General features: G+C 42.1%; 1 protein-coding gene across 12 annotated transcripts; it reads left to right on the top strand.

Moving 5' to 3' along the window:
• Nucleotides 1-18,298: 18,298 nt before the first annotated feature.
• Nucleotides 18,299-46,324, top strand: LOC124018095 (paired box protein Pax-6). Of its 12 annotated transcripts, XM_046333361.1 has the most exons (15): nucleotides 18,299-18,455; nucleotides 24,375-24,533; nucleotides 28,131-28,185; nucleotides 28,474-28,527; nucleotides 29,455-29,478; nucleotides 32,096-32,226; nucleotides 32,565-32,606; nucleotides 32,697-32,927; nucleotides 33,469-33,634; nucleotides 37,657-37,815; nucleotides 37,965-38,047; nucleotides 38,182-38,332; nucleotides 38,727-38,839; nucleotides 39,218-39,353; nucleotides 43,022-46,324. In XM_046333361.1, the coding sequence occupies exons 4-15, from the start codon at nucleotides 28,515-28,517 to the stop codon at nucleotides 43,105-43,107; spliced, it is 1,335 nt and encodes a 444-aa protein (XP_046189317.1). In that variant the 5' UTR covers nucleotides 18,299-18,455; nucleotides 24,375-24,533; nucleotides 28,131-28,185; nucleotides 28,474-28,514; the 3' UTR covers nucleotides 43,108-46,324. The 12 variants fall into 12 exon arrangements, with proteins under 12 accessions (XP_046189317.1, XP_046189313.1, XP_046189310.1 ...); XM_046333357.1 differs by lacking the exon at nucleotides 28,131-28,185 and having other exon boundaries at nucleotides 32,697-32,912; XM_046333354.1 differs by lacking the exon at nucleotides 28,131-28,185.
• Nucleotides 46,325-72,089: the final 25,765 nt, after the last annotated feature.

The following is a 72,089-nucleotide window of genomic DNA, read 5'->3' as shown; positions in this document are numbered from 1 at the left end:
GTTATATTACTGTACTCAAATCAAATCAAATGTTTTTATATAGCCCTTCGTACATCAGCTGATATCTCAAAGTGCTGTACAGAAACCCAGCCTAAAACCCCAAACAGCAAGCAATGCAGGTGTAGAAGCACGGTGGCTAGGAAAAACTCCTTAGGAAGAAACGTAGATAGGAACCAGGCTATGAGGGGTGGCCAGTCCTCTTCTGGCTGTGCCGAGTGGAGATTAGAACTGGGATCAGTGCCACTATAATTGATCAGATTGTGAGAGAGTTAACACTGCTTTCAGCCTACCTTATAGCTGCACTGGTGGGATGGCAAGATGTGGTTTAACTGTGCAGTTTACTCAACAGTAGTGAGAGTAGATACACATACAGCTATGTATCTTCCAACAGTGTTGACTGCAGAACACATTGGTAAACTAGCATATTTGAGCTGCATTAAGGAATCACACGTGGTGGCAATTGTCTGTTTGAGATTTACTGGCTCTGCACCTTTTCAGCCATTTTTATTTGTCTCCTTTACATATGTATAGAGGGAGGGAAAGGTCTCCTGGGGGAGGAGGACATGGAACTCTCAGCAGGAACAAACTAGGCCAAAAGTTAGTCTGAGGCCGGGGGGATTCATATCATTGTTGTTGGGTCACTGTGTGTGTGTGTGTGTGTGTGTGTGTGTGTGTGTGTGTGTGTGTGTGTGTGTGTGTGTGTGTGTGTGTGTGTGTGTGTGTGTGTGTGTGTGTGTGTGTGTGTGTGTGTGTGTGTGTGTGTGTGTGTGTGTGTGTGTGTGTGTCCAACTTCTATGGCTTTTGGGAAGCGCACTGCAACATCTCCAGCGTGGCGTGACTCTCCATAGTCTGCAGCCGAGTAACAAATTACAGCCTCTGATTCCATGGAGCCCGGCCTCGCCCCCGGAGTGGTGGTCTCAGTGGATGCCCCGGAGCAGCCGTCAAGGGGTAGGGAAAGGCGAGGGATAGCCTGCGTGTAAATCACCGCCTCAAAGCCCGGAATGGACTTTTCCCTGCCAAGGGAGGAGATCTCCCATTTTGTAAATCTTGATTCATTGTGAAGGGGAAGAGTGAGGAGGTGATTTGTTATAAACGCAACAACGGGGCGTCGGGGTTGGATAAGCTGAAATGCCACTGAAAGCAGTACTTTACTAGGAGTCGGAGTGGGCAGACAGGAGGACAATGTGTGGAGGATTGCGGGGGATTGGTCCATCTGTTCCTCTGACCAGAACAATCTGAGATGGGGCCAGCCTACGATGTAAACATTTTCAACACCATTCTCCGGTATTATTAGGGGGATTGGTAAATCCCCAGCCCAAACAAAATCCCATGTGATTCGCATAAATTAAATGTCTATGATGTTGATAATGGTGATGATGAACACGGTGATAATGGTGATAATGGTGAGGATGATGATAATGGTGCTGATGAAAATGTTGATAAGGGTGATGAAGAAGGTGATGATGTTGATAATGGTGATGATGAACACGGCGATAATGGTGATAATGGTGAGGATGATGATAATGGTGATGATGAAAATGTTGATAATGGTGAGATGAAGATGATGATGAAGATGATGATGCAGATGGTGATGATGATAATGGTGATGATGAAGACGGTGATGAAGATGATGATGATGATGATGATAATAATAATAATGGTGATGAAGATGATGATGATGATGATGATGATGATGATGATGATGATGATGATGATGATGATGATGATGATGATTATGATTATGATTATGAATAAGAATGTTGGTCATCATCAGCAGCACTGTGCTATATAGTTGTAACATGGTGAAGTAGACCTGGTTCAGAAATATTTCGTTTTTGTTTAAATGAAAATTCAGGTTTTTAGTTATCACCGTTGGAGCAGAAACGAGACCCAGTACCCTTAATCAACCCAATTCCTTCTTTAATTTAAATGATTTGGAATATTTGTTTCCCTCCACGATACTAAACTGATGCCAAGGCTGAACTCAGGGCATCCGAGCACGTGGCCAATTACACACACAGAGAACGCCCCATGGTTTGAGCCCATAAAATCTGTGTTTCGGCATATTACTCACTGTGTGTGTGTGTGTGTGTGTGTGTGTGTGTGTGTGTGTGTGTGTGTGTGTGTGTGTGTGTGTGTGTGTGTGTGTGTGTGTGTGTGTGTGTGTGTGTGTGTGTGTGTGTGTGTGTGTGTGTGTGTGTGTGTGTGTGTGTGTGTGTGTGTGTGTGTGTGTGTGTGTGTGTGTGTGTGTGTGTGTGTGTGTGTGTGTGTGTGTGAGAGGATTTAAATGACCCAATATATTTGTATTCAAATAATTTTCTCCAAGTGATGTTATAGACATACTCTTAGAAGATATAGGCCTGCAACTGGTCGGTTGATTGAATTGGCTGGCAAATTACAACATTATAAAGGTTATACACGTATGTACTGTGAGTCATGCAATTGTATTACAGACTACTTGCATTAAGAGAGATGTTCATGTATTAACGAATACCTGAGTTTTTAAATGTACATTCATATTTTATGATAGACCTATCTCATTCGGTCAAAAAGAGTTCCTGTTAATAAATGCTAACGCTTTTAGTAAGTTATAAAGTAACACGACCTCGTGTTTCCAACAGATTTACATTGATTAAGATGAGTCATTCATTACGCCTAATAAAACGTGTGGGTTTTCCGTAATGATCATGTTGTAAGTGCCGCTTGTCAGGCGTTCCCTGAGCCTGTTTGGCTCCTCAGATGTTGGGCTTGTGCTCACGCATCACGCTAATGCATTGTGACCGGGACTCTCTCCTGCGACAAAGCCGTACAGCTGTCCTCAAATCAATAGATGTCAAAGAAATATGAAAACATGCAAGACAGGGAACTGAATTCCCGACCGCCGCGACTCCCCGCACCGAATGGGAAATGTGCTCCTATTCTCAAGACGGGATTAACCTCTATAGCCCAGCCTACACACAAACTTCTGTACATGATTTCCATGGGATTTTCTCTCAGAAGAAGGACCGTTGCATCTGTTCTGGGGTCCGGTGTCGGCTAGTATTAATTACGGCTCTTCATGTTCTCTGTGGCCTTGAACCACCTTTAATTAAAACCCAGATTAAGGAGACCGATCTAAGACAAGCCTATTACCAGATGGGTTTCAAACAACAATAATCATTTTGGAGGACTTTATCTGCCGCTTCCTTGGCTTTGCTATGCTGCTCGTGTACCCCACGGGTTGATGGCAAAGCAGCGCACTGAAAGCTGCTTGTAATTACGCGTCTGATTAGCACTCATTTCTGATTCTTATAGCTTCTTATAGATTTGAAAGGAGTATAAAGGATTGTATGTACAGGTCGTCAAATAAACGTTGTTGCTTTGCTGGGGGCAAACATAGGCCTATGCATAAAGCTGTACTAATACAACAATACGGGAGTTGCATAACATCGATAATGAACAGCTGACCTGAAATAGGTCCAGTGTTTTTTCCATTAAGTAGAGGAAAGAGGAAGTCATTTACACAAACATACAACTCACCGCATTGGGGGAAGCACCTGTCAAATGTATTGAAATGCTGTAGCTTTCTTCCCTCATTTCTCAACGAGTTCTTTAATAATTCGATTATTATTTGTTTTACATCGAAGTTATTTAAAATATTGAAATTCATATGAAATACTGAAAGGTTATGAGATTGATTTATAGGCCCATTTATTCTATAGAATAATATATATATGGTGTTTTCATGCAATGAACTCCGACAGGCCCAGCTCTCCAGTATCCATCCTATAAGTCTCACCGCACATTTGTGATTTGTGAAAAAGCCACATCAATAATGCATGATGTTACAGTCTATTCTAGAAAATAGCATATTAGCAAGTTAAAATCCCACACATTATGCATAGTATCTTGCCAATGGTCAAAGTCATTATAGGATGGCGCACGGGCAGAACTATTTCTGCTCTCCTCGTCGCACTTTCATATTCAGAAATGAGGAATTTACAAATCAAAATCAGTTCAATTATCCTCAGAATATTTATTCCAGGATAAAATGTGTCATGCAGACTGAGAGAGGGAGGAAGAAATGCATTCTTGCCTCTCTGAGTCCATTTTCCAGATGGTTTGTCGTCGTTATTGCCTGATTTAGTGTGCTTTGTTTTACATCGCCCAGTTATCTGTCTGGATTCACAAGCAGCGCCACTGTTGTTTGTTGCCATTTAGAAATATCACCGAGACCCGGGTTGAGTTTGTCACTTTCGGTGTTTTATGTTCCGTCTCCGGCTCGCCCGGAACTACAGGAGACTACGTAGCGCAAAGCTTAATGACCAAAGCCATACACGCCTTTCATTTTTAAAATGCGCACATTTCTGTGACGGATCTGTTTTGCCACGTTCCAGGAATTGTTGATCTCTCTCTCTCTCTCTCTCTCTCTCTCTCTCTCTCTCTCTCTCTCTCTCTCTCTCTCTCTCTCTCTCTCTCTCTCTCTCTCTCTCTCCAAGAGAGGCCCTGGCGCCATACAGATGTAGGAACTTAATTTGAGCCTGTTTTTTACCTAGTTGGCTCTGGATTCAAACCAGCGATCTTACGGTTACTGGCCCAACGCTCTTAACCACTATGCTACCTGCTGCACACGCACACAAACACGCACGAACGCACGCACACACACCATTGTGGGTGAACTTGGCCTTATTAGTCCCTGAGGTACCAACACACTACAAGTGTAATTACCTGCCTCTGACTGCGTCCTGCAACGCGTCCAGTCGGATCCATCTCCAGGCTAATTCTCCTGTGCGCCAGGTGCTGTGGTTTGCTGCTTGCCCTGCAGTGACACAGGCAGACAGGGAGGTGCTGGCTGTGAGAGGAACCAAAGGGCAGGTGATTTCATTACTGAAACCATGTCTATTTTTACCCCCTCGATTCGCCCGCTCCTCCAGAGCAGAACTGAGCCACAGTAAATCACGATACTGCGCTAGATTAGAGTTCATCTAAATCTGCCGTAATTGCCATCCTCCCACTCCGACACACACCAGTTTACAAGTAGGTCTGACTGTGTGTTTGCTGTCTAATTGTCGGGGTATCATTTGAGGATACATGTGCCCATGCGTGTGTTTCTGTGTCTACGTCAGTGTATACAACGGGAATGTCTGTTACACAATGCAACCTCCAAAGGGAGATGGCAAGGCAAAGGGGAAGTCTGAGAAATACCGCGATATTCAACGTTTTCTACAAAATTATCAAAATCTTCAAATTTGAAGAATATGTGTTCATATACCTTTCATGTTCCATTCAGTCTTGTGCTCAAACTATGAACATGGGGGAAACTAGGGCGTTTAGGTGAGAGGTTGGGGACCGTTCACACTGCAGGGAGATACAGAGGGGTAGATGCCACGTCCTCAGATGATATGATAGCCAATACATCTCCACCAGACATGTGACAGGAAGGAGCTCTAAGCATTCCGTGAGAGAATAAGCAGTATGGATGGGCCATTTAACGCATAAAGAGAGGTGGAGCCCCATCAGTCTCGCTCCTTCCTCTCTATTAGTCTAGAATAGTCTATATGTCTATATACAACATCAATGTCTGCATCCTCAGCTGCTCTGTGAGAAACCCTGATGTTGGTCCTTGGATCACCCACTGCAGGTGGTTGTTTTATGACAAGGCCTTGGATGAATATCTATTGAAATAACTGAACGTCTCTTAAATAACACCAGGTGAACATTGGGTCTGGAACGTATAGGTAAAGGATTTAAATATATACGACCCTGCCTCACACAGGAAGCGGCGCAGGTCCTAATCCAGGCACTTGTCATATCCCGTCTGGATTACTGCAACTCGCTGTTGGCTGGGCTCCCTGCCTGTGCCATTAAACCCCTACAACTCATCCAGAACGCCGCAGCCCGTCTGGTGTTCAACCTTCCCAAGTTCTCTCACGTCACCCCGCTCCTCCGCTCTCTCCACTGGCTTCCAGTTGAAGCTCGCATCCGCTACAAGACCATGGTGCTTGCCTACGGACGGAGCTGTGAGGGGAACGGCACCTCAGTACCTCCAGGCTCTGATCAGGCCCTACACCCAAACAAGGGCACTGTGTTCATCCACCTCTGGCCTGCTCGCCTCCCTACCACTGAGGAAGTACAGTTCCCGCTCAGCCCAGTCAAAACTGTTCGCTGCTCTGGCCCCCCAATGGTGGAACAAACTCCCTCACAACGCCAGGACAGCGGAGTCAATCACCACCTTCCGGAGACACCTGAAACCCCACCTCTTTAAGGAATACCTAGGATAGGATAAAGTAATCCTTCTCACCCCCCTAAAAGATTTAGATGCACTATTGTAAAGTGGCTGTTCCACTGGATGTCATAAGGTGAATGCACGTAAGTCGCTCTGGATAAGAGCGTCTGCTAAATGACTTAAATGTAAATGTATGTTGGATAAGGCCCTCTTTGTGGCGCTGAATCCAGGCCAACATCAGTTTATTAACAGACGTGTAATATACATCCAGTATTTTGCGGGGCGTAATTAACTGCTGCGTTGTGGGGTTCAGGCGCCCCAACACGTTTGTATTTTGAACGGTGCAATACGGTTCCATTAAACGTTATTAAAGCGCAGGGTGTGACGAGCTCTCATTTGTCTTGTCAGGACATCTGACAACCTCGTTAGCTCCCATTTTCCCCTGTCAGCTCACAGTGCGACACGGACACTGACTTCAGCCACTCCTGGCTAGTGAGTGAGAAGTGCGCCTGCTCAGCCCCTCACGAGACAGAGCATTATTGTTGCCAGCATCAGGCATCAGAATCAATCACGGGAGAGTCTGCTTGGCAGGTGTCAATCTCGAGTTTAAAAAAAAATTCAAGCCACTGTCAATCTTTAATCTAATTTCAAGGGTCAGAGATTTAGAGCAAATCCCCTCGTTAGTACTTTCCCTCTCCACTCTGTGAAGGCCAGACTGACTGACTGATAGCGCCACCACAATTACAGCGTCCACTGTACAGACGTGAGCCTTTCATTTGTATATAGCAGAGATGTGAGGTGTGAGCATTTGTGTGCAAATGGTGGCTCTTGTTATATAGGGAAGAGCAGCGCTTAATGGCGGAGGATTTTTCAGCTAGCTGCGCTTTCAGATGCAATTGTAGATCGAAGTCAGCCTTGTCACGTTGAGCCAAAGTGAATTCCTAACATCCAGGACGTGGCTGTCTACTCCGGACAAAATGCATCCAATCACCCCGGGGGAATTCGGATAATGGCTCGATCCAGGGCCAGGGAGCTGGGAGAAAACAAATCAAACCCTCCCTCCACACAGAGACGGAGGCTTATTAAAACATTTCACACATGATAGAGAGAGAGGGAGGGGAGAAACAGAGAGAGAGGGATAGGGAGAGAGAGTAGAGAGAAATAGGGAGAGAGAGAGAAAGGGGGAGAGAGAGAAATAGACATGAAGGAGTGAGTGAGAAAGAAGCAGAAAAGGAGGGACAGAGAGGAGCAGTGGAGAGCGAGAGAGGGGGAATAGAGAGGAGCAGTGGAGAGGGTGAGAGGGGGAATAGAGAGGAGCAGTGGAGAGAGAGAGGGGGAATAGAGAGGGCAGTGGAGAGGGTGAGAGGGGGGGGGAATAGAGAGGAGCAGTGGAGAGGGAGAGAGGGGGAATAGAGAGGAGCAGTGGAGAGGGTGAGAGGGGGAAGGAGCAGTGGAGAGGGAGAGAGGGGGAATAGAGAGGAGCAGGGGGTAGAGAGGAGCAGTGGAGAGGGTGAGAGGGGGAATAGAGAGGAGCAGTGGAGAGTGGAGAGAGGGGGAATAGAGAGGAGCAGTGGAGAGGGAGAGAGGGGGAATAGAGAGGAGCAGTGGAGGAGGGGGAATAGAGAGGAGCAGTGGAGAGTGGAGAGAGAGGGGGAATAGAGAGGAGCAGTGGAGAGGGAGAGAGGGGGAATAGAGAGGAGCAGTGGAGAGGGTGAGAGGGGGAGAGAGCAGTGGAGAGGGGAGAGGGGGAATAGAGAGGAGCAGTGGAGATGGAGAGAGGGGGAATAGAGAGGAGCAGTGGAGAGGGAGAGAGGGGGAATAGAGAGGAGCAGTGGAGAGGGTGAGAGGGGGAATAGAGAGGAGCAGTGGAGAGGGAGAGAGGGGGGAGAGGGAGCAGTGGAGAGGGGGAGGGGGAATAGAGAGGAGCATTGGAGAGGGTGAGAGGGGGAATAGAGAGGAGCAGTGGAGAGGGTGAGAGGGGGAATAGAGAGGAGCAGTGGAGAGGGGAGAGGGGGAATAGAGAGGAGCAGTGGAGAGGGGAGAGAGGGGGAATAGGGGGAATAGAGGAGCAGTGGAGAGGGAGAGAGGGGGAATAGAGAGGAGCAGTGGAGAGGGGAATAGAGAGGGGGAATGAGAGAGAGGAGCAGTGGAGAGGGAGAGAGGGGGAATAGAGAGGAGCAGTGGAGAGGGGAGAGGGGGAATAGAGAGGAGCAGTGGAGAGGGGAGAGAGGGGAATAGAGAGGAGCAGTGGAGAGGGAGAGAGGGGGAATAGAGAGGAGCAGTGGAGAGGGAGAGAGGGGGAATAGAGAGGAGCAGTGGAGAGGGAGAGAGGGGGAATAGAGAGGAGCAGTGGAGAGTGGGAGAGAGGGGGAATAGAGAGAGAGGAGCAGTGGAGAGGAGCAGTGGAGAGGGGGAATAGAGAGGAGCAGTGGAGAGGGAGAGAGGGGGAATAGAGAGGAGCAGTGGAGAGGGAGAGGGGGAATAGAGAGGAGCAGTGGAGAGGGAGAGAGGGGGAATAGAGAGGAGCAGTGGAGAGTGGAGAGAGGGGGGAGAGGAGCATTGGAGAGGGTGAGAGGGGGAATAGAGAGGAGCAGGGGGTAGAGAGGAGCAGTGGAGATGGAGAGAGGGGGAATAGAGAGGAGCATTGGAGAGGGAGAGAGGGGGAATAGAGAGGAGCAGTGGAGAGAGGAGAGAGAGGGGGAATAGAGAGGAGCAGTGGAGAGGGAGAGAGGGGGAATAGAGAGGAGCAGTGGAGAGGGAGAGAGGGGGAATAGAGAGGAGCAGTGGAGAGGGAGAGAGGGGGAATAGAGAGGAGCAGTGGAGAGGGAGGGGGAATAGAGAGGAGCAGTGGAGAGGGAGAGAGGGGGAATAGAGAGGAGCAGTGGAGAGGAGCAGGGGGAATAGAGAGGTGGAGAGGGAGAGAGGGGGAATAGAGAGGAGCAGTGGAGAGGGAGAGAGGGGGAATAGAGAGGAGCAGTGGAGAGGGAGAGAGGGGGAATAGAGAGGAGCAGTGGAGAGGGAGAGAGGGGGAATAGAGAGGAGCAGTGGAGGGAGAGAGGGGGAATAGAGAGGAGCAGTGGAGAGGGAGAGAGGGGGAATAGAGAGGAGCAGTGGAGATGGAGAGGAGGGGGAATAGAGAGGAGCAGTGGAGAGTGAGAGGGGGAATAGAGAGGGAGTGGAGAGGGGGAATAGAGAGGAGCAGTGGAGAGGGGAGAGGGGGAATAGAGAGGAGCAGTGGAGAGGGAGAGAGGGGGAATAGAGAGGAGCAGTGGAGAGGGAGAGAGGGGGAATAGAGAGGAGCAGTGGAGAGGGAGAGAGGGGGAATAGAGAGGAGCAGTGGAGAGGGAGAGAGGGGGAATAGAGAGGAGCAGTGGAGAGGGAGAGAGGGGGAATAGAGAGGAGCAGTGGAGAGGGAGAGAGGGGGAATAGAGAGGAGCAGTGGAGAGGGAGAGAGGGGGAATAGGGGAATGGAGAGGGAGAGAGGGGGAATAGAGAGGAGCAGTGGAGAGGGAGAGAGGGGGAATAGAGAGGAGCAGTGGAGAGGGAGAGAGGGGGAATAGAGAGGAGCAGTGGAGAGGGAGAGAGGGGGAATAGAGAGGAGCAGTGGAGAGGGAGAGAGGGGGAATAGAGAGGAGCAGTGGAGAGGGAGAGAGGGGGAATAGAGAGGAGCAGTGGAGAGGAGAGAGGGGGAATAGAGAGGAGCAGTGGAGAGGGAGAGAGGGGGAATAGAGAGGAGGGAATGGAGAGGGAGAGAGGGGGAATAGAGAGGAGCAGTGGAGAGGGAGAGAGGGGGAATAGAGAGGAGCAGTGGAGAGGGAGAGAGGGGGAATAGAGAGGAGCAGTGGAGAGGGGAGAGAGGGGAATAGAGAGGAGCATGGAGAGGGGGAATAGAGAGGAGCAGTGGAGAGGGAGAGAGGGGGAATAGAGAGGAGCAGTGGAGAGGGAGAGAGGGGGAATAGAGAGGAGCAGTGGAGATGGAGAGAGAGAGGAGCAGTGGAGGAGAGAGGGGGAATAGAGAGGAGCAGTGGAGAGGGTGAGAGTGGAGGGGAATAGAGAGGAGCAGTGGAGAGGGGAGAGGGGGAATAGAGAGGAGCAGTGGAGAGGGAGAGAGGGGGAATAGAGAGGAGCAGTGGAGAGGGAGAGAGGGGAATAGAGAGGAGCAGTGGAGAGGGAGAGAGGGGGAATAGAGAGGAGCAGTGGAGATGGGAGAGGGGGAATAGAGAGGAGCAGTGGAGAGGGAGAGAGGGGGAATAGAGAGGAGCAGTGGAGAGGGAGAGAGGGGGAATAGAGAGGAGCAGTGGAGATGGAGAGAGGGGGAATAGAGAGGAGCAGTGGAGAGGGGAGAGGGGGAATAGAGAGGAGCAGTGGAGAGGGGAGAGGGGGAAGGGGGAATAGAGAGGAGGAGCAGTGGAGAGGGAGAGAGGGGGAATAGAGAGGAGCAGTGGAGAGGGAGGAGGAATAGAGAGGAGCAGTGGAGAGGGAGAGAGGGGGAATAGAGAGGAGCAGTGGAGAGGGAGAGAGGGGGAATAGAGAGGAGCAGTGAGAGGGGGAATAGAGAGGAGCAGTGGAGAGGGAGAGAGGGGGAATAGAGAGGAGCAGTGGAGAGGGAGAGAGGGGGAATAGAGAGGAGCAGTGGAGAGGGGAGAGAGGGGGAGCAGAGAGGAGGAGAGGGAGAGAGGGGGAATAGAGAGGAGCAGTGGAGAGGGTGGAGAGGGGGAATAGAGAGGAGCAGTGGAGAGGAGAGAGGGGGAATAGAGAGGAGCAGTGGAGAGGGAGAGAGGGGGAATAGAGAGGAGCAGTGGAGATGGAGAGAGGGGGAATAGAGAGGAGCAGTGGAGAGGGAGAGAGGGGGAATAGAGAGGAGCAGTGGAGAGGGAGAGAGGGGGAATAGAGAGGAGCAGTGGAGAGGGAGAGAGGGGGAATAGAGAGGAGCAGTGGAGAGGGAGAGAGGGGGAATAGAGAGGAGCAGTGAGAGGGGGAATAGAGAGGAGCAGTGGAGAGGGAGAGAGGGGGAATAGAGAGGAGCAGTGGAGAGAGGGGGAATAGAGAGGAGCAGTGGAGAGGGAGAGGGGGGGAGGAGCAGTGGAGAGGGAGAGAGGGGGAATAGAGAGGAGCAGTGGAGAGGGGGAATAGAGAGGAGGGGAAGGGAGAGAGGGGGAATAGAGAGGAGCAGTGGAGAGGGAGAGAGGGGGAATAGAGAGGAGCAGTGGAGAGGGGAGAGAGGGGGGGGAATAGAGAGGGGGAAGGAGCAGTGGAGAGGGAGAGAGGGGGAATAGAGAGGAGCAGTGGAGATGGAGAGAGGGGGAATAGAGAGGAGCAGTGGAGAGGGAGAGAGGGGGAATAGAGAGGAGCATGGAGAGAGGGGGAATAGAGAGGAGCAGTGGAGAGAGGGGGACAGAGAGGAGCAGAATAGAGAGGAGCAGTGGAGAGGAGAGAGGGGGAATAGGGGAGCATAGAATAGAGGAGCAGTGGAGAGAGGAGCAGTGGAGAGGGAGAGAGGGGGGGAATAGAGAGGAGCAGTGGAGAGTGGGAGAGAGAGGGGGAATAGAGAGGGCAGTGGAGGGGGAATAGAGAGGAGCAGTGAGAGAGGGGGAATAGAGAGGAGCAGTGGAGAGGGAGAGAGGGGGAATAGAGAGGAGCAGTGGAGAGGGAGAGAGGGGGAATAGAGAGGAGCAGGGAGAGAGAGGGGGAATAGAGAGGAGCATGGAGAGAGGAGGAGGGGGTAGAGAGGAGCAGTGGAGAGGGAGAGGGGGAATAGAGAGGAGCAGTGGAGAGTGGAGAGGGGGAATAGAGAGGAGCAGTGGAGAGGGGAGGGGGAATAGAGAGGAGCAGTGGAGAGGGAGAGAGGGGGAATAGAGAGGAGCAGTGGAGAGGGAGAGAGGGGGAATAGAGAGGAGCAGTGGAGAGGGAGAGAGGGGGAATAGAGAGGAGCAGTGGAGAGGGAGAGAGGGGGAATAGAGAGGAGCAGTGGAGAGGGAGAGGGGGAATAGAGAGGAGCAGTGGAGATGGAGAGAGGGGGAATAGAGAGGAGCAGTGGAGAGGGAGAGAGGGGGAATAGAGAGGAGCAGTGGAGATGGAGAGAGGGGGAATAGAGAGGAGCAGTGGAAGGGAGGAGCAGGGGGAATAGAGAGGAGCAGTGGAGAGGGAGAGAGGGGGAATGGAGCAGTGGAGAGGGAGAGGGGGAATAGAGAGGAGCAGTGGAGAGGGAGAGAGGGGGAATAGAGAGGAGCAGTGGAGATGGAGAGAGGGGGAATAGAGAGGAGCAGTGGAGAGGGAGAGAGGGGGAATAGAGAGGAGCAGTGGAGAGGGAGAGAGGAGGAATAGAGAGGAGCAGTGGAGAGAGGGGGAATAGAGAGGAGCAGTGGAGATGGGAGAGAGGGGAATAGAGATGAGCAGTGGTGAGGGAGAGAGGAGGAGGAGCAATGGAGATGGAGAGAGGGGGAATAGAGAGGTGGAGAGGGGGAATAGGCCTATGTAGAGGACATGCACAATTCGAATACATTCATAGAGAGGGGGGAGAGACAGGGGAGGGGAGGGGAATAGAGAGGAGAGTGGAGAGGAGAGAGGGGAATAGAAGAGCAGTGGAGAGAGGAGAGTGGAGTAATAGTGTGGAGAGAGAATAGGGGGAATAGAGAGGGCAGTGGAGAGGGAGAGAGGGGGAATAGAGAGGAGCAGTGGAGAGGGGGAATAGAGAGGAGCAGGGAATAGGAGCAGTGGAGAGGGAGAGGGGGAGAGGAGCAGTGGAGAGGGGGAATAGAGAGGAGCAGGGAAGGGAGAGAGGGGGAATAGAGAGGAGCAGTGGAGAGTGAGAGGGGGAATAGAGAGGAGCAGTGGAGAGGGGAGAGGGGGAATAGAGAGGAGCAGTGGAGATGGAGAGAGGGGGAATAGAGAGGAGCAGTGGAGAGGGAGAGAGGGGAATAGAGAGGAGCAGTGGAGGAGAGGGGGAATAGAGAGGAGCAGTGGAGAGGGGAGAGGGGGAATAGAGAGGAGGGGAAGGGAGAGAGGGGGAATAGGAGCAGTGGAGAGGGAGAGAGGGGGAATAGAGAGGAGCAGTGGAGAGTGAGAGGGGGAATAGAGAGGAGCAGTGGAGAGGGAGAGAGGGGGAATAGAGAGGAGCAGTGGAGAGGGTGAGAGGGGGAATAGAGAGGAATGGAGAGGGAGAGAGGGGGAATAGAGAGGAGCAGTGGAGAGGGAGAGGGGGAATAGAGAGGAGCAGTGGAGAGGGTGAGAGGGGGAATAGAGAGGAGCAGTGGAGAGGGTGAGAGGGGGAATAGAGAGGAGCAGGGGGTGGAGCAGTGGAGATGGAGAGAGGGGGAATAGAGAGGAGCATTGGAGAGGGAGAGAGGGGGAATAGAGAGGAGCATGGAGAGGGGGAATAGAGAGGAGCAGTGGAGAGGGGAGGGGGAATAGAGAGGGGCAGTGGAGAGGAGAGAGGGGGAATAGAGGAGCAGTGGAGAGGGTGAGAGGGGAATAGAGAGGAGCAGTGGAGAGGGAGAGAGGGGGAATAGAGAGGAGCAGTGGAGATGGAGAGAGGGGGAATAGAGAGGAGCAGTGGAGAGGGAGAGAGGGGGAATAGAGAGGAGCAGTGGAGAGGGAGAGAGGGGGAATAGAGAGGAGAGGGGGAATAGAGAGAGTGGAGAGGGAGAGAGGGGGAATAGAGAGGAGCAGTGGAGAGGGGGAATAGAGAGGAGCAGGGAGAACAGAGAGGAGCAGTGGAGGAGCAGTGGAGAGGGGGAATAGAGAGGGGTGGAGAGGGAGAGAGGGGGAATAGAGAGGAGCAGTGGAGAGAGAGAGGGGGAATAGAGAGGAGCATTGGAGAGGGTGAGAGGGGGAATAGAGAGGAGCAGTGGAGAGGGAGAGAGGGGGAATAGAGAGGAGCAGTGGAGATGGAGAGAGGAATAGAGAGGAATAGAGAGGAGCAGTGGGAGAGAGAGAGGGGGAGAGAGGAGGGGAGATAGGGGGAATAGAGAGGAGCAGTGGAGATGGAGAGAGGGGGAATAGAGAGGAGCATTGGAGGAGCAGTGGAGAGGGAGAGAGGGGGAATAGAGAGGAGCAGTGGAGAGGGAGAGAGGGGGAATAGAGAGGAGCAGTGGAGAGGGAGAGAGGGGGAATAGAGAGGAGCAGTGGAGAGTGGAGAGAGGAGGGGGAATAGAGAGGAGCAGTGGAGAGGGAGAGAGGGGGAATAGAGAGGAGCAGTGGAGAGGGAGAGAGGGGAAGAGAGGAGCAGTGGAGAGGGAGAGAGGGGAATAGAGAGGAGCAGTGGAGATGGAGAGAGGGGGAATAGAGAGGAGCAGTGGAGAGGGGGAGAGAGCAGGGGAATAGAGAGGAGCAGAGAGGAGCAGTGGAGAGGGAGAGAGGGGGAATAGAGAGGAGCAGTGGAGAGGGTGGAGAGAGGGAGAGATAGAGGGGAATAGGGAACAGAGAGGAGCAGGAGCAGTGGAGAGGGGAACAGAGAGGAGCAGTGGAGGAGGGGGAATAGAGAGGAGCAGTGGAGAGGGAGAGAGGGGGAATAGAGAGGAGCAGTGGGAGAGATAGAGAGGAGCAGTGGGAGAGAGGGGGAATAGAGAGGAGCAGTGGAGATGGAGAGAGGGGGAATAGAGAGGAGCAGAGGGAGAGAGGGGGAATAGAGAGGAGCATGGAGAGAGAGAGGGGGAATAGAGAGGAGCAGTGGAGAGGGAGAGAGGGGGAATAGAGAGGAGCAGTGGAGAGCAGTGGAGAGGGAGAGAGGGGGAATAGAGAGGAGCAGTGGAGAGGGAGAGAGGGGGAATAGAGAGGAGCAGGGGAGATGGAGGAGGGGGAATAGAGAGGAGCAGTGGAGGAAGAGAGGAGAGAGGAGCAGTGGAGATGGGGGAGGGGGAATAGAGAGGAGCAGTGGAGAGGGAGAGAGGGGGAATAGAGAGGAGCAGTGGAGAGGGAGAGAGGGGGAATAGAGAGGAGCAGTGGAGATGGAGAGAGGGGGAATAGAGAGGAGCAGGGGGAATGGAGATGGAGAGAGAGGGGGAATAGAGAGGAGCAGTGGAGAGGGGGAATAGAGAGGAGAGTGGAGAGGGAGAGGGGGAATAGAGAGGAGCAGTGGAGAGGAGAGAGAGGGGGAATAGAGAGGAGCAGTGGAGAGGGAGTGGAGAGGGGGAATAGAGAGGAGCAGTGGAGAGGGAGAGAGGGGGAATAGAGAGGAGCAGTGGAGATGGAGAGAGGGGGAATAGAGAGGAGCAGTGGAGAGGGAGAGAGGGGGAATAGAGAGGAGCAGTGGAGAGGGAGAGAGGGGGAATAGAGAGGAGCAGTGGAGATAGAGAGGAGCAGTGGAGAGGGAGAGAGGGGGAATAGAGAGGAGCAGTGGAGATGGAGAGAGAGGGGGAATAGAGATGAGCAGTGGAGAGGGAGAGAGAGACGGAAGAGAGAGGAGCAATGGAGATGGAGAGAGGGGGAATAGAGAGGAGAGGGGAATAGGGGATTGATTACACATATGGGGCACATTAATTAACTAATTCGTGTGAACAGTTCTCTTAATAGGCCTATGTAGACTTATACATGCACAATTCGAATACATTCATACGGATTGCATTTTGGGCATATTAAGTCGTAATGGTGTGGCCTAATGGTGTCGCCTAACTGAGGTGGAAGACGTGATGTGACAGGCTATAGATGACCTAATTGATCTCTTATTCATTCCGAGTTCTGAAAACGTCGTTGAAATTAAAGCATGTATTGGATGTCACAATGAATAACATGTAGCTTTCCGTTCCCTTCAGCAGCATGAGTTGAGCTCTCTCATGACGCGCGGTTTATCTCATTTTACTGTCTTGTTTGTTGATGTTCGTTTAGCTATCTATTCAATGAAAATAATAAACCATACAAATAACGTCACAATAGAGAACACGCACAACAAATGTGACCGCTCCACACCATCTCGTTGGTGTTCAGACGTACCTTGCTGCCATTGCAATCAATCCAAACCAAGACGTGAAAATCCTCCTCCATTCAGAAGTCTTCAACTTTCTCCCTGTATCTCTCCGCTTTTCGTTAGGACCTTTATCTCTGTGTGCAACGGCGGCAGTAAACAGGCGGCTCGTGACGCGTATTTAGCAGCATAATGTTCTGCATGGCTGGAGAGGGGAGGATGAACATTACGGGATTTGTTTTACATTTTATCAGTCTGAGCGAACATGAGATTGTCATTCCCTGGATAGCTCGTGTTTCAATTGGACCCAAACTCTCCATCGAATTCCTTCAATTTCTGTCTCTTCGCTATTCACAATCAAAAGTACAAATATTAGGCCTATATATAAAATAACGTAAATAGGCCTATACTACATTGAAATAATTAGGTTATTATTGTTCTACTGTTATGATGAATTGTTTGTGTCGCTTTTATTGCCACATTAATAATGTACTATAACTTTACAGTATTTACACTGTACCAACACACATACGTTCAAGTATTTGCTGCCTGAAATATTTTTTTGCAGAAAATTCTTACATCAAATTAGGCTTATTATTAATAAAATATCCACAATATGGAGAGATATGGAGAGACAGAGAGAGAGAGAGAGAGAGAGAGAGAGAGAGAGAGAGAGAGAGAGAGAGAGAGAGAGAGAGAGAGAGAGAGCGGCTGGTGTGGCTGTCTGTGTGTGCTGTTGTACTGTATGCATTAGGAAGCGGGGTGACGGTGGTAGAGGGAAGACCGGCTGGACAGATTTGCGTTCACGCCTGATCGGCTTCTGGAGAGCGGGGCCGTGTGGGCAGGGGACGGGAGCACCTGGTCTAGCCACAGCATCCCGTCTCGTTTTATTGACAGCCTGATAAGCGGGGCCAAGCCGTGCGGTTTCCAGCACGGATGTCAAGAACCCTGATGCGTTGCACGGTTTCACGACCTCTTAATGGTGGATACTCCAAATAAAGGCCCAAACACAGGTAGTTCTGACCGCCCCGTACCTGCGCCGCCCGGACTCTTCCTGAGAGACGCGTGGCGCTGCTGTTGTCCATTTACTCTCCGACCTCCTGTTCAAATTGACACAAACGACAGAGGTTGTGACATGTGTCTGCAGGCTTTTAGCCTGCCTTTCTGAAGGGGGAAACTGGGGGCATATTACGGGTTATGGACCAATAATACATCAACTCCGCGTCACTGCCAGTGAAGATTGTAAACGTATCAACTTGTGCACATAAAGAAGAAGAAAACAGGTTTTAGGATCACTTTATAAAACGACTAATGTAAAGGGGAAAGTGATCATTTTCAGGTTGCTATATATACATTGCTCTTCACAAACAATTCTAAAATGTTATTTTATAGCCTCTTCTCCGAACGTCAAGACATGACAGAGGTGATACCTTCACTCAGCCCTGAACTTGTAGAACAATAAGTAGGTTACTGTGTTGATAAAATAAAATATGAATTTTACACATTAACCATGTTAGTGAAATATCAATACTTTCAATATCTATTTAAAAAGTGTAAATATTTCCACATCGACGGGACATGATTTTCCAACACATAATCATGTTGTTTAATGCATATATGACCCTCCGATGCTTCCTCCGCCCTCAATTCAACATGCTTCAACCCCTAGATCACCAACAATACTTCAGCTCTATGCGGACTTGTTTTTATTTACTTGTAGGTCTGCAAGTCAGCTTTTATCAAGTACTGCTCCATGAAAGCTGCGACCCCTTAGGCTATTCAGGCCTACGGGATTCCATTTGCCATTAATGACTTCATGTGTCCATTAGTAAATGGTGCACTAGTAAATATAAAAGTCCTACTTCTATTTTGCACATATGTTCCCATTTTAACCTATCAAATAATTTTCTGAAACTTTATACATAGCCCAATGTTCAAATTCCATCCAATATAACATCTAATCAAGTTGCAAATAGATTTAAAATGTTTAAAAATCTAGCCTTTCTTTCAGTCAAAGTGAAAGACAATAAAGATGGTGGGTTGATCGAATTGTGGCGGGTGCATGTGCTCCGTATAGAACTACCCCCATCCCATGCCTCCGAAGGTGACGTCGGACCGTCGCTCTAGCCAATCACTGCCAAGTTGAGGCTGATGCTAAGGGAAAGTTGGTGGTAAGCGAGGCAGTCTTTTTTCACTCTCATTGACATTTCAACTCCGCGGCGGATCCGAATGTAATCTGGACACATAACTTTATCTTGATTTGTTCCAGTGACAATTTGGAGGGTGAAGGAGCGAGTGCTGGTATCAGCAGGATATCGGTCAGAGGTCTGCGCCCTCTACAACCTACATCAGGTGAGTCTCAACGCATCAGGTGATTTATACATCTCACATTTCAATCGGATTCCTTATCACCCTACTGCATGTTTTGAGTGCTTTGCACATCGGAGTTCTTTCTTCGCTTCGGATTGTCAAAATATATAGAAGGATTTCGTTGTCCATGCTGTGTATTCTATCTATACTGTGCGCACCCGGGATGGTAACATCAGTGGTCTGTATTTTGTTGTTGCCAAAGCTTACAAACTTTAGAATGCATCTGTTTATGAAGGAGTTTGATGGATCCGTGTGGCTATACAGAAGGCTGAGGTTAAATCTAGATAGTTTAACGTGGCTAATCTCAGTGTTACTGAAGGTAGTGTAAACACTGTTGTGCATGGTCTTTTGATGGGTCATGCGACTGTGCTTTTGCTAGTATCGTAGCGCAGGAGTTGATGACTCGGGTAGCGTGTAATTAGCGATCTTCACTGAGGTAGAAAGTAAGACGCGCTTACACAAGTCTTGTTATAAGCTTTAACGCGCACGGAGCTGGACATCGATATTGACATTTTATATTACTTACATTGCGATTGACGCTTTGTAATTCCAACAGTTTAGTATGAGAGATATAAACCATCCAAATGGTAATTGTGCATATTTCTTAAATGAACAAATATCCTAACAAACCTACACACATTTTAGCCTGATTATCACGAGACTACGTTATATAATTATCATGAGTCTACGTTATCACGAGTCTACGTTATAGTCTACGTTATATGCTTACTTTTAGCTCAAGTAAGTTATTTGAAAGTTACACAATTTAAATATAAACTTTTAAAGAATAATTAAGGCAAATAAAATGATAATGTAGCTTTAAAATTGTTCACCGTTGTTTGAAAATTAGGTAGCCGAAGCTTTAGATCGTTAACTGAAATAGGGGTTTCAATATATCACACATGTTCTCGTCTTCAGCCGAAGTTATAGGCTTTGCTCCTGTGCATTTTATAACATGCAATTACAGTGTGTTCCACAGTCCATTTCGTTCGAGCTGGTCGTTAATAAGTGGAGTAGTACCGAGCCCTGGGCACCAAGGTCAACCTGTCGTGTTAGTTGTTATTGGTGACCGCGTTTCTCCAGCTGCCAGACCGGGGAGGAGCGCTGTGACACCATCACCTCCGAGCAGACCGTCTTCTGCCAGGAGAGGGCTTCACCGTCCATCCACACACCAGCCTTCTAGCGTCCTCGCGCCACGTTCCCTGCCAGACGTCAACCAAGGAGCTAATTTAGACAACTGAGATTACGAATTCACCTTGTAGGACTTTTCACTTTCAATGCCTCACTCGGTGAAAGATTGTTATCAAAGTTGAAGTGATGAGTTCAAGTCTATAGCTAACTTTACGCAGAGAAAGCCATTGTAATGTTGAGTACACTTTCAGCATCTTAGGCCTACGGCTGGTATTTTCACTAACACAATAATTCCCAAGTCGCTAAAAGAAATTAGCATATTATATTAATAGAGCAAAATCAATTTTGAATCAAAGTATATTGGTCCAATACGCAGACGTTATCGCGGGTCCAGCGAAATGCTTATAAAATGCTTTTTACGCACACATATATAGGCATACTGTATGTCGTGTTGACATAATTTCCCTCCGCTCGTAAGATAATTGTTTTGGGATGAGAGCAAACCATTATTCAACAACAAACTTTAGGTTGATCCTAAAATGTATTGTACGTATTTGTTTGCAGAATTCAGCTGGTTAGTGTGACGTGCGAAGAGGTAGAGTTATGCCCTGACAGTAAAAGACAGCTGCATTCCCGACGGCACGAGCTCCACCGCAGAATATGTCACAAAAAAAGTACATTTCTGAATATCTTTGAGCCATTCAGAAACCCGAATTAGCCTGGAGTTAATAAAATGGTTGTTGGTTTAAAACAGAATGGTGTGTAGGCCAAATACATTTGTTTACTTGCAAAATATCTTTTATAAGGAATTATACGTTTTAAAATATTATTTGGTGGAGTGTCTTCGAAGACATTTCGTTTTGTCGTATTTTCTATAAAATAACACAAATAATAATAATTATTATTGTAACAACACCACATTATTATAGATAGGCTAAATATGTTATAACAATATATAGCTTAGTCTAAATAATGTTATCTCCAATAATATCGGAGTAATTCAGTGCAAATGTTAATGCCAATGTATGCTATATTTGAATGTCATTAGGCAGTAACTATAAAATAATTAATATATTCATTAATATCCCTATTATTATATTTTTATAATCAAATGTATTTTAAACACCAAGGATAGTTATTAACTTTCGATTAAATATTAAACAATTGGCAAATGCATTCATTTTCCATTTATTTTACGCTCATGCAATTTTGTCTGCTTGGCCCAGACTTTGTACTGTAATAGGCCTACAGAAGGAAGGGTCAGTGTCCTGAAGTCTCATGGAAGACTCGTCCGCCTGCCTGCTCTACAATTAGAGAATTATTGAGATGATAAAGCTCTCTGTCGGTCCCAATGGCTCAACGGTCCCCATGTCCCTCAAATCTGGAATCTGGATAAATCAATGGAGGCCAGCGCGCCCCTCTCCGCTTTGTTGATGTTTTCTAATAGACCTCCTTCTCTCGCTCGCTCTCTCTCGCATGACGTCAGCCGTGTTCACCCCTCCTCCCTCCTATGATTTTTTTTCTCCAAAGTTTTTAGAGGGGCCTCAAAGACCACTTTGCCTCAGGGGAAAATAGCGACAAGATTAGGATTTCTTTTCAGGTCCTTTGGCATTGCTGCTAATCCGAATTGGGCTAATTGCTAGTCTGTATACAGTTACTCGTTTTACTACATTTTCACACTTACCCTGAAGAAGCTTCCCCTTAAACAGATAAATATATATATTTGCACTTCAACGAGCATGATCGTTCAAAAGGAATTATTATTTATTGCTATATTTGATCCGGAACTTTAAGTGAGTCAAGAAAAACTAAACGTTTCGTGAGTAGAAGAATGGAGACAACGCATATAGCACTCGGAGCGGATTTACTTTCCCAAATAAATCAATAATCTATTGGACGTATAGGCTATTGTCTGCAGAGAAAACAACTCGACACACTCATCAGGGATTCTGTCTTTCACTGAAGCGGGTTAGTAGTGAATTTTCGTCAGCTGCAGACTGCTTACAAGGGGATGGCTATTAAATTAGAATTACAATGTGGTGTGGTTACATATAAATGTCACTACTAGCAGTGTCCTTCGTAGAGGCCTATATTTTGCCTGTAAATTAGCATCAATTTGATGTTATTCACTTTTTAAACTTAGATTAGCCTAAGCATATTTAAATGCATATACCAACATAATTCATAGTCGGTTAAAACATTATTTTATTTATGATTCGTTGAAAAACAAACATTAGGCTACACTTTCAACAACACGAATCACGATTGTGTGTGCAGGATTTTGCAAAGGTGCATTCATTAAATCAAAATGAATATTGTAATTAAATAGGCTTAACAATGTTGTCATGCATTTGGGTTATAAGTGTTTGCCCTGGCACAAAGTGTGCGCCTGCTGTAAGTACAACATTTCCATTCTATTCTGAAAGTATCAGGTGCAAAGTTTGGCGAATGTGGTGAATGTGGAGAATCTGACCAATATAGTTGATTTGTTTTGCATTGTGCACTGTTCCCACACCGTAAGTTCTTGCAACAACGATTTATGTAAACATGTGTGCTGGCATGTCATGCACGTGGCTGTAGTATAAAACTGTTCTGCTCACCTTACTGGCTGCACAAGCACTTTTAGGTTTATCATAAACTGCCAATTCCTCTATTATTAGAATAAAGTTTCCCTGAACAAGATACTCATTAGACCATCAGGACTAATCTCCATGTACAAACACACAAACACAAGGACCCCAAAACAAAGTCAAACACTAGAAACGAAAAAAATCATCTAGTCGAACAGGCCACCAGCTTCAGTGACTAAACACAGTGGAGGAGAAATGGGACAAAATGGTGGGTTAGTTTACAGCTTGTTTGGGGAGAAAGTTCTGGCCGAAGTGTTGTTCTTGTTCCTCACCGCAGGACTCTGGGTGACAGTTTGTGCTGGTCCTCGCGGCTCATTATCTCGCGCGCCCACTGAGGGCCCCATTCAGCCCCCCCCCCCTTCAGGCAGCGTCGTTTGTCTCCTCATTGAACCCGTAGTTAGGAATGTGATGGTTGTCAGGGAGCCCTCTTTCACCTCCGAGGTAGTTTATTGATGAGCTCTGACTTTTTCACGTCAAAGGAAGTCAAGTGTAGGCCTCCCTCCATTACTTCATTTCATGCTCTGCACTCTCCAAATAAGAGCCCCATCCCATCCCCCTCTCCTCCTCCGTCTCTCCATCTCCCCCTTTTTTGTACCCCAATTTTGCTTTGGGTTGGCTCCACACATCCAAACAGCTCGCATCCCCTCCTCCACCGGCCCTGGTCCTTTGGAATAAGCGACGGGGACTCCCAGCACTGAGACTGGTGTTTCGCAAGCTACGAGTGTAAGCTTCAATACGGGCTCGGAGGGGGTTGCTTTCGGATGCGCTGAGGTGTGTCGTAATGGCCGATAATTAAACCGGCGCAGTTAGGGAGCGTGTGGTCATTGCTGACCAGTCATTTGCTTCACTTTATTTACGCGTGTTATTTGCCGTCAGGTCATAGAAGTGACGTCGCCTTGTCTTGCAAATGCGTCCATAACAAGCAGCAGAGCTTGCCTAAAAGCAGGGGCCCTTTACGCATGGCGGGGAACCGTGTGTGTGTCTGTGTGTTTACAATGTCCATGACAGGCTGAGCAGTCAGTGAAGGTGATACAAAACAGTCAACAAAGGCCACGTGGTGGAAGTTTGCGTTTGTTTTCAGCGAGTAGGTGACATTAGTGGTAATTTACAAGTGTACTTAATACACAAAGTAAACAGTTTCCCCTTTAAAAGCCACAGCTGTCAATGGGGAGCCCTCCTCAGCTCATTTGTCATTAGTAGTGGCCCTGATCACCAAGGGCCAACTCACTATGCACTCCAGGGAGACACTTCACAACCATTGCAAACAGCCATACAGAGCTGTTGACAGAAACTCAGAAACTATTTGTTTTCATGCAGACTCAAAGTAAATATGAAGTTTGTTCCAAAATTGCATTGGAACAATTAATACGTAAAATAATAGAGGCTGCACGATAGCAATACGCCTAAAACAGAAGAAAACAAATTTCCCACAGAAATAGCATAGCCTACGCTCGACAACGCAAGAACGATTTGAAATCAGCTCGGTGGAAAGAAGGATCCATTCATGGAGCTGACTGCTTCAAAATGCGTCCACATCCTCCGTTTTCCCAGCGTCGTGCCCTCGGGTTTAGCTGTAAAACATGCCTGAGATTCCCACCACCACGGAACCAACTCGGCCTCTGCTGAGGCCCACCAGGCCTTTGCTTTCTATCCAATGGGGATCTCCGAGGCAATCCAGTTTCTTTGCATAGTAGGGCAGGCAATATTCAGATAGCGAGGGAAAGAAAGAGAGCGAGAGAAAGAGAGAGAAAGAGGGGTATTTGCATGTGTCTGCTGATTAGTGGGTTGGGGAGACGGGTCTCTCTTCTCTCTCGCTCGGCCTCATTTCCCGCTTTGGTGGTGGGAGAAGTGTTTCCGTAGGGACCGATGATGACAGAGGTCGAGGCAACGCACAGAGCACAGCAGACCAGAAACACATACAGTAATACACTTGTACCATCACCAATCAGCATAGGTGTGTTCTCTCTTAGCCTCCAACCCCCTCTTCTTCTCCCATTCTTTCCCTCCCTCCCCTTCTCCCTCTCTCCTTCTCTGCCCCACTCTCTCATTCGCTATCTCGCTCACTCACACGAGCGCACATTCTCGCTCACTCCGCGGTCCTGACATCTGAGTTCACTGTCAATCTCTGTCTCTTTCGCAGGGATATCCCTTCCGTCTCCGCTGAAGATCACTGGAAAACTATTGTTTCCTCTTACTGAAAAACCACCACAATAAGACTGCCCTGCATTTGTTCTCTTTCTGTGGCACGGAGAACTATTTGACAAGGACTTTTGACAGCGGCGCAGGATGCCTCAAAAAGGTGAGAGTGGATATCTTCCCAGTTAAAAATTGTCTGTGCATTTCAACCCAGTCTGCAACCCTGCAAACATATATAACTTAAAATATGATAGATTAAATGGAGAACAATCAATAATTAAAAACGAATATATTATTATATTGCGCAATATGCATCTCCCAGGCTGCAGACTAGTATCGCTACTAGGTTGGAGTTTGTGTAGCAAGTGTAAGCCCTACTGGGCTGTTTATATTCCACTCCTACTCTGGAGTTGTAGAGCGCGATTTGAAACGGCATTCGGGCTGGCTTTTCTGTTTATTTGATGTGCTCTTTAATGATCGGTTGTGTTGGTGTTTACGGATATAGCTTAATGCTTATTTATGACAGCAAAGAGTAAAAGTCACGTTAGGCCGAGACAGTGATCATCGTGGAGAATGGGAAGCAATGACCCGTTGAGGAATGGTGTCAGTTTGATTCATAGACAGCGGAGTCACCCAAGCGCCTTCTCTGAAATGCTCAGAGTACACGGTGGGCCTATTTATTTTTCCTCTTGTTTGCGTACCAAATAAAATATACCTCAAATTGAACTTTTCTTTTAAGCAAGTGAAGTATTGTGCAGAAATAGTTACAATTATCACTACAGGTATTTAAGCGTGCCTGCAAATTACTAAAATACTTCACAACGTTTTAGAATTAGAATACAATAAAACAAAACATTCATACTAAAAGGTTAAATACATAGCCTATTATAATATTGTCATATTTATGTATTTATCAACATAGAAAGTACATATGCACAACTCAAACATTTTTAAGATAAGCGTCACGTTCACTGATTCTAAATAAATACAACTGTCAAACGAAAGTAGCTGAAAGTTAGGCCTATATTTCATTAATAGCCTAATTATAAATGTTATGGTTTCATTTGTGTCGTTAAATTAACATAGGCCTACTTCCCCTTACAAAAACGGGCTAATAACCCAGTATTACATGAAAGATAACACTAAGATGCTTAGTGCATGTAAATGCGTGGTGCTCACAACTTCCCACCGAGCTATTGTTTGAGATCGTAATGTATTTCTGCATGTGAATGTTGTGAACTCGGGATCCAGCAGCCTGAATAAACATGTTTAATTAAGACGATTGTTGTTGATTGTTGTTACGGATTAGGTACTACTAAAGGAAAAGAAATTCAGATTAGACCCTTGTTAACCTCAGCAACAACCACAGAGTTTTCGACACTAAGTAAATGATTAACTAGGCCGATGGTGTCTATACAGACATGCGGGACACTGCTGAGACACTGCTGAATCGCAGTTTTCCAAATATTTAGCAGAAATATTGTTTTCAAGGCAGAGAGGAATTGAGGATTATTTTACCATTCGCCACTTCCGGGGCTGTTATGTGTATTGTTGAGAAATGTATTTTGCATTGGTGGGTTTGTACTTTTACGTAGTTAAAATATTGTAATGAATGTGGAGGAATCTAAATGAATGAGTTGAGCGCATTTGCATTTTTTAAAATAAAATGCATTGTTTTCAAGAGTTGTGTTTAACCACTTTTGGTGTTTTCAGACAGCCTACTTCAAAGATCAGGACTAACGTGAAAAAATATCGGATACATTTCCTCAACAAAATTATTTCTTCGTTTGCAACACAACAATTGTTACTGTCAACATTTTTCTGATAAATTGCAAAATTGCATTGGAAACACGTTTTTTTTGCAATAGGCTACTTTCTCCAGATAGTAGGTACATGTAAGTCTCACTTCTCAAGCCAATTCATGTTTCCAAATCCTAGGTTCGGGTGCAGTACACACATGCCCACAACATGGTTGTTTTTGCGAAAAGAGACTAAATTAACCTTCAGACTATTCCTTCACCGGCCCCCTTTTTAACCGTCCATTTGAATAGGTTCTTTATTGCGTTTGTCTTTTCTGATTGAGCTCCCCACTGAGCTGTTGTATCTTTTTACAACCGTCACTAGCTACACCATTACCTCCAGATATTTAGAACAAGAAATTACTTTTCCGTTTGCCAAAACGTAACAAACAAATCCCACATTGGGTTACGGGGACCCGAGGTCGCGGTCATCCGCTGTGCCAGTGAGAAGGTGTTGTGTGTATGGTCCCGGAGGGGGCGGATGCCTTCGGGTCTTTGTATTCTGGAGTTGTTGGTACGTTTAGTGGGAAGCTGTGTTGCTAGTTGTGGAGGCCGAGTTGTGCGGCCCCGGGTTTGGGTATGGTGGTAGAAAGGGGTGCATTGTTGGGACTCCGGCAGGCTTTGTATGCCGACCTCTACCCCCTCCTGGTTGGTACTTTTGCAGAGCATTGAGGCGAGGTAGACAGCGTGTGTCACTGTACACATTGAGCGATAGGGTTTTTATATATTTTTATATAACTAGAAACACCATCTGTGGCCGTTGCTTTATGTTTAGGCCTGTTTATAAGCCATCAAGTAGAACAAAACAAAAACATGTCAAGGAATCAGAAACAGGGGATCAATAAACCATGCAGGTGCCAACGAATAGCAACCATCGCAACTCGACGTAATTTATTTATTTTACCGTCTTCAATAAGGCCTATTAAAGTGCCCGTTTCTTCGAACTTCAGGCTGCCCAAAATAAATACATAGATATAATTACAGAAATACAAATGCTCTCATATGAATAACACGCCAAATCGACAGTAGCCTATTTATTAATTACAATTCTAATTCAATAATCATTTTTATGAGTCTTTACTTGTCAAATGTAACACAGTCTTCGCTGTACTATTAGTACTAGGGCTGTACTATTAGTACTAGGGCTGTACTATTAGTACTAGGGCTGTACTATTAGTACTAGGGCTGTACTATTAGTACGAGGGCTGTACTATTAGTACTAGGGCTGTACTATTAGTACTAGGGCTGTACTATTAGTACGAGGGCTGTACTATTAGTACGAGGGCTGTACTATTAGTACTAGGGCTGTACTATTAGTACTAGGGCTGTACTATTAGTACGAGGGCTGTACTATTAGTACTAGGGCTGTACTATTAGTACTAGGGCTGTACTATTAGTACTAGGGCTGTACTATTAGTACTAGGGCTGTACTATTAGTACTGTACTATTAGTACTAGGGCTGTACTATTAGTACGAGGGCTGTACTATTAGTACTAGGGCTGTACTATTAGTACTAGGGCTGTACTATTAGTACTGTACTATTAGTACTAGGGCTGTACTATTAGTACTAGGGCTGTACTATTAGTACTAGGGCTGTACTATTAATACTGTACTATTAGTACTAGGGCTGTACTATTAGTACTAGGGCTGTACTATTAGTACTAGGGCTGTACTATTAGTACTGTACTATTAGTACTAGGGCTGTACTATTAGTACTAGGGCTGTACTATTAGTACTAGGGCTGTACTATTAGTACTAGGGCTGTACTATTAGTACTGTACTATTAGTACTAGGGCTGTACTATTAGTACTAGGGCTGTACTATTAGTACTAGGGCTGTACTATTAGTACTAGGGCTGTACTATTAGTACTGTACTATTAGTACTAGGGCTGTACTATTAGTACTAGGGCTGTACTATTAGTACTAGGGCTGTACTAATATACTGTTTTGCTTTGTCCTAGGGAGACATTAAGATTGGCTAAATTGTTTTAAGCCGAGAGTCAACTATTTTTCCAGGCAAGTTTAATGCTAAAATATATATACAATGGGGATGTGCCAATTCACATGGATTATGGCTAAGTGGAATTTATAATTACAGAGCAACATTAAGATTGGTTTGCACCAAAGTATCCGCCCTAATTGCCTTGGAATTCAAAGTAACGAAAAGGGAAAAAATACGAATTATATATATTTTTTAAAAGAGAGAACATTTGTGAATTGTAATTCTTAACTTTGAATAGCCATTACATTGTAATTATGCTGATACTAACATTGTTATCATTGTTATTTCCTTATGACGCACAGAATACCACAGCCAAGCCACGTGGGAGTCTGGCGTAGCCTCGATGATGCAGAACAGTAAGTGGATTTGCATATTTTTGTTTTTACACTTTGATACTAACCGCACGTGGAGATATGAACGCATGCAGCCACAACTACCCTTCTGTCTTTATGGGCCCTTAACATAACTTACCCTTAACATACTCCTTAGCATATTAGCTTTATTTTATATTTTTTTCCCACAGCTTATGATTTGTTTTTAGTTTCAATATTTAATAATATAATAATAAAATGGTGTGTCGCTCTTGATGTTGTTCATTTCGCCGTGTCCTTGTGTTTATATGTAAATGCATGTTATATGGCCCCTTCCAGACCGCAGAGTTACTGAACATTGACAGTTAAGAGTCTAATTATATATCCTCCATTCATCTCCACAGATTGTTTTAGTTTTCTGCTATGTGTGAGAGAGGAAGAGAGAGAGAGGGAGAGGGGAGAGAGTAGAGGGGGTTGGGTTGAAGAGGGAGATTTTTCTTTCCGCCTGAGTTGGTATTAAATAATTGCACAGCCGTCTGCATTAGCTTTAGAGCTGACTGCCAGGCTGCGTACACTATTAGCTGGGGCGGAGAATGGGAAGGGAAAGAAGGACATTGTGTGAAAAAGGACGAATATTGATTGTCTAATGTAGACTAGTCTCCTCATGAACAGAGCCGGAGTTAGAATGGAGATTCCTTCATTACAATAACAACAGAGTAGAACTGTACATATTGGCCTAAACTCACGGCAAAACAACAACAACACGATAAAACATGATATTGTCTTGCATGGGCGCCATAAAGGAAAAGTGACTGTGTGTTGGCCTATATTGCTTTGTAGTCTGTAGTGTGTTATTACTTGTCTGGATTGTTTATCATAATGGTCCATATGAGTTGCTGACTGGCGAAATGAACTAAACCATAAAGGATGAAAAGTAACGTTATTTTCTCTCTTGTCTTGCTGCTGGACTAGAGGTCTATGACATCTGTGATGAAGGTGTGTGGAATGATTTCCTCTGCTATTCTCCTCACCTTGATGACGTGCCTGTGCTGTAACACCTGCCTACATAGTCACATTTTAACTGAATTCAATGTACCTATAGCTAGATCATATTGTTACCTTGTTGTAGGCCTAGGTTATATTTGCAATGCAAGTAGGGAATGTGATATTGTTCCCTATAAGGGAAAATGACAACATACAGAACAAAAGGCCTGAATGTAGGTCAGATTAAGTAGGACAATTGATACAGGAATGTTTCATCGAAGACTATTTATTTTGTATCATAGTTTTTTAAACGTCTAAATACATAGTCTATTGAATATCATTTTGAACAACATGGGAAGCCCATTATGCGTCATAGAGGCCATCTTGGCATTACCCAGTGCTCTATGCGCTGACAAATGGCTTAATCACAGATGATGTTTGCTTGCCAGTTCTCCTTTATTGAGATGATGTTTTAAACGAGGCGTCGTTAAAGCTATGTACAGCCCCCTCTGCTCCTGCTTTGCCCCAAATTGATGTTAATGGGATGCTCCCCTGGCTTGGCTTGTGATTTCTGGTGCGAATGGCCGAGGAGATATCATTGGGCCCGGCTCTATGTGTTGTTTAAAGGTCGCGGCGGCCTCGGTGGCTTTTGTGCTTAACAACTCCTGGGTGTATATGGAGGGGAGCGTCCAAATTGACACCATATGTTTTCCTATTAGTCGACTAGTAATAGAATACAAGGCGCATAATCAGCGCCAGCGGGCGAGATCGACGCTGCTCGCCGTGGGGAATTGGGCACGTGATTAAGACTTAACCTTTGAAGAGATGAAATGGCATGTGATATCCTTATCTGACGGCTTTATCGATCCTGTGGATGTATATGATGGTTATAAATGTGTTGAGGTGACGGTGCAACCATGTAAACCCACAGCGAACCGCTGTTTACCGCGGGTAGGCCAATTTGAGAGTAAGACGTCTATAAATTCCACTTAATCCTGGAATTACCAAAGAGCCAGAGGGATGATAATGGATTTGCTATTAATCAGGTCCACATTGGATAAGGATCATTGCACACAGTAGCCTAAGAGCAGTGTTTAATTATGTTAAACAGATTTATTCTCACTCAAAACATGGCTTTTAATTGGCACAAAACGTGCGTAATGCGTATTGTTCCCATGTATAGCGCACATACAACGTATTCCCAAGCAGATCGCCCACTGATTGCACACAACATGATTGTAGTGGCTGGGAGGATTTGTTGCCAAATACAAACAAGAGAAAAAAACCGAGATGTCAGATTTAATATGTTGAGAATTCAAGCGCGCCCTCGTTGTTGTGCCCGCGCGTCGCCCCTGGTCACCTTAAAACGAAGCTTCCCTCGAAGGGTAAACGAGTAGCGTCCAATTTTGTCTGAGTGATATCCAAATCCAGACAGAAAGGGTCGTTTTATCGTGCTACTATTTGTCGTGACGATGCGTTTTTCAAAAGCAGAGCTGTGTCATAAAGTGACATGCCTGCCACAAGTGCTCCAACTGATCTTTTCAATTAGCCTTCCCATGCATGATCCGAGGCGACTTCCGCCTATTTCCAGAAATTAAGCTCAAACTTGACGTGCAGCTAGCTTTATTTTAAAGACAAATGTCAGCCAGCCTCATCACATTCCCCCCTCTCCTATATCTGGAGCTTATTTATTGCTAAGGAGCCTCTGCTCCCGGAGTCAATGTAGCAGGCGGCAGCGCAAGAGAAGGCAGCGGAGATCTGGAGCACAGTAAGGCACTCCGGGGAGGCATCCGTCCCACTTCGCTTCAGGTTTGCTGGCTCTTTCCATGCTTTAATCAACCTCCTTATCGACTACAACCCGCCTCTTAATTAAGTGTTTTAAAAATACTTATATTTCGATAACATTTATTGAGGTTTGTTTTATTTGAGGCTACCTAAAATGGTTGGTGTTTTGGTGTGCTTGTGTTGAAGGTGCATTGGTGTGCTTGTGTTGAAGGTACATTGGTATGCGTGTGCGTAACAACACATTGGAATAGCGGTGAAGAGGATTGGGGGATTTAATTTCGAAGTTTGGGGATTTGAAGACGCTGAATTTGGGGTTGGCTTGCTCACTTGGCGAAATAATGCTGGACAACTCGCGTATGACTGAATTCACCTTTGGAAAAGCCGATTTCACGATTAAATTGCTGATTTCGCCTTTCAATAGCTGATTTCACCTTTCAATAGCTGATTTCATCTGAGTTGGATGGGGATGTTTTGGTCCAGATCATTGGATGCTGTTGACACTTGCCGTGCATGTGTTGATTCAAGGCTATTCCATTACAGTGACTATTGTCTAGAGTGCTGATAAGAATAGAACAATAAATAACTATTAGATATTCATTTTGGTGATAATTGTACTATTAGACTATCTGTATTTCCTGTGTCATTCTAAATGTAGCGTTTTGTTCAAGATGAATGCCTCCCCTCAACGTTATTGTTTCACCTTTGCTCTGAAAGCTAACCATTTTAAAGGAAAAGCATTACCTGACTCACGCTATTTTGTTATATAACATATTGTTGTGATCATAACCTTGTTGTTACATTGCAACCGTAGCCTATAATTGGGCTCCCCTTTGTCTCTGTTCAGGTCACAGCGGTGTGAACCAGCTGGGCGGTGTGTTTGTTAACGGTAGACCGCTACCGGACACCACCAGGCAGAAAATCGTCGAACTTGCTCATAGTGGCGCGCGGCCGTGCGACATCTCCAGGATTCTGCAGGTGACCAGGGCATTCTTTCTGTCTGGTGCAGGAAACCCTAGCTTTCAGTGTTTTTTATTTTATTTTTTCAAGCTACCACAAAATAAAACATAACAATGGGATTTAGTTTTCCTTACTGTAGCCTTTTTATTAATTTAAAAACGTTTTTCGATAATTGTTGGCCGTAAGAAGGCCAGACAAAGCCTAATTGCTTCTCATTATAATCTATATCCTATTCAAATAACATTACGGGTAACATATCGTAAGTAGGCCACCACTTTCCCCCCTAAGAATAGTTGCATTTTAGAAAGTGCACACTGTTATCCTATACCATTTAAGGCATATTTTTTTGTTTATAGACCCATGATGACTCAAAAGTCCAAGTGCTGGAAAATGAAAACGTAAGCTTATCATTGTTTGACGTAATCTTCAAAATTTCGCAACTAGTCTTAAATAATGTATGTGAATTGTGTCTATTGTTTTCTATCCAGGTGTCCAACGGGTGCGTGAGTAAGATCCTTGGCAGATACTATGAGACTGGCTCCATAAGACCGAGAGCGATCGGAGGCAGCAAGCCGAGGGTAGCCACTCCAGAGGTGGTGGGGAAGATAGCGCAGTACAAGAGGGAGTGCCCGTCTATTTTCGCCTGGGAGATCCGCGACAGACTGTTGTCGGAGGGGGTCTGCACCAACGACAATATACCCAGTGTAAGTGCAGTGAGTGTAAGTTATGAGCATGATTTTTTTTACCACCTGAAATGATTTCTCAGAGACGGAAAGCATGCATGATTATTAGCCAACCATTTAATCATGAGATCATAACTGCGTTATATGTGAAAAACATGCATTACGTATTTCCAACAAATGGTTAGCATGAGTTAAACTTGTAGAGACATTCATACATTTCATTATTTATATTTGATTCGTAATTAGCTAATTTTGCACCTTATAGGGCCTACATGTAAAATGCAATTGACAATTGTTGATGTTTATAACAGGCATATTTTAAATGTTTGGCTAGTTATTAAAATGTATTTTCTCAAAAATTATTTGGAAATGCTCTGTTTACATCTTTACTTCCAGCTCACTTGTCAGGATGTGACGTATGTGTGCGCGTGCGTGCATGTGTAAATGTGTGCACCATAGACATTAATAAGGTTTGCACGCTCAGTGTTCGCATGCCTACACACTATACCGGCGGTGGCGCGCATTTTTCAATCATGGCAGGCGCTAATCAAACCGTTCCGTTTTGTTTGTCTTTCAGGTGTCATCGATAAACAGAGTTCTCCGCAACCTGGCTAGCGAGAAGCAACAGATGGGTGCAGATGGCATGTATGACAAACTGAGAATGCTCAACGGTCAGACAGGAACTTGGGGGACACGGCCCGGCTGGTACCCCGGAACTTCAGTGCCAGGGCAGCCCAACCAAGGTGAACCTCAGTCACTAATAATTTGACGATGAAGAAGCCTATAGATATAATTACATTTGCGCTATTCGTGAAATCATATAATTATCTCACAATTATCCGAATGTAGGCCTATAGATTAATCCATTATTTGTCAATGCATTCCGTTTGACTTTTGGAAGAAGGAGTATTAGGGTTTTTATAAACCAAATTGTTGAAATGACCTAAGGGTCCATGTAAACATTAATATCACACACGTTTTTACTATCATAAGAACAATGGATGTAATGTTATATTGTAAATGTTAGGCATATACCCTGGCCCACAGTATATCTTCGCTTCTGTCATACATGACTAAACGGTCACTTTACGCAAGGGTTCTGGCTAGACGAGTATGACGCAACTGATTAGTGAGTAGTGTAACTTTGTAGGTAAACCTTAAGCTAAGGTCACAATTACAAATATGTTACGTAATAAACATCTTAAATTATTATTTGTATTTAACATGTATTTAACTAGACAACTCAGTGAAGAACAAATTCTTATTTACAGTGACGGCCTACCCCGGCCAAACCCGGACGGCGCTGGGCCAATTGTGCGCTGCCCTATGGGACTCCCAATCACGTCCGGTTGTGATACATAGTGACGCCTCTCACACTGAGATGCAGTACCTTAGACCGCTGCGCCACTCGGGGGCCCAAGCCATAGTTTTCAGTGGGTTTTGGGCATTTGCTTATCAATCATTTAGTATGATTGGATGTCGTTTATGATTGGTCAGCATATCAAGCAGGTATTGTAAATATGTTTTGATGCCTTTGGTGGACAAAATTCCCAATTAATCATTGAGTAGTCGATTAGTGAACGGCCAATTAATCAGCAGTCTCAATGCCCACACTGTCTCCGGTGGGGATATGCGTGACAGAGGCCTGGCCTTTCAGCGGAGGTGTCCGTCCAACAACCCGCATTTCCCTCCTCTCCTGGCACGAAAAAAAAGCCTGAGGATCCGTGTGCGGGATATCAGTACAAAGGAATGTTTTCCTTCACACGCAAGGATTGGTTATGGGAACGGGTCTGCTATGTGTAATTGCTCATTAGAGAGAGCTTCGTCTCTCGTTATGGTGACATGCAGGAGTGTCTAGTTGAGGGAGACTGATGGAGAAATGTTCCACAGGAGACCCCTGGACACGGGATGACAGGCGGAGCGATTAGCCATGAAAACAGGAACGTTATAAAGATAAATGTTTATCTTGTAGTTATGTTTTTGTGCTCTAATAGACTATTGTGAAATACAGAGCCTAACAGAAATAAAGTCATTGCACCTGCTCAGGGCTGGGTATGAAAAACAGTGTTATAATTCGATAAGCATCAAGATATGTTTCTGCACAGAATTTAATTTGCTTTGAACATAAAGGCCTTTTGTTTTAGTCTTATGTGGACCTAAACATTATTTTTTCATGTTTATTTTATTTGTATTTTTTAAATAATGTACAATAAAATATTGTCTTACTTCCAGAACTAGACATAGTTATTCACTATGTCTACACTCTGTTTGATTTAATGTCATTATTGATACTAATAATAGTAGGCTATTAATAATAACAATATCGATATATAATTAATATATCATTAATAACATTAATATATAATAACAATATTATTAATAATAATAACAATAGGCCTAATAATAATAATACTTTTAATTATTAAGTATTTTAATGCAATATTTTTAGGCCCTTAATGCAATATTGCTTTTCAGTTTCTTCGATTGAAAATTAAATGACACGGGCATTTACATCAAATGTAATTGGGAATTGTTTCCAGGAGTTCATTTCAGGAGGCCCATAAGGTCTAAACCATACGGCAAGGGTAGGTCTCTGAGGAGAACGAAATACGGTCCCTGTCAAACAACAGCTACGCAACAGTGGCTAAAATAATGGTTACAAGGAGTGTGACAGGGCTTGAAAGAAGACAACTCTATCTAGAGAGGCGGAATAAAACTCTGTGGCAATTCATTATTTTTTCTCTTTCTCTCATTTCGTTCTGATATGGTACTAAATCCCGTCTGTAGAATTTAGACCAGTCACTTTCTCTTTCAGTTTAATCGGTTTCTTAAGTATTTTTGATCCAGTCTCTGTTGGCTAAAAGGTGCCGTTATCTATTTCGTCTGTTTCTCCGTGCCACTGCCGGAGACACAGTGATACCAAAGAATGAGTTTATTTCCCAGGGCTTTTTCAAAAAGAAAACAAGTCCCAAACCTCGCGTCAGTGGGTCTGGCGGGGGGATAATAGGCCGCAAATTCACTCCTTTTTGTGGATTATCCTTCGAGAAGAAAGACAAAGCGCTGAGTGGACGGACACAGGCTGTATGAAGAAAAAAAGTGAATTTATTTCAAAACGATTAAGATATTTTAAAAAGAGACATTTTAATAGTCATAATCCTATTAACACATTAATGTCAACCGAAAACAAATCCAGGCAATTATCATTATGTGCTATAATTTAGCACTTGCTAGATGTCTGTGGTAGTATGTTCCTTATGATTAATTTTCTTACATAACATGCAATGTCATGGTCATTTTGTGCGTATTTAAACTGTTGTTATGCAAATAATACTACAACAAATGTTTTCTGGAATCTCTCAGGGGGAAACTAGCCTGGGTACCGTGTCGTATGCCAAATATGTTTAGCGTGGCTGGAGTGGAAAGAGTGGAATGATATAGCTACAAAGACTGGTACCCAGGCTAGTGGAAACATTCGATTCTATACATTTGTTTAAATAGGCCTATGGATATGTTAGAAAAGAGTAGCCTGTCGTGACTCCAGTGTAAGTACTGTGTCATGTCCGAGACTACCCAAGCTGGTAAACTCAGAACATTTGCTGTATGCTGGTGCGCCTCACGAAACGACTGGTCAAACAGCGTCACACACATAAAAACCGACATTCTCCAAAAACAGCCCTTAATTGCTTCATTTCATATGAACTTCTCGAATGGATAATGATGTGCAAAACCAAGGCAGGCATTAGTCAATATGCCTGTCCCTAGAACAGAAGCCCACATAGGCCTACCACGGACAACCAGGAGCCGTGAAGAGATAGGCCCTATTCAGCTTGTACAGGGGGTTGCATGCTCTCTCCTCACTCATTTGTTTCCAATTTAAGATATACATTTTGACTGGCGTTTAGCTGGCCGGGGGACGTGATTAATGATGCTAGTGGATAAGGGTTAACACACTGAACTCAAAGCTCTGTTGACCGGGATCCTCGTGCGCACAATAGTTCACCAAAGCACAGAGAGAATCCTTTTGTCACCTCGTCCGATTGAGCTGCTCCATTTTCCTCTGGTGATATTCTGCCCACGAAGAGTTCGCTGTAGCCAGCTCTCGCTGTGTGCACAGAGTTTAATGGTTTCCCTTACCCCAAACGGTATTGTTTCATTGTGAAAAGCACCTCCTTCTATTCAAGAATTGGTGGTCACCTCAATGGCTATACGAAAGCCCATATGGGGACGGCCATTGAGGCATCGCAACGCTCCTAAAAGGGGGAGAGAGTTTGGGCCTGAAAGGAGTTCGCCACATCTAGTCACATTTCTCTTAACCCTTTGAGCACATGTGCCATTGTTGAGAGGTGATAAAGGATCTAAGTTCACGCAGCATTGCTGAGCAATGGTCTTTTTCCCACAATATTTTACAAATAACTAGTCGGTCTTTTATGGCTATTGATGTCTCTGAAAACAAGCAGCGATCAATATGTTAGCTAGATCATTCATCCGTCATCATTCAATGTCCATCCTCAGTCGGTGTTATGCCAACCAGGCCTACAATGACAGCGTTTCGTTATTCTTCTAACAGGTTGCTTTTAACGGGAACACACATAAATATAATAAGAACTATATAAATTAATTCCCTATGGGCTATTGCGAGGATGACATGTTATTTTTCGCAGTTTACTTTCAGAACTATAAAATTAAATAAACAATATATTAACGCATGCTTTTTGGAGATGTAGTAGGCAGGCCAATTCATATTTGTTTATTGATTTATTTCCAGATGGCTGCCAGCCACAGGACGGTGCAGGAGAGAACACCAACTCCATCAGTTCGAATGGGGAGGATTCTGACGAGACGCAGATGCGACTCCAACTAAAGAGGAAACTACAGAGAAACCGCACGTCGTTCACCCAAGAGCAGATTGAAGCACTGGAAAAAGGTGAATTTGAATTTACAAGATATTCATATTTTAATGTAACGTCTAATTGAACGAATAGCAACACAAACCCTAGTAACTTACACATAATTCAATTACAACAATATGTTTCATAGCCTATACTAAAGATACGTTTTCATATCGTATTCCAGAATTTGAAAGGACTCATTATCCCGACGTTTTCGCGAGGGAAAGACTGGCAGCGAAAATAGATCTGCCTGAAGCAAGAATACAGGTGAGCGGACACATTTTGAAATATGCATTGCACTACATTCCATTAACATTTTGCTGCTTGGTTCTGAAAAAGACACACAAGAATCCATGAAGAGCCTACATACGCGACTAATGTATGATTGACGTACTGTGCAGGTGTGGTTCTCAAACAGAAGAGCGAAGTGGAGGCGGGAGGAGAAGCTCCGGAACCAGCGTCGTCAGGCCAGCAACTCCTCCAGTCACATCCCCATCAGCAGCAGCTTCAGCACCAGCGTCTATCAGCCCATGCCTCAGCCCACCACACCGGGTAAGCACGACACTCATATAACATTCCATCCATCCACAGTGGGACACTTATCAACATTAGGAATATTTCAGTAGGTCCACCACTCATTTCAATGCCAGACAACTTAATTAAAGACTAAAATAGGTATAAGGGATATTTTTCTTTGATATAAAGTTGAGTTGAATAATAACTCATTATCTGCTTCAAATGACAGTTGATGAAATAATTTTTGCTGATTTAGGCTACTTTCAATGGTTCATTGGTTAATCATGCATGTAAGCAGTGAAAAACAAAATCCCCTGAGCTACCTGTCAAGGAGGGCGTGGCTTTACTCACACTATGCTCCCTATCTGCCATCACTGAATGTATGAACTAAAACAGATTTGAACCAAACATTTCTCCCCCTCTTCCTCAGTGTCCTTCACATCTGGGTCTATGTTGGGCAGACCTGACACGGCCCTCACCAACACGTACAGCGCACTGCCTCCCATGCCCAGCTTCACCATGGCCAACAACCTGCCTATGCAAGTAAGTCCACAGCCAGGTACTAACTAACCCTGACCCTGTTCTGTCTTCGTTAACTGTGTCAACAAATGTCTAGGTTGTGTTCTCGTCTCAAATGTGCAAATAGTACAGTTACAATTGTATTTCAAAAGCCAAATACCATTATCGCCAAGATAGTTGTAGTCAACCTTCGTAGGTACAATGATTATGTTCTCTTCTAATCCTAAAAACAGGTTGAGGAGAAATCTAACTGTAGTCATAAACATTTCTAAATGCCTAAAGGAATATAATAGCCTGCATCCCTAGCTGGGCATTGCTGTAAGGACTGACTGACTGCTGAGCTGAAGAGGGTATATAGTTGGCTAAGCTAATATATAAACGTTATTCTCTCCCTATCTATAGCCCAGCCAGACCTATTCCTGCATGCTGCCTACCAGTCCGTCTGTGAATGGGCGGAGCTACGACACATATACGCCCCCTCATATGCAGGCACATATGAACAGCCAATCAATGACCACTTCTGGTACCACCTCAACAGGTAGGCAGAAAGTCCATTGTTTCCGAAACACGTTTGGCCATTAGCAAAAATGAACAAATCACGTTTAGTCTCTTAGCTAACTAACCATCTGCCACCGAACCTTTAAATAGGGGAGGCTGCATAGCCATACACACATTCTCTTTCTTAATTCATGCTGTACATTTCCCCATAATCCGCCATTTTCTTTTTTCTCTTTGATCAGACTACAGACACATACTGTACCTCTACGTTACACACCATCTCCTGACATTCTAATCTTAGTGCATGAACGCACCCCATTCCATTCCAGCTCAACGTCATAATGTCATTTAAACCACTCTAGACTGAGGTTTTAGTTCCAACCCATTACGTTGCTGTGGAGGGCCATATATACTGGTCATTGTCATGAAGGGTTAATGGACCATTGACACATTTCCCCTAAGCTAAATCGCTAATTCATTTGATTCATTTTCTGTTGTACTCTCTGCGAGGCCTCAATCAATCTATCTAACTTATTACTGATGTCCTGAAGTGTTAAACAATGTGATTCATAAAGCTACTGTTCTGTGTGCTAAACTTCTTATTGCTGAATACTCAAAGGCTTAGTCCTCTGTGCTTAAAGGCCAAGTGCAGTCAAACATGTGATTTACTGTGTTTTACATATATTTACACACTATGTTGGTATAATACTGTGAAATTGGGAAAATTATGACAATGTCCTTTTCGTGTAAGAACTGTTTGAATAGGCCGTCTGAAATTTCAACCTGTTTTTGTGGGATGGAGCTTTGTCCTGCCTGGTGACATCACCAGGCAGTAAATGAGTTAATAGACCATTAAGAAAGACAGTTCCAAACCTCTTTATGTCACCTCTGCCTGGTGACATCACCAGGCAGTAAATGAGTTAATAGACCAATAAGAAAGACAGTTCCAAACCTCTTTATGTCACCTCTGCCTGGTGACATCACCAGGCAGTAAATGAGTTAATAGACCAATAAGAAAGACAGTTCCAAACCTCTTTATGTCACCTCTGCCTGGTGACATCACCAGGCAGTAAATGAGTTAATAGACCAATAAGAAAGACAGTTCCAAACCTCTTTATGTCATCTCTGCCTGGTGACATCACCAGGCAGTAAATGAGTTAATAGACCAATAAGAAAGACAGTTCCAAACCTCTTTATGTCACCTCTGCCTGGTGACATCACCAGGCAGTAAATGAGTTAATAGACCAATAAGAAAGACAGTTCCAAACCTCTTTATGTCACCTCTGCCTGGTGACATCACCAGGCAGTAAATGAGTTAATAGACCAATAAGAAAGACAGTTCCAAACCTCTTTATGTCACCTCTGCCTGGTGACATCACCAGGCAGTAAAGTAAATGAGTTAATAGACCAATAAGAAAGACAGTTCCAAACCTCTTTATGTCACCTCTGCCTGGTGACATCACCAGGCAGTAAATGAGTTAATAGACCAATAAGAAAGACAGTTCCAAACCTCTTTATGTCACCTCTGCCTGGTGACATCACCAGGCAGTAAATGAGTTAATAGACCAATAAGAAAGACAGTTCCAAACCTCTTTATGTCACCTCTGCCTGGTGACATCACCAGGCAGTAAATGAGTTAATAGACCAATAAGAAAGACAGTTCCAAACCTCTTTATGTCACCTCTGCCTGGTGACATCACCAGGCAGTAAATGAGTTAATAGACCAATAAGAAAGACAGTTCCAAACCTCTTTATGTCACCTCTGCCGTGACATCACCAGGCAGTAAATGAGTTAATAGACCAATAAGAAAGACAGTTCCAAACCTCTTTATGTCACCTCTGCCTGGTGACATCACCAGGCAGTAAATGAGTTAATAGACCAATAAGAAAGACAGTTAATACAGTTCCAAACCTCTGCCTGGTGACATCACCAGGCAGTAAATGAGTTAATAGACCAATAAGAAAGACAGTTCCAAACCTCTTTATGTCACCTCTGCCTGGTGACATCACCAGGCAGTAAATGAGTTAATAGACCAATAAGAAAGACAGTTCCAAACCTCTTTATGTCACCTCTGCCTGGTGACATCACCAGGCAGTAAATGAGTTAATAGACCAATAAGAAAGACAGTTCCAAAATGTCACCTCTGCCTGGTGACATCACCAGGCAGTAAATGAGTTAATAGACCAATAAGAAAGACAGTTCCAAACCTCTGTCTGCCTGGTGACATCACCTCTGCCTGACCAATAAGTGACATCACCAGTGCAGTAAATGAGTTAATAGACCAATAAGAAAGACAGTTCCAAACCTCTTTATGTCACCTCTGCCTGGTGACATCGCCAGGCAGTAAATGAGTTAATAGACCAATAAGAAAGACAGTTCCAAACCTCTTTATGTCACCTCTGCCTGGTGACATCGCCAGGCAGTAAATGAGTTAATAGACCAATAAGAAAGACAGTTCCAAACCTCTTTGCCAATAACAGCTAGTTTTCAGTCCCAGACAGTCCTAGAAAAATTATTGCTTGAGAAATTGCTATTTTGGAACACTGTAATTGAAAACAACCACTGTAAATTACTTAATTGTTACACAGAAAAGTATTTGATATTGAGATAAAAATGACTGAATTGTACCTTTAAGCTTTCTAATGACCTATCCCCTTCATCAACTCGGATGCATGCTATGTGCTACGGCACTTACCTCTCAATGTCCTATTTTGCGTAATGGTTAGTCTCTCAACATGACAGTAATTTCTCGGGCTAAAGAAATTTTGAACTCAAGTTCTCCTTACCAAACACAGTACAGTACAGAGACACTGGGCCATTTGGACTGAACTCAAGCCCTCCCTTACCAAACACAGTACAGTACAGAGACACTGGGCCATTTGGACTGAACTCAAGCCCTCCCTTACCAAACACAGTACAGTACAGAGACACTGGGCCATTTGGACTGAACTCAAGCCCTCCCTTACCAAACACAGTACAGTACAGAGACACTGGGCCATTTGGACTGAACTCAAGCCCTCCCTTACCAAACACAGTACAGTACAGAGACACTGGGCCATTTGGACTGAACTCAAGCCCTCCTTACCAAACACAGTACAGTACAGAGACACTGGGCCATTTAGACTACACAGTACAGTACAGAGACACTGGGCCATTTGGACTGAACTCAAGCCCTCCCTTACCAAACACAGTACAGTACAGAGACACTGGGCCATTTGGACTGAACTCAAGCCCTCCCTTACCAAACACAGTACAGTACAGAGACACTGGGCCATTTGGACTGAACTCAAGCTCTCCTTACCAAACACAGTACAGTACAGAGACACTGGGCCATTTGGACTGAACTCAAGCCCTCCCTTACCAAACACAGTACAGTACAGAGACACTGGGCCATTTGGACTGATCTCAAGCTCTCCTTACCAAACACAGTACAGTACAGAGACACTGGGCCATTTAGACTACACAGTACAGTACAGAGACACTGGGCCATTTGGACTGAACTCAAGCCCTCCCTTACCAAACACAGTACAGTACAGAGACACTGGGCCATTTGGACTGAACTCAAGCCCTCCCTTACCAAACACAGTACAGTACAGAGACACTGGGCCATTTGGACTGAACTCAAGCCCTCCCTTACCAAACACAGTACAGTACAGAGACACTGGGCCATTTGGACTGATATGTGTCTCTCTTCCCTCTCTCCTCAGGACTCATCTCTCCTGGAGTGTCTGTCCCTGTCCAAGTCCCAGGTGGCGAGCCTGACATGTCTCAGTACTGGTCAAGACTACAATAGAGAGAAGAGCTACTTCTCCCTGTAACTGTTCACCCACCGCCCTCCGCTGGGAGCTCACACACACATGGAGAGAAGTGGAGGAGAGAGAGACTCTGGGAGTGCCCTAGGACTACAGGGTGTGGTTGTTTCCACTGGGACCGTGTGTTGTTCTGTAGTCTTGGCACATGAGGACTGGGGAGAACGATGGGAAGAGAGGGGGAAGAAGAAGACAAAACGTGGACCTCTGTAAAGTGCCCGGTGTTTAACATTTTCATGGAACAAAAATTTTGTTTTTTTTCTCACTTTTCAAGTAATTGTTTCTTTTTTTCTGTCTGTCTCTTGTGTTTGTATATGGCCGTGTGTATGTTATGATGAAAAACCCAGATCAAGTACTGATAGATGGACTGCTAGAAAACCATGTTGGTCTTGTGTTTGTTTTTGAGGTAAAGGAGAACCCAAGAGATTTCTGCCATGACTATTTTTATATCTGCTTACATGGAGACTTTCTACCAGACTTTGCACAGTCTGTGGACTCATGCGAAACTGTTGCATATCACCTGAGAGGAGAGCTGTGGGGAATAGAACCTATTTATTGGTCATACTCCTTCAAAATGGCCGTCAGCAGAGGAGGACCTCCAGTCAATCCACCCACCTCAGCCTTGGGTCTTTGACTCCTGCAATATCACACAAACTGTATAGGTCTGGATATTTCACTGTGGTCACAGACAACCACATTATCACAGGAATCGTACAGACAACCACCACTAACAGTTTGCAAGGACAGTGGGACATTCAAGACTTGTTCATGGACTTCTGCTGTGGTGGATGGATTGATTCTAGGTTCAAGACTTGTTCATGGACTTCTGCTGTGGTGGATGGATTGATTCTAGGTTCAAGACTTGTTCACAGACTTCTGCTGTGGTGGATGGATTGATTAACGGTCCAAGTGAAGAGCTATAGATGCAGAGGAGCTGTGGAGTAAAACAGTTGAATCGCTAAATGGTAGACTGTGTCTTCGATATAATCCAATTTGTTCATGTCAAACTGTAAGTATGTCTTCCCTAGAAATCAAAAGATTTCTCCAATAAAAGTACATTTACATTTTTATCCCCCCAAGAATATTCTATAAATGTTTTCTACACATTTTCATGCATCATAAAAATACATTTCTTTAGGTCAGGTACAATTAGTCTCTTAGGTATAGTTGTATTATAGTGTCCTATTGTCAAATCATTTTGTGCAACTAGAAAGATTTAATTCCTATAATTATGATTAAACATGCTTGACAAAGTTTGAAACATAAGTGTTTGGCAGTTGTTTACAAGTACATATCAGATTTAATCATTGTTGATTGTAAAACAGACCAAAGCCTTTTGTATTTCATCTATTACACAATGTTTTTTGTTGTTGAAGATATTAGTCTTGTGTTGCATCATTTTGTAAACATTTGATGTTCTATTACAGTGACCTAGAGTATGTTTGACTGTGGACTAATCGAACAGTCCTTATTTATAATTGAAGACCACGGGTGACTGCGGACTAATCGAACAGTCCTTATTTATAATTGAAGACCACGGGTGACTGCGGACTAATCGAACAGTCCTTATTTATAATTGAAGACCACGGGTGACTGCGGACTAATCAAGCAGCCCTTATTTATAATTGAAGACCACGGGTGACTGTGGACTAATCGAACAGTCCTTATTTATAATTGAAGACCATGGGTGACTGTGGACTAATCGAACAGTCCTTATTTATAATTGAAGACCACGGGTGACTGTGGACTAATCGAACAGTCCTTATTTATAATTGAAGACCATGGGTGACTGTGGACTAATCGAACAGTCCTTATTTATAATTGAAGACCATGGGTGACTGCGGACTAATCGAACAGTCCTTATTTATAATTGAAGACCACGGGTGACTGCGGACTAATCGAACAGTCCTTATTTATAATTGAAGACCACGGGTGACTGCGGACTAATCGAACAGTCCTTATTTATAATTGAAGACCACGGGTTACTGCGGACTAATCGAACAGTCCTTATTTATAATTGAAGACCATGGGTGACTGTGGACTAATCGAGCAGTCCTTATTTGTAATTGAAGACCATGGGTGACTGTGGACTAATCGAACAGTCCTTATTTATAATTGAAGACCATGGGTGACTGCGGACTAATCGAGCAGTCCTTATTTATAATTGAAGACCATGGGTGACTGCGGACTAATCGAGCAGTCCTTATTTATAATTGAAGACCATGGGTGACTGTGGACTAATCGAACAGTCCTTATTTATAATTGAAGACCATGGGTGACTGCGGACTAATCGAGCAGTCCTTATTTATAATTGAAGACCATGGGTGACTGCGGACTAATCGAGCAGTCCTTATTTATAATTGAAGACCATGGGTGACTGTGGACTAATCGAGCAGTCCTTATTTATAATTAATAATAATTGAAGACCACGGGTGACTGCGGACTAATCGAACAGTCCTTATTTATAATTGAAGACCACTGGTTACTGCGGACTAATCGAACAGTCCTTATTTATAATTGAAGACCATGGGTGACTGTGGACTAATCGAGCAGTCCTTATTTGTAATTGAAGACCATGGGTGACTGTGGACTAATCGAACAGTCCTTATTTATAATTGAAGACCATGGGTGACTGTGGACTAATCGAGCAGTCCTTATTTATAGTTGAAGACCATGGGTGACTGTGGACTAATCGAACAGTCCTTATTTATAATTGAAGACCATGGGTGACTGTGGACTAATTGAACAGTCCTTATTTATAATTGAAGACCACGGGTGACTGTGGACTAATCGAGCAGTCCTTATTTATAATTGAAGATCATGGGTGACTGCGGACTAATCGAGCAGTCCTTATTTATAATTGAAGACCATGGGTGACTGCGGACTAATCGAACAGTCCTTATTTATAATTGAAGACCATGGGTGACTGTGGACTAATCGAGCAGTCCTTATTTATAATTGAAGACGTGTGGCGTTTTCTAGCGTCGTCTGTCATGCTTTTTTGAGTTCTGCGTTGTTTTTCAAATATGTGTACATAGAACGTGGACACGTATACAGGGTCTGAGAAATGCTTTTGAGATGAAACGTTTAAACTGTCTCTTAAATATTTAAATTTAATTTGATTTAAAATGGAGCTTTCTAAATGTATTTTGTGAAAACTATAAAAAACACAATTTTGTACAGTAAATATAGTGAAAGCTTTTTTCGTGTTATTAATTCTTTAGCCAACATGAAAAACGATGCACCGGGTGAGAATAACTACACAACATATTACCACAGACCATTTTGATGGTACAAAGAGTATTTGTTGTACCACTCAACTACAAATGAGTTGATGGAGAATTTCCATACAAACAAACCAAAGTGTGGCCAGTTCCAACCTGACATGTCTTCCAAACAGCCCACAGCCATATATCTTATGTGATGCACGGCCCTCACCGGCTACACACAGACCACAGCCATATCCTATGTGATGCACGGCCCTCACCGGCTACACACAGACCACAGCCATATCCTATGTGATGCACGGCCCTCACCGGCTACACACAGACCACAGCCATATCCTATGTGATGCACGGCCCTCACCGGCTACACACAGACCACACAGTTTAACAACACGCAACAATGGAAAAGGTCACTCAATTCAACACCCCTTGTTTTGATAGAGTTGCACCAATGGTAGGGAAAGGGAGGGATACAGAGAGGGTGGAAAACTAGGAATACTCAGAGTGAGGCAGAGGAGAGATTGTGTGGCAGAATGTGTTATTTTGCTTCACTTGCTGCCACAGCAGGGGTTTTGTGTGTCTGTGTGTTGAGAGGGATGGGAATAGCTGGAGGGGGAGGGGGACCTGGAGAGAGCTAGGTCAGGTATCACCTGGGAGTTATTGTTGGGTTGTGTTTGCTCTAACACTAACAGGACATGCAGGTGTTCTATTTGTAGCAGGAAATTAAACTTGTGTATTCAAGTTTTAAAAGGCTTTTCAAGTTTGTAATTTTCACTGTAAAAAGTCACACTTTATTTTCCCTTACGAAAAATGTATCAATCCCTACAATAATGTCCATGAATTATAATCCACACAATAATTCACATTTCCTGTTACTGCAGGATTATTCCCCTGCTGTGAGAAACTGTTAAAGAAAATAAAACACTGTTTTTATTGTCACTTACACTCTGTAGGTGCAGTGAAATGTGTCGTTTTACACGGTCACCCATAGTTGTATGGTGCCCTTGGAGCAAATTAGGATTAAGTGCCTTGCTCAAGGGCACATCAACAGATTTTTCACCTTGTCGGCTCGGGTATTCGAACTAACAACCTTTCGGTTACGGGCCTATCGCTCTAACCGCTAGGCTACCTGCTGCAGATCTGTACATTACACACCACATCAGTGATTTCAGAACAAACTCTTGTTGAAGACCAATAGAAGCAAATGAAGGTAATGTTAATAACATAGTTTTTGGGGGGGAAGGGGAGACAGTCTCTCTATTCAAACCATTGTTCAGTTCTTTATCCAAACTATTACAACACAATACGTTTGCCACTCTTCAACACCAGGCTGGAGCAGGGATGTCGTGAGAAAGGAGGGAGACAGAACACTTTAGACAGCTGCATTGACAGAGAGAAAAACATCCATATTTACAGGCGAGAGAGAGAGCAGACAAGAGGGATGAGGGTTGAGCGATACAGGTACAATAACATGCAAAAAGAAAAAAAGCATCAATTATAAACAGTCACATGGTCCATGTAAGAGCGTGAGTCACCATTCAAACAGGGCCAAGTCAAATAAAATATCAAATAAAATCAAATGTTATTGGCCACATACACATATTTAGCAGATGTTATTGCGGGAATAGCAAAATTCTTGTTCTGATAGAAGTGATAAAATGTATATTTTTCTCTGCCATCTTTGGTCCATCTATGTTTGAGCAGTGACACAACGATCGTGGCTTGTTTGTAGGGAGTTGGTCTGCACACACACAACAGCGAACATAAGCAGACTCTCACCCATTCAGAGGTGTCAACCGGATCAGTCACTTTCAATGGAGCAGTATCACTCAGACTTAAGGACTCTCTCTCTCTCTCTCTCTCTGAAAGCCGGACGTCTCTGCAGTGTGTTCTGTACAGTATTCTATGATAAAAGCACTCCATTGTTTTCCCATCACTATCGAATATAGGAACATCATATGAATATCTAATTCATGAGCACCTAGCATATGCATTCTCATTAGCACTATTTAATTTAACCCCCTATGAGCCTCCTGCATGTCCATTAGCACTATTTAATTTAACCCCCTATGAGCCTCATGTATATCCTGCAGCACCATATAATTGAACCCCCTATGAGCCTCCTGTATATCCCGCAGCACCATATAATTGAACCCCCTATGAGCCTCCTGTATATCCCGCAGCACCATATAATTGAACCCCCTATGAGCCTCCTGTATATCCCGCAGCACCATATAATTGAACCCCCTATGAGCCTCCTGTATATCCTGCAGCACCATATAATTGAACCCCCTATGAGCCTCCTGTATATCCTGCAGCACCATATAATTGAACCCCCTATGAGCCTCCTGTATATCCTGCAGCACCATATAATTGAACCCCCTATGAGCCTCCAAAGTTACCCTGTAAAGTCAACAGAGAAGGAACTGAAGAGGGACCGTGTCAACAACACTTGTTGTAGTTGACTAGAGGACAGGTGAGGAGGGGACACACCATGTTGACATGCTGAACACACTGAAGTGAGAAAGAGAAAAGAAAAGCTGTCTCGACCAATAAGACGACAGGGAGGAAGGAGGAGAGGGATCCAAGGAGGTGATGCATGAATCACAACTTGACCTGTTTGAGAAAGATACTGTGTGAACAAAGAGAAAGGTTGGACGACCTGAAATGGACAACACAACACAAGCCTATATATGTGTTCATTAGATCTCCACCCAGATAGGAGATACTAGGTAACATTACATTACACTACACGTCAGCTTACATTTCTTAGATTTGAAGGCAATTTAGATCACGTTATACTTAACACCTTATATTTAACATCACCTTATATTTAACATTACCTTATATTTAATATCACCTTATATTTAATATCACCTTATATTTAATATTACCTTATATTTAACATTACCTTATATTTAACATTACCTTATATTTAACATTACCTTATATTTAACACCTTATATTTAACATTACCTTATATTTAACACCTTATATTTAACATTACCTTATATTTAACACCTTATATTTAACATTACCTTATATTTAACACCTTATATTTAACATTACCTTATATTTAACACCTTATATTTAACATTACCTTATATTTAACACCTTATATTTAACATTACCTTATATTTAACATCACCTTATATTTAATGTCACCTTATATTTAACATCACCTTATATTTAACATCACCTTATATTTAACATTACCTTATATTTAACATTACCTTATATTTAACACCTTATATTTAACATTACCTTATATTTAACATCACCTTATATTTAATATCACCTTATATTTAACATCACCTTATATTTAACATTACCTTATATTTAACATCACCTTATATTTAATATCACCTTATATTTAACATCACCTTATATTTAACATTACCGTATATTTAACATTACCTTATATTTAACACCTTATATTTAACATTACCTTATATTTAACATTACCTTATATTTAACACCTTATATTTAATATCACCTTATATTTAACACCTTATATTTAATATCACCTTATATTTAACATTACCTTATATTTAACATTACCTTATATTTAACACCTTATATTTAACATTACCTTATATTTAACACCTTATATTTAACACCTTATATTTAACATCACCTTATATTTAACATTACCTTATATTTAACACCTTATATTTAACATTACCTTATATTTAACACCTTATATTTAACACCTTATATTTAACATCACCTTATATTTAACATCACCTTATATTTACCACCTTATATTTAACATTACCTTATATTTAACATCACCTTATATTTAACACCTTATATTTAACACCTTATATTTAACACCTTATATTTAACACCTTATATTTAACACCTTATATTTAACACCTTATATTTAACACCTTATATTTAACACCTTATATTTAACACCTTATATTTAACACCTTATATTTAACATCACCTTATATTTAACATCACCTTATATTTAACACCTTATATTTAACACCTTATATTTAACACCTTATATTTAACACCTTATATTTAACATCACCTTATATTTAACATTACCTTATATTTAACATTACCTTATATTTAACATTACCTTATATTTAACATTACCTTATATTTAACTTTACCTTATATTTAACACCTTATATTTAACACCTTATATTTAACACCTTATATTTAACACCTTATATTTAACACCTTATATTTAACATCACCTTATATTTAACACCTTATATTTAACACCTTATATTTAACATCACCTTATATTTAACATTACCTTATATTTAACATTACCTTATATTTAACATTACCTTATATTTAACATTACCTTATATTTAACATTACCTTATATTTAACATCACCTTATATTTAACATCACCTTATATTTAACATCACCTTATATTTAACATCACCTTATATTTAACATCACCTTATATTTAACACCTTATATTTAACATCACCTTATATTTAACATCACCTTATATTTAACATCACCTTATATTTAACATCACCTTATATTTAACATCACCTTATATTTAACACCTTATATTTAACATCACCTTATATTTAACATCACCTTATATTTAACACCTTATATTTAACACCTTATATTTAACATCACCTTATATTTAACACCTTATATTTAACACCTTATATTTAACACCTTATATTTAACACCTTATATTTAACACCTTATATTTAACATCCTTATATTTAACACTTATATTTAACACCTTATATTTAACATCACCTTATATTTAACACCTTATATTTATATTTAACACCTTATATTTAACACCTTATATTTAACACCTTATATTTAACACCTTATATTTAAATCACCTTATATTTAACACCTTATATTTAACACCTTATATTTAACATCACCTTATATTTAACACCTTATATTTAACACCTTATATTTAACACCTTATATTTAACACCTTATATTTAACACCTTATATTTAACACCTTATATTTAACACCTTATATTTAACATCACCTTATATTTAACACCTTATATTTAACACCTTATATTTAACATCACCTTATATTTAACACCTTATATTTAACACCTTATATTTAACATCACCTTATATTTAACACCTTATATTTAACACCTTATATTTAACACCTTATATTTAACACCTTATATTTAACACCTTATATTTAACATCACCTTATATTTAACACCTTATATTTAACACCTTATATTTAACACCTTATATTTAACACCTTATATTTAACACCTTATATTTAACATCACCTTATATTTAACACCTTATATTTAACACCTTATATTTAACACCTTATATTTAACATCACCTTATATTTAACACCTTATATTTAACACCTTATATTTAACACCTTATATTTAACACCTTATATTTAACATCACCTTATATTTAACACCTTATATTTAACACCTTATATTTAACACCTTATATTTAACACCTTATATTTAACATCACCTTATATTTAACACCTTATATTTAACACCTTATATTTAACACCTTATATTTAACACCTTATATTTAACATCACCTTATATTTAACATCACCTTATATTTAACATCACCTTATATTTAACACCTTATATTTAACACCTTATATTTAACACCAACTTATATTTAACACCTTATATTTAACATCACCTTATATTTAACATCACCTTATATTTAACACCTTATATTTAACATCACCTTATATTTAACACCTTATATTTAACACCTTATATTTAATACCACCTTATATTTAACATCACCTTATATTTAACATCACCTTATATTTAATAATAATAATAATAATAATAATATGCCATTTAGCAGACGCTTTTATCCAAAGCGACTTACAGTCATGTGTGCATACATTCTATGTATGGGTGGTCCCGGGAATCGAACCCACTACCCTGGCGTTATAAGCGCCATGCTCTACCAACTGAGTTACATCACCTTATATTTAAAATCAACTTATATTTAACATCACCTTATATTTAACATCACCTTATATTTAACATCACCTTATATTTAACACCTTATATTTAACACCTTATATTTAACACCTTATATTTAACACCTTATATTTAACACCTTATATTTAACATCAACTTATGTTTAACATCACCATATATTTAATATCACCTTATATTTAACACCTTATATTTAACACCTTATATTTAACATCACCTTATATTTAACATTACCGTATATTTAACATTACCTTATATTTAACACCTTATATTTAACATTACCTTATATTTAACATTACCTTATATTTAACACCTTATATTTAACATTACCTTATATTTAACATTACCTTATATTTAACACCTTATATTTAATATCACCTTATATTTAACACCTTATATTTAATATCACCTTATATTTAACATTACCTTATATTTAACATTACCTTATATTTAACACCTTATATTTAACATTACCTTATATTTAACACCTTATATTTAACACCTTATATTTAACATCACCTTATATTTAACATCACCTTATATTTAACACCTTATATTTAACATTACCTTATATTTAACACCTTATATTTAACACCTTATATTTAACACCTTATATTTAACATCACCTTATATTTAACATTACCTTATATTTAACACCTTATATTTAACATTACCTTATATTTAACACCTTATATTTAACACCTTATATTTAACATCACCTTATATTTAACATTACCTTATATTTAACATTACCTTATATTTAACACCTTATATTTAACACCTTATATTTAACATCACCTTATATTTAACATCACCTTATATTTAACACCTTATATTTAACACCTTATATTTAACACCTTATATTTAACATCACCTTATATTTACCACCTTATATTTAACATTACCTTATATTTAACATCACCTTATATTTAACACCTTATATTTAACACCTTATATTTAACACCTTATATTTAACACCTTATATTTAACACCTTATATTTAACACCTTATATTTAACATCACCTTATATTTAACATCACCTTATATTTAACATCACCTTATATTTAACATTACCTTATATTTAACACCTTATATTTAACACCTTATATTTAACACCTTATATTTAACACCTTATATTTAACATCACCTTATATTTAACACCTTATATTTAACACCTTATATTTAACATCACCTTATATTTAACATCACCTTATATTTAACATCACCTTATATTTAACATTACCTTATATTTAACATTACCTTATATTTAACATCACCTTATATTTAACATCACCTTATATTTAACACCTTATATTTAACACCTTATATTTAACACCTTATATTTAACACCTTATATTTAACATCACCTTATATTTAACACCTTATATTTAACACCTTATATTTAACACCTTATATTTAACACCTTATATTTAACATCACCTTATATTTAACACCTTATATTTAACATCACCTTATATTTAACACCTTATATTTAACATCACCTTATATTTAACATCACCTTATATTTAACACCTTATATTTAACACCTTATATTTAACATCACCTTATATTTAACACCTTATATTTAACACCTTATATTTAACATCACCTTATATTTAAATCACCTTATATTTAACACCTTATATTTAACACCTTATATTTAACATCACCTTATATTTAAATCACCTTATATTTAACACCTTATATTTAAACCTTATATTTAACACCTTATATTTAAATCACCTTATATTTAAATCACCTTATATTTAACACCTTATATTTAAATCACCTTATATTTAACACCTTATATTTAACACCTTATATTTAACACCTTATATTTAACATCACCTTATATTTAACCTTATATTTAACTGAACGTCACCTTATATTTAACATCACCTTATATTTAACATCACCTTATATTTAACACCTTATATTTAACACCAACTTATATTTAACACCTTATATTTAACATCACCTTATATTTAACATCACCTTATATTTAACACCTTATATTTAACACCTTATATTTAACATCACCTAATATTTAACACCTTATATTTAACACCTTATATTTAACATCACCTTATATTTAACATCACCTTATATTTAACATCACCTTATATTTAATAATAATAATAATAATAATAATATGCCATTTAGCAGACGCTTTTATCCAAAGCTACTTACAGTCATGTGTGCATACATTCTATGTATGGGTGGTCCCGGGAATCGAACCCACTACCCTAGCGTTACAAGCGCCATGCTCTACCAACTGAGCTACATCACCTTATATTTAAAATCAACTTATATTTAACATCACCTTATATTTAACATCACCTTATATTTAACATCACCTTATATTTAAACATATTTATATTTAACACCTTATATTTAACACCTTATATTTAACACCTTATATTTAACATCAACTTATGTTTAACATCACCATATATTTAATATCACCTTATATTTAACACCTTATATTTAACACCTTATATTTAACACCTTATATTTAACACCTTATATTTAACACCTTATATTTAACACCTAATATTTAACACCTTATATTTAACACCTTATATTTAACACCTTATATTTAACACCTTATATTTAACATCACCTTATATTTAATATCACCTTATACTTAACACCATATATTTAATATCACCTTATACTTAACACCATATATTTAATATCACCTTATACTTAACACCATATATTTAATATCACCTTATACTCAACACCTTATATTTAATATCACCTTATACTTAACACCATATATTTAACATCACCTTATATTTAACATCACCTTATATTTAACATCACCTTATATTTAACATCACCTTATATTTAACACCTTATATTTAACATTACCTTATATTTAACATTACCTTATATTTAACATTACCTTATATTTAACATTACCTTATATTTAACATTACCTTATATTTAACATTGCCTTATATTTAACATTACCTTATATTTAACATTACCTTATATTTAACATTACCTTATATTTAACACCTTATATTTAACATGACCTTATATTTAACATCACCTTATATTTAACATTACCTTATATTTAACATTACCTTATATTTAACATTACCTTATATTTAACACCTTATATTTAATATCACCTTATATTTAACATTACCTTATATTTAATATCACCTTATATTTAACATTACCTTATATTTAATATCACCTTATATTTAACATTACCTTATATTTAACATTACCTTATATTTAACATTCACCTTATATTTAACATTACCTTATATTTAACACCTTTATATTTAACTTATATAACACCTTATATTTAACATCACCTTATATTTAACATTACCTTATATTTAACATTACCTTATATTTAACATTACCTTATATTTAACACCTTATATTTAACACCTTATATTTAACATCACCTTATATTTAACATCACCTTATATTTAACATCACCTTATATTTAACATCTTATATTTAACACCTTATATTTAACACCTTATATTTAACACCTTATATTTAACATCACCTTATATTTAACATCACCTTATATTTAACATCACCTTATATTTAACACCTTATATTTAACACCTTATATTTAACACCTTATATTTAACACCAACTTATATTTAACACCTTATATTTAACACCTTATATTTAACACCTTATATTTAACACCTTATATTTAACACCTTATATTTAACACCTTATATTTAACACCTTATATTTAACATCACCTTATATTTAACATCACCTTATATTTAACATCACCTTATATTTAACATCACCTTATATTTAACACCTTATATTTAACACCTTATATTTAACACCAACTTATATTTAACACCTTATATTTAACATCACCTTATATTTAACATCACCTTATATTTAACACCTTATATTTAACACCTTATATTTAACATCACCTAATATTTAACACCTTATATTTAACACCTTATATTTAATACCACCTTATATTTAACATCACCTTATATTTAACATCACCTTATATTTAATAATAATAATAATAATAATAATATGCCATTTAGCAGACGCTTTTATCCAAAGCGACTTACAGTCATGTGTGCATACATTCTATGTATGGGTGGTCCCGGGAATCGAACCCACTACTTTAGCGTTACAAGCGCCATGCTCTACCAACTGAGCTACATCACCTTATATTTAAAATCAACTTATATTTAACATCACCTTATATTTAACATCACCTTATATTTAACATCACCTTATATTTAACACCTTATATTTAACACCTTATATTTAACACCTTATATTTAACACCTTATATTTAACATCAACTTATGTTTAACATCACCATATATTTAATATCACCTTATATTTAACACCTTATATTTAACACCTTATATTTAACACCTTATATTTAACACCTTATATTTAACACCTTATATTTAACACCTTATATTTAACACCTTATATTTAACACCTTATATTTAACACCTTATATTTAACACCTTATATTTAACACCTTATATTTAACACCTTATATTTAACACCTTATATTTAACACCTTATATTTAACATCACCTTATATTTAATATCACCTTATATTTAACACCACCTTATATTTAATATCACCTATATACACCTTATATTTAAATCACCTTATATTTTTATATTTATCACCTTATACTTAACACACCTTATATTTAATATCACCTTATACTAACACCTTATATTTATCACCTTATATTTAACACCTTATATTTAACATCACCTTATATTTAACATCACCTTATATTTAACATCACCTTATATTTAACATCACCTTATATTTAACACCTTATATTTAACATTACCTTATATTTAACATTACCTTATATTTAACATTACCTTATATTTAACATTACCTTATATTTAACATTGCCTTATATTTAACATTACCTTATATTTAACATTACCTTATATTTAACACCTTATATTTAACATGACCTTATATTTAACATGACCTTATATTTAACATCACCTTATATTTAACATTACCTTATATTTAACATTACCTTATATTTAACATTACCTTATATTTAATATCACCTTATATTTAATATCACCTTATATTTAACATTACCTTATATTTAATATAACCTTATATTTAACATTACCTTATATTTAATATCACCTTATATTTAACATTACCTTATATTTAACATTACCTTATATTTAACACCTTATATTTAACATTACCTTATATTTAACACCTTATATTTAACATCACCTTATATTTAACATTACCTTATATTTAACATCACCTTATATTTAACACCTTATATTTAACACCTTATATTTAACACCTTATATTTAACACCTTATATTTAACATCACCTTATATTTAACATCACCTTATATTTAACACCTTATATTTAACACCTTATATTTAACACCTTATATTTAACACCTTATATTTAACATCACCTTATATTTAACATCACCTTATATTTAACATCACCTTATATTTAACACCTTATATTTAACACCTTATATTTAACACCTTATATTTAACACCTTATATTTAACACCAACTTATATTTAACACCTTATATTTAACATCACCTTATATTTAACACCTTATATTTAACATCACCTTATATTTAACACCTTATATTTAACACCTTATATTTAATATCACCTTATATTTAACACCTTATATTTAACACCTTATATTTAATACCACCTTATATTTAACATCACCTTATATTTAATAATATATTTAATAATAATTTAATAATAATATGCCATTTAGCATCACGCTTTTATCCAAAGCGACTTACAGTCATTGTGCATACATTCTATGTATATTTCCCGGAATTTAACCCACTACACTGGCGTTACAAGCGCCATGCTCTACCAACTTACATCACCTTATATTTAAAATCAACTTATATTTAACATCAACTTATGTTTATACCTTATATTTAACACCTTATATTTAAACTTATATTTAACATCACCTTATATTTAACACCTTATATTTAACACCTTATATTTAACACCTTATATTTAACACCTTATATTTAAACACCTTATATTTAACACCTTATATTTAACACCTTATATTTAACACCTTATATTTAACACCTTATATTTAACACCTTATATTTAACACCTTATATTTAACACCTTATATTTAACACCTTATATTTAACACCTTATATTTAACATCACCTTATATTTAATATCACCTTATACTTAACACCATATATTTAATATCACCTTATACTTAACACCATATATTTAATATCACCTTATATTTAACACCATATATTTAATATCACCTTATACTCAACACCTTATATTTAATATCACCTTATACTTAACACCATATATTTAATATCACCTTATATTTAACACCATATATTTAATATCACCTTATATTTAACACCATATATTTAATATCACCTTATATTTAACACCACCTTATATTTAACATCACCTTATATTTAACACCTTATATTTAACACCTTATATTTAACACCTTATATTTAACATCACCTTATATTTAACATCACCTTATATTTAACACCTTATATTTAACATCACCTTATATTTAACATCACCTTATATTTAACACCTTATATTTAACACCTTATATTTAACACCTTATATTTAACATCACCTTATATTTAACACCTTATATTTAATATCACCTTATACTTAACACCACCATATATTTATATTTAACACCATATATTTAATATCACCTTATATTTTATACTTAACACCATATATTTAATATCACCTTATATTTAACACCTTATATTTAATATCACCTTATATTTAACACCTTATATTTAATATCACCTTATATTTAATATCACCTTATATTTAACACCTTATATTTAATATCACCTTATATTTAATATCACCTTATATTTCATAACACCTTATATTTAATATCACCTTATATTTAACATTAACACCTTATATTTATACACTTATATTTAACATCACCTTATATTTAACATCACCTTATATTTAACACCTTATATTTACCTCACCTTATATCACCTTATATTTAACATCACCTTATATTTAACATCACCTTATATTTAACACCTTATATTTAACACCTTATATTTAACACCTTATATTTAACATCACCTTATATTTAACACCTTATATTTAATATCACCTTATACTTAACACCTTATATTTAACACCATATATTTAATATCACCTTATACTTAACACCATATATTTAATATCACCTTATATTTAACACCTTATATTTAATATCACCTTATATTTAACACCTTATATTTAATATCACCTTATATTTAATATCACCTTATATTTAACACCTTATATTTAATATCACCTGATATTTAATATCACCTTATATTTCATAACACCTTATATATCATATCACATATTTTACAGTGCCTTATATTTCATACCACATATTTTACAACACCTTATATTTTGCCTCTATGGCCTATTTATTGCCTTACCTCCCTAATCTTACTACATTTGCACACACTTCACATAGAATCAATAATACAGTAGAAAAATCTATGTTTGTTTATCTCATGTGTAACTCTGTGTTGTTTGTGTCGAACTGCTTTGCTTTATCTTGGTCAGGTCGCAGTTGTAAATGAGATGGCCGACCTGGTTGAATAAAGGTGATCTGGTCTACCTGGTTAAATAAAGGTGATCTGGCCTACCTGGTTAAATAAAGGTGATCTGGCCTACCTGGTTAAATAAAGGTGATCTGGCCTACCTGGTTAAATAAAGGTGATCTGGCCACCTGGTTAAATAAAGGTGATCTGGCCTACCTGGTTAAATAAAGGTGATCTGGCCTACCTGGTTAAATAAAGGTGATCTGGCCTACCTGGTTAAATAAAGGTGATCTGGTCTACCTGGTTAAATAAAGGTGATCTGGTCTACCTGGTTAAATAAAGGTGATCTGGTCTACCTGGTTAAATAAAGGTGATCTGGCCTACCTGGTTAAATAAAGGTGATCTGGTACCTGGTTAAATAAACCTGGTTAAATAAAGGTGATCTGGTCTACCTGGTTAAATAAAGGTGATCTGGTCTACCTGGTTAAATAAAGGTGATCTGGTCTACCTGGTTAAATAAAGGTGATCTGGCCTACCTGGTTAAATAAAGGTGATCTGGCCTACCTGGTTAAATAAAGGTGATCTGGTCTACCTGGTTAAATAAAGGTGATCTGGTCTACCTGGTTAAATAAAGGTGATCTGGTCTACCTGGTTAAATAAAGGTGATCTGGTCTACCTGGTTAAATAAAGGTGATCTGGTCTACCTGGTTAAATAAAGGTGATCTGGTCTACCTGGTTAAATAAAGGTGATCTGGCCTACCTGGTTAAATAAAGGTGATCTGGCCTACCTGGTTAAATAAAGGTGATCTATCTACCTGGTTAAATAAAGGTGATCTGGTCTACCTGGTTAAATAAAGGTGATCTGGTCTACCTGGTTAAATAAAGGTGATCTGGTCTACCTGGTTAAATAAAGGTGATCTGGTCTACCTGGTTAAATAAAGGTGATCTGGTCTACCTGGTTAAATAAAGGTGATCTCTACCTGGTTAAATAAAGGTGATCTGGTCTACCTGGTTAAATAAAGGTGAAATACATATATATTTGTTAACAACACCTTATATTTCCCATTTGGTCGTCCACAAGGTCCAGAGGTCCACAGTGAATATGTGATATATTTCCCATTTGGTCGTCCACAAGGTCCAGAGGTCCACAGTGAATATGTGATATATTTCCCATTTGGTCGTCCACAAGGACCAGAGGTCCACAGTGAATATGTGATATATTTCCCATTTGGTCGTCCACAAGGACCAGAGGTCCACAGTGAATATGTGATATATTTCCCATTTGGTCGTCCACAAGGACCAGAGGTCCACAGTGAATATGTGATATATTTCCCATTTGGTCGTCCACAAGGACCAGAGGTCCACAGTGAATATGTGATATATTTCCCATTTGGTCGTCAGAGGTCCACAAGGTCCAGAGGTCCACAGTGAATATGTGATATATTTCCCATTTTGGTCCAGAGGTCCACAGTGAATATGTGATATATTTCCCAGGTCCACAAGGACCAGAGGTCCACAGTGAATATGTGATATATTTCCCATTTGGTCGTCCACAAGGACCAGAGGTCCACAGTGAATATGTGATATATTTCCCATTTGGTCGTCCACAAGGTCCAGAGGTCCACAGTGAATATGTGATATATTTCCCATTTGGTCGTCCACAAGGTCCAGAGGTCCACAGTGAATATGTGATATATTTCCCATTTGGTCGTCCACAAGGACCAGAGGTCCACAGTGAATATGTGATATATTTCCCATTTGGTCCACAAGGTCCAGAGGTCCACAGTGAATATGTGATATATTTCCACAAGGACCAGAGGTCCACAGTGAATATGTGATATATTTCCCATTTGGTCATCCACAAGGACCAGAGGTCCACAGTGAATATGTGATATATTTCCCATTTGGTCGTCCACAAGGACCAGAGGTCCACAGTGAATATGTGATATATTTCCCATTTGGTCGTCCACAAGGACCAGAGGTCCACAGTGAATATGTGATATATTTCCCATTTGGTCGTCCACAAGGTCCAGAGGTCCACAGTGAATATGTGATATATTTCCCATTTGGTCGTCCACAAGGTCCAGAGGTCCACAGTGAATATGTGTTATATTTCCCATTTGGTCATCCACAAGGACCAGAGGTCCACAGTGAATATGTGTTATATTTCCTCGCTGTCAACATTGGCACAAAAATATTCCTCTATCCATCTTTTTCTTAAATGTTTGATGCTGCCTGACTGTCTAGCTTTCACTTGGGTGATTATTAGTGAGCTGGACACAATCAAGAATCTGTGTGAATGTAGGTCCATGATCATTCCCACACTTTCCATTTGGTTGTATTCATTTTAAAGTAGTTAGTCTCACCCCGGGATTACAGTACAGGAACACAGTCATGTGACTTAAGTAGGGCACCTAGATTGAGACACTGTAGTTACTTCACACAGAGAACTATAGTTGCGTGCATTAAAGTAAATGTACGCAGGCAGAGCCAGACGAATCAGCCTCTCCCCCCTCCATAAGGAGATTTACGTAACCCCTAGGATGCATAATGCAGGGCTCACCATTTCTACATTACCAATACAAGTTCCCCTGGAGTCAAATAAGGTTGTGTCAAATGAAATATGAGCTGGGACAACATGTGTGCATGTTACAGACAGACCCAAACAACAAGCTTAGTTTAATATTTTAGATGACTTGCAATAGAAGGCCTCCGGGTTCCATTGCTGCTATCGATAGCCTTTCAAAAAACTTCACATCTACAAAATCTCTTTTACCAAACACTCCAGACGCCATACATCATATTTATTGCGTCACAAATCTCTGACACACACACACACACATCCACACCAACCGCAGAAGAGAAACACAGTGACATGCTGTATATTCAGTCTTTCTCCATGTCACCATCTGACCTCATTTGTTGTTTTGGTCTTGTCATAGCAGAGCCGCCCATCCAGATAACAGACCTGATGAGCTGTGAAGCCTGCGCCCACATCCAACCCTTTACTCCTGGTTGCCCCTAACTACAGATCTAGGATCAGCTTCCCCTATCCAAATGCTCACCTCAACCATTACTAGGGAACAAGCCAGACAGAAAAGACCTGTGGAGAATATGGGTGTTACGATAGAAACCTCCATAGTTGTAAATAAGCTAGAAAACAGGCTATGAAACATGGAGATATGGATTTATACACATTTATTCAACTTATCAAAAAACATATTTTCAAGATGCCTTTGATTGAATGGTGAAATAGCAGGATGGTGAAATAGCAGGATGATGAAATAGCAGGATGATGAAATAGCAGGATGATGAAATAGCAGGATGGTGAAATAGCAGGATGGTGAAATAGCAGGATGATGAAATAGCAGGATGATGAAATAGCAGGATGGTGAAATAGCAGGATGATGAAATAGCAGGATGATGAAATAGCAGGATGATGAAATAGCAGGATGGTGAAATAGCAGGATGGTGAAATAGCAGGATGGTGAAATAGCAGGATGGTGAAATAGCAGGATGGTGAAATAGCAGGATGGTGAAATAGCAGGATGGTAAAATAGCAGGATGGTGAAATAGCAGGATGGTGAAATAGCAGGATGGTGAAATAGCAGGATGGTGAAATAGCAGGATGATGAAATAGCAGGATGGTGAAATAGCAGGATGGTGAAATAGCAGGATGGTGAAATAGCAGGATGGTGAAATAGCAGGATGATGAAATAGCAGGATGATGAAATAGCAGGATAATGAAATAGCAGAAAGGTGTATCTTGTGTTTCATTACAGATATCCCGTTGAAATGATTCCTCTCTCTCTCCCTGAGACAGGCCCAGTCACAACAAGATGACAGAGTTACATAGAGGGGCTTGGATGGCGTGTCGCTGCCTCCTTACTTCAATACACCTACTGTAAGTCGCGCTAGACAATAGCATTTACTAAAATATCAAATGTCAAAGTGTCCTAGTAAAGGAAGGAGCTGCTAGGCCACTTGGACAGTTGAAGGGAAAGATTGGCGGGTGAAAACGGTTGGCAGGGAAACAGTTGACAATGTGGTGAGGGGGTTCTAGAAGTCCAGGTGTTTGTTGCCAGCAGTGATAATGGTGAGGGGGGTTCTAGAAGTCCAGGTGTTTGTTGCCAGTGGTGATAATGGTGAGGGGGTTCTAGAAGTCCAGGTGTTTGTTGCCAGTGGTGATAATGGTGAGGGGGTTCTAGAAGTCCAGATGTCTGTTGCCAGTGGGTGATAATGGTGAGGGGGTTCTGGAAGTCCAGGTGTTTGTTGCCAGCGGTGATAATGGTGAGGGGTTCTAGAAGTCCAGGTGTTTGTTGCCAGCGAGTGATAATGGTGAGGGGGTTCTAGAAGTCCAGGTGTTTGTTGCCAGTGGTGATAATGGTGAGGGGGTTCTAGAAGTCCAGGTGTTTGTTGCCAGCGGTGATAATGGTGAGGGGGTTCTAGAAGTCCAGGTGTTTGTTGCCAGCGGTGATAATGGTGAGGGGGTTCTAGAAGTCCAGGTGTTTGTTGCCAGCGGTGATAATGGTGAGGGGGTTCTAGAAGTCCAGGTGTTTGTTGCCAGCGGTGATAATGGTGAGGGGGTTCTAGAAGTCCAGGTGTTTGTTGCCAGCAGTGATAATGGTGAGGGGGTTCTAGAAGTCCAGGTGTTTGTTGCCAGCGGTGATAATGGTGAGGGGGTTCTAGAAGTCCAGGTGTTTGTTGCCAGTGGTGATAATGGTGAGGGGGTTCTAGAAGTCCAGGTGTTTGTTGCCAGCGGTGATAATGGTGAGAGGGGTTCTAGAAGTCCAGGTGTTTGTTGCCAGCGGTGATAATGGTGAGGGGGTTCTAGAAGTCCAGGTGTTTGTTGCCAGCAGTGATAATGGTGAAGGGGTTCTAGAAGTCCAGATGTCAGTTGCCAGCGGTGATAATGGTGAGGGGGTTCTAGAAGTCCAGGTGTTTGTTGCCAGTGGTGATAATGGTGAGGGGGTTCTAGAAGTCCAGATGTTTGTTGCCAGCGGTGATAATGGTGAGGGGGTTCTAGAAGTCCAGGTGTTTGTTGCCAGCGGTGATAATGGTGAGGGGGTTCTAGAAGTCCAGATGTCTGTTGCCAGTGGAGAGAATGGTGAGGGGAGAGAAGCTCTCCAGGTGTTTGTTGCCAGCGGTGATAATGGTGAGAGGAGTTCTAGAAGTCCAGGTGTTTGTTGCCAGAGAGTGAGAGAGGAAAGAGAGAGAGAGAGTCCAGGTGTTTGAGCCAGAGAGAGATAATGGGAGGGGGAGAAGTCCAGATGAGAGAGCCAGTGGAGAGAGAGAGAGAGAGAGAGAGAGAGAGAGAGAGAGAGAGAGAGAGGAGGAGAGAGAGGGAGGAGAGAGAGCTGAGAGAGTCTGGGGAGAGAGAGTCTCTGAGAGAGAGAGAGGGAAGAGAGAAAGAGGAAAGGGGGGAGAGAGAGAGAGAGTGGGTCAGAGAGAGAGAGAGAGAGAGAGAGACAGAAAGAGGAAAGAGAGAGAGAGAGAGAGAGAGAGAGAGAGAGAGAGAGAGAGAGAGAGAGAGAGAGAGAGAGAGAGGAAAGAGAGAGAGAGAGAGTGGGTGAGAGAGAGAGAGAGAGAGAGAGAGAGAGAGAGAGAGAGAGAGAGAGAGAGAGGGGAGACAGAAAGAGGAAAGGGGGAGAGAGAGAGAGAGAGAAAAAAGTGAGAGGGGAGATAGAGGGGGAAAAAAGAGGGAGAGACATTATTTCATTTGTTGACAGAAACACATCAACATAAACAGTGGCACTCTCCACTCCAGTGATGTTGTGGTCACAGAGAGCCCATGTTGGGTGTAAATCAGAGCTCTCTAACGCTGTTCCTGGAGAGCTACCGTCCTGCACGTTGTTTCTACAAACCTAATCTAGCACACCTGATTCTAATAACTAGCTGGTTGGAGAGAAAAGCTCCAGGAGGGTATCTCTCCAGGAACAGGGTTGAGAGCTCTGGTATAAGTGGTTTCAGCTGCTTTAGGACTCCCTTCTGCTCAGCACGGCCAGTGTGGAGGAAACCTGCTAGCGTGTCGCTAAATACCTCAGGGAGATTTAGCTCTGTGACAGCTCAGAGGGGACACGGTGTATGTGTGCTTTGTCAAGGTGTGCATAGAGTAATGTGTATGCGTGAGATTGTACGAGTTTGAGAATCTGTGTGGAGAGTGTTTGTGTGAGTGTGTAACACACTTGACTAGGGCTAATAACGGAGTCATTAGAATCAAGCTCTTTAGCAGCTAGAGTAACTTGTTCCCCAGCAGGACTAATCTCTGGAGCTGCTCTGTGCCAACATAACAACACAAAGACACTAGGCTACTGACGTAAAGCCTCAACGCTAACACGCTAAATACTCAACAGGCTAAGAGGGGCTGCCCTGGTCCTCTCGGAGGGTCATAACAACACAAAGACGCTAGGCTAATGTGGGCTACTGACGTAAAGCCTCAACGCTAACAACTCAACAGGCTAAGAGGGGCTGCCCTGGTCCTCCCAGGTGTCATAAGAGTGGCCGTTAACGGCACTTCATGAGGCGATGAGTCGGCCCAGTGGAGGCTATGAGTCGGCCCAGTGGAGGCGATGATTCGGCCGAGTGGAGGCGATGAGTCGGCCCAGTGGAGGCGATGAGTCGGCCCAGTGGAGGCTATGAGTCGGCCCAGTGGAGGCTATGAGTCGGCCCAGTGGAGTGAGGCCCAGTGGAGGCTATGAGTCGGCCCAGTGGAGGCTATGAGTCGGCCCAGTGGAGGCTATGAGTCGGCCCAGTGGAGGCGATGAGTCGGCCCAGTGGAGGCGATGAGTCGGCCCAGTGGAGGCGATGAGTCGGCCCAGTGGAGGCGATGAGTCGGCCCAGTGGAGGCGATGAGTCGGCCCAGTGGAGGAGATGAGCCGGCCCAGTGGAGGAGATGAGTCGGCCCAGTGGAGGCTATGAGTCGGCCCAGTGGAGGAGATGAGTCGGCCCAGTGGAGGCTATGAGTCGGCCCAGTGGAGGCGATGAGTCGGCCCAGTGGAGGCGATGGTCGGCCCAGTGGAGGCGATGAGTCGGCCCAGTGGAGGCGATGAGTCGGCCCAGTGGAGGCGATGAGTCGGCCCAGTGGAGGCGATGAGTCGGCCCAGTGGAGGCGATGAGTCGGCCCAGTGGAGGCGATGAGTCGGCCCAGTGTGTGTATGTGGGGTGGAGTGTTTACGGACAGAGGCTGCTTCTGAGTATCTCTGGGCTGTAAGCGAGGATCTCTCTAAATTAAGATTGTGTGTGTGTGTTATCGGAGTTTATGTGTATTGGGGAAATGAGTGTGTGTACTGTATGGTGAGGAAATGTGTGGGATGGCAGTGTTCTGCTCTGCCCAGTAGAACCTAAACCCCTATAATTTACCTCAGGTGGAATCTACTAGACATCCGAAACCCAGTGGTCCACACCTCCACCCACCTCTCTTAACCCCCTGTGCCTGCCCGACCCTCACCCCCTCCAGCCACGCAGCTTAAGGAGAACCCCTCTCCTCCCAGAGATCCTCATCTGTCCTCTAATGACTATGTGTTTGGGTACAGGGATAACAGCATCCCTACATGAAGAGATGACATCCCACTCCACAAAGCCTCTGGGGGTGGACCTGCACATTCCACTTGGCTACAGCATTATCAGGGCTTCTAGATTGGGGCTTTACAGTTGATCTGATATGGCTAATTTTAATAGAACTTCTAACAAGCTGGTACTATTGCCGTTGCATTCAACAAAGTTTGTACTGAAATGTTTAATTTCCTTTCTAAATGTCTATTGTAAAGGGTATTGAGGTCTCCCAAATGCAGTTTTGAATTTAATTGGATTTAAAGGGATTCTCAAGCCCCTCCAGCAGCTCCTAGGTCAGCAGTCAGTCTGTCACATGGACAACTGAACCTCTCCTGTCCAGTGAACATGCCTCCCCTGTGTTGTCAGGGTGAAGTATGTCAGACCATAAGGATACACCATAACAATGACCTATGTGTCTGACAGGCAGCAGCAGGAAACAGGAGGAATCAGAGTCCAGAGGTGATCTATGGGCAGGTAAAGCCTGGAGAATATAGATGAGGAGCAAGAGGTTCATCTGGAGATGCTAAAGTCTAGAGAGGATGTTGTTAAGACCATGCTTAACCTAAGGTGACAGAGGGTAAGGACAGACGATGCCTACCGGTAGTGTCTACAGGAATGGTGAGAGAGGGTAAGGACAGACGATTACTACCGGTAGTGTCTACAGGAATGGTGAGAGAGGGTAAGGACAGACGATGCCTACCGGTAGTGCCTACAGGAATGGTGAGAGAGGGTAAGGACAGACGATGCCTACCGGAGGTGCCTACAGGAATGGTGAGAGAGGGTAAGGACAGACGATGCCTGCCGGAGGTGCCTACAGGAATGGTGAGAGAGGGTAAGGACAGACGATGCCTACCGGAGGTGTCTAAAGGAGTGTTGAGAGAGGGTAAGGACAGACGATGCCTACCGGTAGTGCCTACAGGAATGGTGAGAGAGGGTAAGGACAGGGGATTACTACCGGTAGTGTCTACAGGAATGGTGAGAGAGGGTACGGACAGACGATGCCTACTGGTAGTGCCTACAGGAATGGTGAGAGAGGGTAAGGACAGACGATGCCTACCGGAGGTGCCTACAGGAATGGTGAGAGAGGGTAAGGACAGATGATGCCTACCGGAGGTGCCTACAGGAGTGGTGAGAGAGGGTAAGGACAGACGATTACTACCGGTAGTGTCTACAGGAATGGTGAGAGAGGGTAAGGACAGACGATGCCTACCGGAGGTGCCTACAGGGTAAGGACAGACGATTAGTACCGGTAGTGTCTACAGGAATGGTGAGAGAGGGTAAGGACAGACGATGCCTACCGGTAGTGCCTACAGGAATGGTGAGAGAGGGTAAGGACAGACGATGTAAGTGCCTACAGGAATGGTGAGAGAGGGTAAGGACAGACGATGCCTACCGAGTGCCTACAGGAGACGATGCTACCGGAGGTGCCTACAGGAATGGTGAGAGAGGGTAAGGACAGACGTGCCTACCGGAGGTGCCTACAGGAATGGTGAGAGAGGGTAAGGACAGACGATGCCTACCGGTAGTGCCTACAGGAATGGTGAGAGAGGGTAAGGACAGACGATTACTACCGGTAGTGTCTACAGGAATGGTGAGAGAGGGTAAGGACAGACGATGCCTACTGGTAGTGCCTACAGGAATGGTGAGAGAGGGTAAGGACAGACGATGCCTACCGGAGGTGCCTACAGGAATGGTGAGAGAGGGTAAGGACAGACGATGCCTACCGGTAGTGTCTACAGGAATGGTGAGAGAGGGTAAGGACAGACGATGCCTACTGGTAGTGCCTACAGGAATGGTGAGAGAGGGTAAGGACAGGCGATGCCTACTGGTAGTGCCTACAGGAATGGTGAGAGAGGGTAAGGACAGACGATGCCTACTGGTAGTGTCTACAGGAATGGTGAGAGAGGGTAAGGACAGACGATGCCTACCGGAGGTGCCTACAGGAATGGTGAGAGAGGGTAAGGACAGACGATGCCTACCGGTAGTGCCTACAGGAATGGTGAGAGAGGGTAAGGACAGACGATGCCTACCGGAGGTGCCTACAGGAATGGTGAGAGAGGGTAAGGACAGACGATGCCTACCGGTAGTGCCTACAGGAATGGTGAGAGAGGGTAAGGACAGACGATGCCTACCGGAGGTGCCTACAGGAATGGTGAGAGAGGGTAAGGACAGACGATGCCTACCGGTAGTGCCTACAGGAATGGTGAGAGAGGGTAAGGACAGACGATGCCTACCGGTAGTGTCTACAGGAATGGTGAGAGAGGGTAAGGACAGACGATGCCTACCGGAGGTGCCTACAGGAATGGTGAGAGAGGGTAAGGACAGACGATGCCTACCGGAGGTGCCTACAGGAATGGTGAGAGAGGGTAAGGACAGACCATGCCTACCGGAGGTGCCTACAGGAATGGTGAGAGAGGGTAAGGACAGACGATGCCTACCGGTAGTGTCTACAGGAATGGTGAGAGAGGGTAAGGACAGACGATGCCTACCGGAGGTGCCTACAGGAATGGTGAGAGAGGGTAAGGAGAGACGATGCCTACCGGTAGTGCCTACAGGAATGGTGAGAGAGGGTAAGGACAGACGATGCCTACCGGAGGTGCCTACAGGAATGGTGAGAGAGGGTAAGGACAGACGATGCCTACCGGTAGTGCCTACAGGAATGGTGAGAGAGGGTAAGAACAGACGATGCCTACCGGAGGTGTCTCCAGGAATGGTCAGAGAGGGTAAGGACAGACGATGCCTACCGGTAGTGCCTACAGGAATGGTGAGAGAGGGTAAGGACAGACGATGCCTACCGGTAGTGTCTACAGGAATGGTGAGAGAGGGTAAGGACAGACGATGCCTACTGGTAGTGCCTACAGGAATGGTGAGAGAGGGTAAGGACAGACGATGCCTACTGGTAGTGTCTACAGGAATGGGTGAAGGTCATAACCCCTGGTGATTCAGGTCATTTGATACAGACTAGATGAAGTTAGCTGGATTTGTCTAAGCATCACAGCACAACCATGATAGATGACAGGTTGTCAAAAACATCAGTGATGAACTGTCTTTTCTTTTCAGTGGGAAATAAAAAGCACATTCCTACAACACACCCACATCATGCTACAGGGCTTCCACATGCCCCCTCCACCCCTGACAAAACTTTGCCTGTGTGACCTTTGGTGTCTCCAGCTCAGTGGAGTGTGATTGAGAAAGAAAAACAATGCATTGATCAGGCCAGGAGTCAGCCCTGCTAAGTGCACAGCAGCGGAAACTGTGTCGAGAGACAATCAATGACATATACATCGTTCCTCAGTGGGTGAGGACAGAAAACACATCACACCGTTGTCTGGCTGTCAGACACCTACAGACCTCTCTACCTGCCTGGTGTGTGTGTGTGCGTTTGTCTCAGGGATCGCAGACCCCCACTGAGCATGTGCGAAGAGGAAGGTCAAACCAATCCAGAAGAGCTGCTCAGCTCCCCTAACATTTGAGTTCAGGGGCAGACCAGAGCAATCGATGGCAACAAGAGGGGGAGAGGCAGAGTACCAACAGCCCTCCCTGGGGCCTCTGTGACAGCAGGTCTGAGAAGACATCTCAGACTATCAGAAAGGTGACAAACCTTCCTTGATCAAAAGTTGAAGTGACCCTAAATCCATGCATTCACATGGCAGTGACTAAGACATTGCTGATACCCATTGGTATGTATTATATACAGTATTGGTATGTATTATATACAGTAGTGGTATAGATTGACTGTGGAATTGCAGTGCAGTTACACACAGTGTTTCATATAACTCACAGCTGTGATATAACTTCCCATTAAGAGAAGTGGTGATATGTTGGCCATTGGACGGACGGACGGACGGACGGACGGACGACAGACGGACGGACAGACGGACAGACAGACGGACGAGACGGACAGGACGGACAGACAGGACAGGACAGACAGACCAGACAGACCGACAGGACAGACAGACAGACAGACAGACAGACAGACAGACAGACAGACAGACAGACAGACAGACAGACAGACAGACAGACAGACAGACAGACAGACAGACAGACAGACAGGACAGACAGGACAGACCGGACAGACAGACAGGACAGACAGGACAGACAGGACAGACAGGACAGACCAGATCAGACCGACTCTCTCTGAGCCCGTTTATGACTGCCACACTCCATGATGATCCAGAAAGCCCTCTCAGACATAGGGCATGTGTGAGGTTGTGTGTGAAGTATTTTCCTGTTGCCTGGCAACCCTCAGGGGTGGAGAAAGAGAATGGAACAGAGGAAGGGGGGTGGGAGTCGACAGAGGGAAATAAGACCATTGGCTGAGTTGGGGAACGGGGGACTCTCTCTGTGTGTGTGTGGGTGTGTTAGATAGAGAATGTGTGTATGTGTGCTAGCTGGTGTATGTATGCGACTGTGTGTTAGCTAGGGTATGTGTGTATAGTGTGTGTGTGAATATAGTGCGTATGTGTGTGACGTGGGTGTCCACTCCCCCGTGGCTCGGTGCTGCTCCACAGCCACAGGGGCTGGCTGGGCTGGGGTCGACACTGCCAATGGGGAGAGGGGTGCGACAAAGCCCCAAACGAGCGCTAAGCACTTCAAATGAGCCCTCGGGGTCAGGCCCAGAG

This window comes from Oncorhynchus gorbuscha, unplaced genomic scaffold (genome assembly GCF_021184085.1).
Source record: "Oncorhynchus gorbuscha isolate QuinsamMale2020 ecotype Even-year unplaced genomic scaffold, OgorEven_v1.0 Un_scaffold_390, whole genome shotgun sequence".
Taxonomy (NCBI): Eukaryota; Metazoa; Chordata; class Actinopteri; order Salmoniformes; family Salmonidae; genus Oncorhynchus; species Oncorhynchus gorbuscha.
This window is presented reverse-complemented; position numbering and strand designations above follow the sequence as displayed.

Bases quoted from the DNA above. Each gene is read 5' to 3' on its own strand.
- LOC124018095 (XM_046333354.1), top strand. The intron at 29,479-32,095 runs GTGTGTGGAATG...GTCTCTGTTCAG, and splicing joins CTATGACATCTGTGATGAAG to GTCACAGCGGTGTGAACCAG. The intron at 38,840-39,217 runs GTAAGTCCACAG...CCCTATCTATAG, and splicing joins CCAACAACCTGCCTATGCAA to CCCAGCCAGACCTATTCCTG.